The sequence below is a fragment of the Carya illinoinensis genome, chromosome 11, assembly GCF_018687715.1.
Source record: "Carya illinoinensis cultivar Pawnee chromosome 11, C.illinoinensisPawnee_v1, whole genome shotgun sequence".
NCBI classification, from domain to species: domain Eukaryota; kingdom Viridiplantae; phylum Streptophyta; class Magnoliopsida; order Fagales; family Juglandaceae; genus Carya; species Carya illinoinensis.
The window spans coordinates 38,396,743-38,466,543 of record NC_056762.1 but is presented as its reverse complement, the minus strand read 5'-3'; the positions used below and the strand labels follow the sequence as shown (position 1 = coordinate 38,466,543).

Below are 69,801 nucleotides of genomic sequence, written 5' to 3'. Positions count from 1 at the left end.
CATGTGACTGTCAATTCAGGTTGAAACACTCTCAAAGGATGACTTGGCCTCAAGGTTAACTTTGACAGTTGATACTGCCGCGGTTGGACCTCTGCTGCTTTCAGATTCTTTTATAACTATAATGGATGTAAGTTATCTGAACCTCTGTGGATGTGTGCTCTTGGTCTAGTATGAATCTAGTCCAAATTTGGGAATGTCCCTGTAGTTTCAGCTTCCTCACTTTCTAAAACTTCGTTGTGGTTTTGGTTCAATTTTTCTTTCTTTCTTTTTCTTCATCCTTTATTCCCCGCTGTGTGATGTGCTCGTTAATATTTGAAGTTCTATCTGTCACTTCTGAAATTCACCAGAAACACTTAAGAATCTAACATATAATGGTCATATGGAAAGCTTTTTGATGGTCTGTGGACATAACTTCTTGGGAAACTTGCCTAGTGTAGTTTTCTGCCAAAATAATGATAACTAATAGATATTGAGAAACATCATTTACAGTTCTTGTTCTCTTTATTGTTTCTCTGATGAGAGTGGATAAAAATAAACAAATAAAAGCCAGCCTTTGATTCAAGTTGGCCATACCTTTCAAAACTAGTCAAAATCCAATTAACTGGTAATTGAAGTGGTATTTCACGTGGGGAGAGGATACTTCAAATTAACTGGTAATTGAACTAAATGCTGCGGGTTTGGTCTAACGATTTTGTGAAGATTCTAAGCTGCATTTTTTTATTAATTTTTTTCATCATGGATTATTTAGGGGCAGGAAACTGACTACATGTGTAACATAGGTTCAAAGAGAATCTCATGGCTATAAGCCAAGCTTTGTTGTTAAATGTGTTGAACTTGGCAGACCAAAGGTCAGTAGATTACTATACCTGGATATGGATATCACGGTTCGGTTCATAAAACTTATTGCAACTCTATCAACACACAATCCCGTGTATCTCTGCTGGGTATATAATGCTTGTCCCAAGTTACTCATTTGCTTGATTTATTTCTGTCTTCCTGCATGGCTTTTCAAATGCTTGAAGTCATTGAATTCAGTATCATTAACTTGATATCTTTGTTTTGGCTATCTTTTCCTCGCTTAATACTGGAAGAAGGAAATTAACAAGTTTTCACTGATAACAATACCGGTTCTTTGTGACATGTTTAAATGCTCCCTCCTTGAAGACAAACGACTACTGTGCAATTCCGCAACAACTCAAAGATGAACTGGGCGAGAGGTATCCTGGTGCAAGGCGAGCATATTTGAAAACTGGGGGAGATTTTCCATTTCTTTCTCGTCCAGATGAAGTTAACTTACATCTTCAGGTAGTCCTTATTTATATATCTGCTTATAATTGTATTGGTTGACGGGCCTGTTCTTCAACATGTATCTTCGACATGGCAGCTGCACCTCAGACGGGTTGGTGTAGAAGCTCGGGCTGACTTGGTCCAAGGCATCTCAAAGGGAGGTAGTGGTGGAAGTCATAGTGAAGAGAATGATGGAAGAGAAGATCCTGATGATCCACCCAAGGATGATGGGGAACCCTCCGAAGGTCGTTCCACAGACGGTCAGCTGCATCCAGCTCCAGAAAGTTCAGAATCCCATAGCTTAGATGAACAACTCCTCAGCCATGCGAGAGTCAGCCACTTGGTCAATGAAGATCTGGCAGTGCTTTTCTTACCTCATGTGCGGGAGATTTTCTTTCTATATTTACTTCCTCTTTATTTGGGGTCATTGTACATTACTCTGAACTATTGCTGGAAATTCAAACAAGAAGTGTAAAATGAAATGTTCGGACATTTTTGCTGTATAAGCTTATGCCGGCAGTTCTTTTGTGTGCCTAGGATTTCTGTATTCCGTTCCATATTTGGCATTTGGGAGTGACTGTACTGTTCTAATTTAATATGGTTTTTTTACATGTCAGGATGATTTCTTGTACACGCGTTTCACTAAGTAGGATGTAATCTTCTTTCTTTAGGCCACAAAATATTTTCATACATTGTTTTTTAGCCGACCCCAGGGAATAAAGGAGGGAGAATTGATTTTGTTCGATCAACTTTTTTGAGTTTGCATGGTTTCTAAATGCTCGTTAAGCATAAAGCAGCGCTTCAAAGGAATTGGGAAATCCCCCATTGTGCAGATTTTGGTGGGTTAACCAGAGGACTGGAGTCTTTCAGGGTCCCAATCTGCCCAAGTGGATCTAAATAAGAGATAAAGCAATGATCCTAAATTGAAACAGCATACAAGGTTGTCTATGAGATTGCGAGATGCATATCCTGACACGTTATTTTTTATCGTTTGGTTATATAGAAGAAATATTTTTTTTAAAATTAAATAAAATATTATTATAATATAATTTTTTAATATTAATTTTATTTTAAAATTTGAAAAATTTGAATTATTTATTATATTTTATATATAAATTATAAAATTTATAAAGATAAAATGAGATAAGATATTTTAAGTATACAAACAAGACTATGCATCCCTTCATTCGAGAACAGAACACCATCACAATCAAATATCCACTAGGTCGTTGACTCGATCACACATACCTGCATTACGATAGAGGACGTCATGCCCAGCTAATAAACCGACTCTCACCCCTCCCTCTCTACGTCCCTCCAAAATCCCTAGCTAGATCAGTAGCTGTCCAACACGACAAATGAAATGCTTCTGAATTAGTTCAACGTCACCGCAGAAAAGCATCAAACTTTAGGGTACACATGCATATCGAGTCATCGACCAAAGCATCAAATTCCATTTTCTTCTCTTTGCAGAAGCCAATATCGCCAATAGGATGGCAAACTGTTCACTTTCCCAGCCTATATAAGATCTGCATATATTTGATGGCGTAAACCAACAGCACTGACAAGATCCTCATAGCATGCCCATCACGAACTCTAGAACATATATAGAGATAGAACACCAAAACTAATCAAGTCACACTTAGTGTATTTCTAAGGTCCAACGTGCCCGATTGTCAGCACTATTGTTTTCTCCTTGATTCTTCCATCAATTATATCCTATGTGCCATATATCTCCAAAGCAATAGGTCATTCCAGTGTTGAGAGTATGAAACAATATGGCCATTGCGAGTCTAGACATTTATTCTTACAAACAAAACAAAAAAAATATATATGTGCTCATCGTTCAGTTTCAAAAGGCCATGCCAAAGTAACTACCGATCCTATGTGTTAATCTTTTACAGCTATCCAGAATGTTAACATGGTTTCATGATGCCATATAAATTTACTTGAAGAGGGGGTTTTAGGGAAGGCTTCATACAACTTTCAACTTTTTTTTATAAGCAAGATGTGACTGTTCTCATAGTCTGTAAATTCTCCATACAAGGACTTGTATAACTTGACAGTGCAAATTACAACTCTATGGTTTCAGCTACAATGCAAGCCTACAGCTCCTACCGGTGAATAAAACTACCTCATAAAAATCATGAAGACACCCAATACACACAAACCTCTGCTTCGCATCTGAGTAAAAACGACATGATGATCACATTGATGCTAGAAAACGTTGCAGCTAACCCAAGATGATGCACTCAGTTTCAACTTTGCTGCCACTACATCATCCTTAATTAGCATCCTGAAACATTGTATTAGGTTCTAGAAAGGGAAACTAATAGAAAAGAACAGTCATGCAAAGAAAATCAAGAAACTTTAGTCTGATGGATAGATTTTTTTTTTTAAGATAAGAAATCCCGGAGACCATGCAAACACCTCTTTTTTCCAGTTAAATCCAATCCCGAACCTGCATAATGCATCCCCATCACACAGATCAGAAATAATCAGCTTTCCACCGATGGGATGTGACCCTTACAATTTGTTTGCACCAAAAGGTTCAAATCTTGGATCTAGAGGGAGCATACCACTAAGACCAAGGCTTCTACCACTTGAAACAACCCCTAGGGGTTAGTCTGATGGATAAATGATACTGCCATAAATGTGGTTTGATAAGAAAGAATGGCAACTCATTTCTTTACTTCATTGTTTTTTCCAACCCAAACCCATTAATCTATTATTCTAGCTGCACCATCTTCTATATACATGTTTCCAATATAGCCCTATTCCGTCCATAATTCATCTATACGTAATAAAAGGTTACTTTCAGCATCAAGAAGTAACTCATCAATCATCACTTGCTGCACAGAAGGCATGCCACACATAGCATTATGGCATTTCTAAATAATTAAACATTTTGCCTCTCACCCCCACAAGATGTTCTATACAAGCTAACAGCGATATGAAGAATGCATGACCGAAAGCAATAAATATGGTATATTTCTCACAATCCTATTATTTTAATCTCTCTAGCTTCACAACACTGACGAAAAGAGAAGGAACTGAACAAACAAATGGCTGTCTACGTAGTAGAAACTCGTCCATATAATGATACCCAACAAAGAAACAAGTGCCCAAATCAGGCAAGTCTCGTCATAAATACAATACTGATTTTTTCAAGGCACACAAACAAAGCCAAACAAAATCCAGAACTAGAAACTAGTCAATTTCACATTCCGCTGAAGACAAATAGTTCCCATACACATTATGAACAACAAGCAACGCACCCAAGATCTATTGAAACGAAACTAGTAGCATTACCAAAAATTAACAAAAAGAATCCAACACATCAAAACCCAAACGAACAACGAACATGAAAGAAATTAATTCCAGAAAACGTTTCCTTCTCACAAAACACCAAACCCGATTCTACAGCCACATCACTTGGCGACCATTCGAGCTATAAAATCCTCGTACCGGATCCTCCCGTCGGACCCGACCTCCACCTCCCGGATCCACTCGTCGAACTCGGAGGGCTCGAGCTTCTCGCCGATGCTGGTGAGGATGTGTCGGAGCTCGGAGACGGAAACGTAGCCGGTGGAGTCCTTGTCAAGGACCTTGAAAGCGTCGCGGAGCTGGCGATCGAAGGGTTCGGCCTTCATGTGCTTGGCCATGAGGTCGAGGAAGCGAGGAAAGTCGAAAGGCGCGGTGAGTTTCTCCTCGGCGACGATGGCTTTGAGTTGGGCCTGGGTCGGGTTTCCCCCAAGAGACCGCATTAGGATCCCAAGTTCGGAAGGGGCGATCCGGCCGTCACCGTCGGTGTCAAAGAGCGTGAAGGCCTCCTTCATGGACGACACTTGGTCATCGCTCAGATCCTTGCCCATTGTTTCCGGGTCGGGTTTCCTTCTCTTCAGTTCTTCAGGCTCCTCAAGTGATTTCTCTCTGTGTCTCTCTCCCTGTCGCTTTCCGAGATGGAAAATGGTGTCATGTTGTTACTAGTTTCTCTCTGTTAATGATAAATGTAGAGGACGACATCGTTTTTACTTTTTATGCCAATCCCCACTAACGTGGGGATCATATCCCATATAATACTCTCTTGACACGTGGATATCCAAACTGCTACTTATTCTTATGCGGACTGCGGAGGATATGCGAGAATTTTATGCATTTCGAGTAATAACATTATTATTAAATAAGTTTTTAAAAGATATTTAAGTCAATATACTTTATTATTAATTTTCACTATTAATTTCTTTAGGAGGTTGATTTTTTCACCATAAATAATAAAAATTATTAATAAAATTAGAATATTATCCTCACTGGCCGTTGAGAAACCGGTATGTTACATATAATTACAACCTTTATAAGTAACTAGCAATAAGAAGGAAGAACAGGAAAACTGACTCCAACCCAACAATATTGGGTTGATTTGCTTTCTATTTTAGTTCAAAGGATACAAGTAAAAGTGATGAGAAATGTTGTAAATTGATACAGAAATAGTAGCAAGCATATTGGCGTCACATGCATGAGAATTTATTCTGTCGCGAGAACCAACATATAGAGTTCTGTCAAAATGAGCTTTATTTAAGAACACAAAAACAAAAACAAAAACAAAAACAAAACAAAAAAAAAGTAGTTGAAAAGGGTAGGATGCAGAGACATTAATTTATCAATTTTGGCTGGCCCATGCCAACTGCATCTACCTTCTCTCATGATTGATTAATAGTGAGCCATTAGATTCTCTATCTTACCTGTCTTAAATGTGTAAAGATTAATAACTTCGTCTGTTTTTACAAATGAAATGGAATAAAAATTTTATCAATACACAATATTTTTAATTGACTTTTTTTATTGGCACGTAACAATGTTAACATTCTCGGTTGCTGTGAAAGTGCCAAAAATAAAATTCACATGCACCATTATTTTTATAGTTTTTTATATAATTTTATTTTTAATAATGAATATTTTTATAAAATAATCTATAAAAATGGTATTATTGTAATTTTAAAATATAATTATATAAAAATAAATTATACGTATATCAGTATTTAATTAACAAATATGAGAGAAATCTTTTATAATTTTGACTTTAATTAGTTAGATATCGGTCATCCTCATATCAAGACTTCAAGGAGAAGAAAAAGTGAACAACAAAAGCACAGGACATTTGAAATCTTTTTCATATGTATTTTAACTTTATCGCTTACGGTCGGGGAAATCAAACAGGTTTATTCCGGTTTCATTTGGTTTGGTAAATGATATATGATTAAATAAGATAAAAATTAAATAAAATATTATTATAATATAAGTTTTTAATGTTATTTTTATTTTAAAATTTAAAAAAAAATAAATTTTTTATTATATTTTTTATAAAAATTTAAAAAAATTATAATAATTATACGAAAATTTTGATCTCATCTCATATATCAATCTAAACCAGACCTTAATTATATTTTATTTTTTGAAGAAATAAAAACTCTAGAATTCAATATAACCAGATGCATAAAATGAGTTTTATAATTCTGTCCCTATAAGTCTTACGTTGGATTCCTTTAGTTTTTTTTTTTTTTATATCTTTATTTTTTTTTTTTCATCTCAATCATGTCGTAAATGGTGGCGAGATTTCATAAAGCTAATCATGGGTCGATTGAATGGAATCATTTCTTTGTGGTAAGGATTATGGACCATTATTTATTCTTTCTTTTTTTTTTTTTAACAACCAATAATCTTCCCTTCTTTAGATCTACCTTTTATTATTTTAGAGGTAATGCGAAATGTTTTGTTAAATCAATGCTTAGTTTTCACTTAAAATTTATTAAAAAAATTTATTTCTTATTAATTTTTTTTATTATTCTCTTATCATTTTGTGATATAGTATTAGATGATAGATTTATAAGTCAAATATAATAAAAAGTCTATGTAATAAAAATTGAGATAAATAGTAAAATTATTGAAAAAAAGAAACCTCGAGGAACAAAATTATATAAAAATCAGAGTTTGTAAAGTAGGGAGCGGATCAACTTCGACGATCATGGCATATAAAGTTGGCAGATGATGCTAGAGCCCAGCGGGAGCCACCGCTTTTTTTTTTTTTTTTTCTCTTAATGATTAAGAAAAGATTATTTAATATTATTTTAAATTTTTCATATTTTTTAAATATTAAAAATATTAAAAATTAATTTAAAAAAAAATATATCTTTTTAAACCTAACGGTGACCCAGCAGGAGCTACAAGCGGTGGCAAAAGCATTTTCCAAAGTTGGCACAGAGCTATTCTTTTGGACAATATTTCAAGGAGCAGTTCCTATTTCCTAATCCTATTGCCTTTAGGAAGGAAACTTTAATTTATCAATTTGACCAAGGAGATGATTAAACTTGTGGTTTGCTTTCATAATTTTGTCCTTTTCTTTAGGGTTTCTGTTTTTTGATATGCATGGTGAATGCATGACAATATCATTACGTCATGATTGTGGGTACCACAACAACATTAAATTTTTATGTGTGTTTTAATTTAGAAATGGTGGAATTACAATTATTTAACCTTTGAAAGACAAAAATCCCATAATGTTGTCCGCTATGTAAATAGACAGTGGAATTGGAGGGAATCCGAGGTGAGGGAGAGTGATGTTTTTGTCCTAGGCTACCACCTACTTCCAAAAGTATCTTATGGAATCTTTCGAAAAAATAAATGAAAAAATATAATTACAAGTATAATTAAGCACTAATTTATATATCAATATAATATGATTGGTTAAAAAGTAAATTTTATTAAAAACAGTGTTGATTTAAATTTTAAGTATGAATAAATCAGTATTAATATACAGATTAGTATGTAACTGTACTTGTATATAGCAAAACTCAAAATAAATTTACGAGTTAATATAATTTTATAAATTTATATATTTATTTTATATATCATATCAAATAAGTAAATCTTATTCACAGTTTTCATGTAGGGACAGTATATGCAGAATCTTTATTAAAAGAAAAAAATTATTATTTTATGAAAAATATTTTAATAATTTTAAAAAATTTTAAAAATAAAATTATTTACGACTATATTGCAGTCTCTAAATAATAATTATACTGCTTTATCAAATAATATTAATTTATAAATTTATATAGCATCCGGTCATGACTAAAGCATTAATCTTCCTTAAATTATGCGTAAAATAAAAGTTTTGACTGGAATTGATAATATTCCTATAACTATGATTTATCAATTAATTACGTCGTGTACAAGAACGACACGTGTATAAGTACAGATAAGAGTCAACCAAGACATAATGGTTCCAATCAAATTATACAGTGCTGCTGATTTCTGGATCAATTAGAAGCGAAGATAGTCAAACCCATGTGGCAGGCCATGTTCTGGGTGCCAAAGTTAGGTTTCCAACCCATTGAAGTAGACTCCTAAAATCAAACTAGGGAAAGAATGTCATGAACAAAAATGTGGGATTTGTAATAAAAAAATTGAAACGACAATCTATACTAATTGTTGGCGTAAAGAACTTCACATTTTGACTTTCCGAACTGTTCCCTCATACATAACAAGTTATTGAGACAACATTATTGAAAATCTAACGTTGGATTCCAAGTCATTTATCTTAATTTGGATCTTTACATGTTAAGATGGATAAGAATTCAATACAAGTTATTAAATATATTTATTTCTATGAGTTTAAATATTTGAAACAAATAATGATTTTACATAATATCAGAATATATATCTTCTTATCAGATTAAATTTTTAAGGTAAGTAATAATTTCACAATGATGAACTCGCACACAATGTTTGTAATGTTTTAGTTTAATGTCAAACCTGCCTTGATGCAATCTAAACTCTAAAATGGAGGAAGATTTATAATTCATAATTTGTTAAAATTATAACCTTGAAAATCTCGAAGATGGTAAAACAGTTGTGGATATTGTTAAAAGCTCCAAGTACTTTACAGTTTACATGATTTGAATCAGAGATGAGTAATTCCTGTTAGCACACAGAAAATTAATGCAATATAGGTTTGTCTTAGTTAAACGTGAAGGTGGGAGCCATGAAAATGCTTCCAATGTGAAATGGCTCGGCATTAAAGGTAAGGGAAAAGCTTTTATCTCGCCTATGCTTGACTGTCTAATTGAATGTTGGTAATTTTTTTTTATTTAATAATTAAAAAAGTTTTTTTGCTTGGCGGCATATTGGCCTGACCCTAGATGCAACGTCCACATCCCATCGTCGTCGGTTTTAATATTTCGCTCCAATGGAGCGTCACCTCTTGACAACTGTAAACTTGTTGACATTGGTGGCTTGGAGGCTGGAGCCCATTTCTTGAGCACTAGTTTCAAATCAACGTAGCTCTTCATTATTGTGTAGGACCCTTTAACCACCACGTCGCCGTTGATCTGAATCGCCGATTTAAAATGCGTCCAACAGCGACGGCTATAGTCTATTACAGCCAACTGTCATGCTTACGTTTTTCTTCCACTGTCTCTTCTCGAATCCATATGTGAACCTATCTCCAGCCCAACAACGTAAAGTACTGGAGTTGTAGTAAATTTCTAAATTCTACCCTTTGGACGACGTTACGTACTCTTTCTGCCCGTTCTTTCCCGGATGAGTACAAAAATTCTGGATAGAGAAATTAAAGGAGGGAAGAAGCACTGTCAGTGGCAGACGGAGAACAAGGACTTGGAAGAATACTCCCGGAGTTCCAGAATAAATATGGGTTGCTTGGGATAGGCCAAACAGAGCAAAAGATTTAGGGGAAACAGGGAGTTCTACAACTAATTGGAATGGATTTCCTTCACTTTCTAATTTCTCTGCCTCTTTTGCTCACATTTTGTACTCTACGACCTGTTCTTGGAAATGGAGAGTTGAGAGCTCTTCTCGAGTTGAAGTCTTCACTGGACCCAGAGAACAAGTTCTTGCAGTCGTGGACCAGTGAGGATGACCCCTGCAGTGGCTCATTTGAGGGGGTGGCGTGCAATGAGCATCGCAAAGTGGCCAACATTTCCTTGCAGGGAAAGGGTCTCTCAGGCAAGGTCTCGGGAGCCGTGGCTGAGCTAAAATGCTTGTCGGGGTTGTACTTGCACTACAACAATTTGTCCGGAGAGATACCCAAAGAGATTTCCAATCTAAATGAGCTGACTGATCTTTATCTCAATGTGAATAATCTATCGGGTGGTATACCGCATGAGATTGGGAACATGAATAGTCTTCAAGGTCAGTGGTTTGTTTCATAGGAAAAAGTTCCGGTTTTGCTCAATAATCTGTATCTTTAGTTTCTTCTTTTTGGGTGTTCTTTTGCAATTGATTTACATATGGCTGACGTGTTGCGGAGAAACTGAGGGAAGGAAGAGATGAATTTCAAAATCTCTATTGAAGTTCTTTGGTTTCAGAAAAAATGAAAGAATCCCCTTAGATGCGGGTAACCGTGGTGTTGCTGTGACATTCGGAGTTGTTTATTTTTTGCTCTGGTTCCAAATTGTGCATAATTTTCTCTTGGTGCATTGTTATATGTTATATGGTTTCGTTGCTCATTTTTGGATCGAAGGCCTCATGGAGAATAAGTTCGTTGATTATTTTGGCATTTTTGTTTTCTTCTTTTCTGTCGAATGGAGTGGAGGTTTCTTTTCAGTTATTCATCTGGTTGTCTTCGTTTTGATCAAGTGGGATGGTTAATATCTGCATCTTGGCCACCTTTAATTCACATTTCTTCACAGAGGCAAATACGCGAAAGAAAATAGAAGATTTCGATTTGCATGTTTTGTGTCATTATTTATCACCAAAAGGCAAGTTTTATAACTGATACCGACTTTTTCGTTTAGTACTTCCTTTCCTTTCCAAAATTTCCGCAACAACTGAATGGGCAATGAGATTTGGAATTGAGTGTTGCTGTACGAAGATGTCAATAAAAGATTGGAATTGAAGATGTACTGTTTTTAGGACTCTGGTCCTAAAACTCGGCTTAATTAAAAAAAAAAACTTCTCTGTTTTGTAGTTTTACAGCTAGGTTGTAACCAGCTGACGGGGAAGATTCCTACACAGATGGGTTCCTTGAAGAGGTTAAATGTTCTTGCCTTGCAAGACAACAGACTAATGGACGAAATTCCTGCAAGCTTAGGGAACTTGGGGATGCTAACAAGGCTTGATTTGAGCTTTAATGGCTTCACTGGTCGAATTCCAGCAAGTCTGGCGGATATTTTACAGTTGAAAGTTCTAGATGTCCGAAACAATTCTCTCTCTGGAGTTGTCCCTTCTGGTATGTCTATTTCTTCCATCCTCGCTTATGTTCACTCAAAATCTCATTTTGACACTCTTCCATTTTCTTTCTTAACTTTGTTGGGGACTGATCCATACTGATTATAAGTTTGATAAATGAAAATGAAGCTTTCAGGAGATTAAATGAAGGGTTACAGTGTGGGAACAATCCAGGTTTATGTGGAGTTGGGTTTTCTGCAGTGCGAGTCTGCACTGCATTTGATGACGATAAAGTCAATTTTGATCAACCTGGACCAAGCATAAATTATACTGCTCCAATAGCCAACCCTCAACCCGCAAATTTTGGAGCTCATTGCAGCCAGACGCATTGCTCAATGTCCACAAGATTCCCACAGGCTGCAGTAGTTGCAGGGGTTATTACAGTCACTGTCACATTGACAGGGGCTGTATTTCTGATCATTATCATGTACCGCCGGAAGAAACAAAAGATTGGGACCATATCTGATTTTTCTGATGATCGACTAAGCACTGACCAGACTAAGTTCTACATGAATAGTGCCTCTCCACTAGTAATTCTTGAGTACTCCAATGGATGGGACCCTTTGGCTGATGGCCGAGATGGCATTGGATCTCCTCACGATTATCTAAGTTACTTTAGGTTCAACATGGAAGAGGTTGAGTCTGCAACCCAGCACTTCTCTGAGGTAAATTTACTGGGAAAGAGCAAATTCTCAGCTGTGTACAAAGGAATTCTTAGAGATGGTTCTATGGTAGCTATTAGAGGTATTAATGTGACTAGCTGTAAGTCTGAGGAAGCGGAGTTTCTGAAGGGTTTGAAATTATTAGCCTCACTGAGACATGAAAACCTTGTTCAGCTGAGAGGTTTCTGTTGCTCAAGGAGCAGGGGTGAATGTTTTCTCATATATGATTTTGCTCCAAATGGCAACCTGTCTAGATATCTTGATTTGGATGATGGAAGCAACCTAGCTCTTGACTGGTCCAAGAGGGTTTCTATCATCAGTGGCATTGCAAAAGGTCAGTGATTTCTATTCATCACATTATTCTCAAATCTGTTGCAATGATGCTGCATTGTATCTTGATGCTGATGGATTGATAGGTAATCCTAGTCCAAGGAAATGACAGTTACAGTTGGATATGTTGTGCCGTTTCTTCAGTTTTTCCCATGCATGGTCATGAATCATGATGTACATTTCTCAATAATATTAGTAGGTTAGTAATAGGTCTGTTAACTTGAGAATTTATCAACACAGATGCTTTTGACTTCATTTGTTGATGAATACGTATCTTTGCCCCTTATCGTTTGCTGTATGTGTCACTTGGAGATTTAATTGCTATTTCAATTTTTCTATTGAATTTATTAGTACAAATTTGTCAACCTACAAAATTGTTTTTTTTTTTAGCTGTTTTGGGGGTGGTTGGGGGGGTGAGGGGAAGGAAAAAAAAAAACATCTTCCATAATAGCGAATTGCATTATCATGAGCTGCCAACTGTGGAGTTTTGAGGCTGATCCAGTCCATTTCTTCAAGTGCCTCTTTCTTTTTATGTCCTGATTTTAGATGATGTGTTTTGCTCTTTAGAGGCGCTGCCAGAATGGAAATTTTCTTTTTCATATTTTAAGAAGGTGTGTAAGTGCACATTCCATTCTTCCTCGTATTTTTTATTACTGATCTCACCCATTAATCTCGAAATACAAGTTTAGTTTAAGAAAACCAATGGAGTGAGACTGTATTATATGCGGGATCACAAGACCTCAAAATATATGGTGGCTTATTTTGATATTTTGTTGTGCTTTTCTGACCAGGTATTGGGTATTTACATAGCAGCAAAGAAAACAAGCCTGCCTTAATTCACCAAAACATATCGGTCGAGAAGATTCTCATTGATCAGCAGTTCAATCCGTTGATTTCAGATTCTGCCCTTCCTAAGCTTCTTGCTGATGATATTATCTTCTCGGCTCTCAAAATTAGTGCTGCCTTGGGATACCTAGCTCCTGAGTACATTACCACTGGTCGCTTCACTGAGAAGAGTGACATATATGCCTTTGGAGTAATCATCCTCCAAGTTCTTTCCGGTAAGCAGACTGTCACCAACTCAATAAAAGTGGCAGCTGAATCTTATAGATTTCAAGATTTTATCGACACAAATCTGAAGGTAAATTTCTCTGAATCTGAGGCAACTAAGTTGGCAGACATTGCACTGATGTGCACCCACGAGCACCCCGACCTCAGGCCAAGCATCGAGGCCGTAATTGAGGAGCTAAGCAGTTGTAGTGACAGTTCTTAATGGCCTAATGATGGACCTTCATTAATCTGTCTACTCTTGTTGAAGCTGGTCCCCTATTTATAGTTATATCCTTCCTGCAAATTGATTGTGGAAGAGAAGTCTATGTTGGGAAACAAGAGTCCCCGCGATTACTTGTAATAAGATACTTCTAACTTTGTGAAAAGCAATAGCTGTGATGAGGGCCAACCACTAACCCGCTAAGTGTCGGTGCCAAATGCTAATGCGTTCATTTATAATTGATGTCAGACCATAAATAACAGCAGTACCTGCAACCAGACGTGTAAGAAAGTTATAAAGGTTGTCCACATGGTTGTGGCGGGTTGACCATGTTTATTGACCCAGAGCTCCTGGTCTCTTACTACAACGTCAAAATTTCTTTAGTAGTTTCTTCTTCTTGTGGTGCTTGGTCTTTACACAAGAAGTGAAAAACCTAATCGTTTGTCCGTTGGCCCAAGAGATTCTTTACTTTGATGCAATCAAAAGGTATATATTAGAGGTTTGACACATTCAGATAACTTTGGATGAAGCCTGTACATAAAAGGTAGACATTGAGAAAGGATGGAAACCAACAAAATTCTTTCTATTTCCCCTCGCTGAAATTTTAAATGCTATTTGAGGAATAATTTAATAAATGTGTTGGGAATTTTCAATCCATATTCACCCTATAAGATCTACCTTTTGTAAGAATATAAAAAAAAAATAGAGAAATAATAACACAAGATTTTATATGAAAAACTTCTAGAAAAGAAAAAAACCACCAGACTAGATAAGAAAATCTAATATATAAAAAATTATTACAATCACATAATTTTTCTTCTCATCCCAAATACACCCTCAGCTTCCCTATAAGCAAAATTTTAACTTTACATCTCTTCTCATTTTATAAAAAAGACAATAGAGAAATTTAACTAAAGTAAAAAATTACTAACTAAACTTCTGATTGGTGCATTTTACCAAAAAGGCTAAATCTCCTTTTGTAAGTCTTGGCCTATCTTCTCTTTTATTCTCCACCAATGTGGGACTAAAGCCGAATGAGCAAAAACCCAATAATATGCAAATCAGGGTTTTGTACAAAAATTCTCTTCCTTTATTTCTTTCAATAAAGATTAAAGAACGGCCCCATTTTATTTCTAAGAAGAAGGCAAAAAAACTGAAGAGCTACGAGGTTTCCACCCTTCGAAGAAGATTCACGGCCAGCATACTCGCTAAGACAGGGGGATTACTCTTAAGCAACAGCACTGTGCTGTTGATGCTCTTGAAACCATTCGGCAGGCCACCAATCTGGTCTAATAGCCTCGACCTTCACATCCTCGCATCCTTGTATAGTCAATGCACCCAATCCTTTGAAGGCATCCGCCAACCGCAGAAGTCCCAGCCCACGACACCCTAGTGCAGTTGTCACCGTACCTACCTTCTTGTGGGAGGTATCGTCCTTTACTTCTGAGCCAGGAGCGACTTTCTGCTCCACCTCTGAGGAACAGGAATGAAACGTTTGGGTCATACCAGGACCAGGGAGGGAAAAAAAGGGGCAAGATTTCAGATGAAAGGAATATTTACCTTCTCCACTATCACTGAGAAACCTTAAAGGAACTGCACGCTTGCGAATGACACCCCGGTGATGTGTACGAGCAACAAGCTCCTGGCCCACGTAGCACCCTTTGTCAAAGCTTATTGCATTCAGACCCGCGAGATTGTATTCAAGTGGAATTGCCTCTCCTAGAAATGATAATAAGAACTCTATGATTTCTATCCAAAAAAACGTACATGATGTGTGTGTGTGTGATATTTGTACAAAAAATAGATATGGGAGAGACAATTTCATCAAAAATGAAAAGAGAAAAACTAGGCAAATAATCATGTCATGATTACAGTTACAAAATGCAGACAAGTTACTAGCCACAGCAATTGAAAGGGTGAGGGGATACAAAAATCAATTAGATTTGAGTTCCAGGATCTAAAATACTTTCAGGAAAATATTGCAAAAACTTGAGCATAACCTCGAGGAGGAAATAAAAAACTACCTTTTGGAATTTCAGTCGAGCCTTCTGCAACCCCCTTCTGCAACCTCCAGAGTAGATAATTCTGTTCATCTGTTTCTTTGTCAGCCTCAACCAAAGGTGCTGCAACAGGCACAAAAGGAAAATATTTACGCAGCTTATTCAGTAAGTGGGTCTGTCAAATGATCCATGATGTCATCATAAGCTCTTGGAAACTTTTTGATACTGTAAACATATGCAGATCTCAGGAGCAACAAAAACTTAGAAACTCACGTATTGTGTCCGCTGGGAAGATCCCCCTGAAACCAAGAGAATCCAATCTGGGATCCTTAAACCAATGCCATCCAAGATTAACTCCATGTGAAGCTGACACTCCAGTGCGATCAACACCACCACCCCAGCCAACACTGGCAGCCTCTGGTTCTTCTGCAGATAACAACCTTTCAGAAAGGTTCCCACCATAACGCTGCCAGCAAGAGAAGTCTTCTGCGACATTCTCAATCTCAACCTTAGACCTCAATCGGTATCTGCTTGCACAAGATTTTCAAATAGAAAATATGCAAATGCATAAATTTAAAAGCTTAAATTGACAAAAAGAAAGAAATGCACAATTGCTTCCGCAAAAAGGATATTGCTGGCTTTGTTATTCGAGAGTAAGCAAATAAAAGAGCATTAAGAGGGGGAAAAAATGATCGTTCACCCACATAGTAAAGCCTCTATAATCGTCCTGGTGCTGTCTAGGTGGTTGGTCGCATATCTTATAGCATAAGTGCAAAAAATGGAACTTATTCTTGTTTTCGGTCACAATTATGCATATTTAGAAGGAAGTGAAAGAAAGGTTGGTGGATCAAAAATCAAACAAACATCAATTTCTAGCAACAAAGGGGTCCTTTTGTCTTTTGAGTTGGGACTGGATCCGAAAACTGTGTTTTCCATGATTCTTTCCCTCCTTATGCCTGGTCAAACAGTGAACCATAGTTGGTCATACATAACACAGGCAGCACCAAGTCTCATAAAACAGGTTAGAGGCCAAATTTCTGTAACTAGGAAAATAGCTAGAGGAATCTATGGTGCAGTACCCTAGAAGAAAGTGTTGCTTGAAGGACACTGATATATCAGCTAATAAAAATTCACTCAAAAGGATACACAAATGATGACTTTTCTCTTTTTCATGTCTGCTCCTCTATACCAAGCCGGTTCTTATATCCAAAACCCAGCAATGTTCAGCAAGAACAAATCATAATGTATTATTCTCCAACTAGGCTGCTAAAACCAGAAAAACATTGGAGATAAAGAATAATTTTTTTTTTTTATCGAGAAGATTCAAAAATGATCCTTGATCTCCAACCACCTAAATTTACGATCTTTACTTGCAGGTTATTGTTTTCCACGGCCAAACAATAGCTCCCCCATATTTCATTGAGTGTTCAAGTGACCTAACACATGCTGGGACATGCTTCATGACTTATTGTGACCAATCAATTGTCAAGGTTAGCAGAAAATGCGCAGTAACAAAATGACAGTAACTAATCTACAACTTCTTAAGAACTAAGCGTGTTTATTTGAAAGAAAACCGAACTCCTTATAGTTCAAAGGCAATAGGTGCACTCGAAGTTCACAAATTCAGCTGTAATCTAACTACGATTCTACTCTTCCTAATTTACCATACAATTTAAGACAATAAACCAATCTTAACAACCGCCAATTCGAATACAACATTCTTTTATTTCATGAATAACTGCTATTCTCAAGCAAAAATTACGAAATTAACCATTCAAGGTCCCAAATAGATGCTATAACTTACAAAGCCCACTTGGTGAGATTCCTAGTAATATTATTTATAAAACCTACTTGAGAAAGAACGCGAATAATGTAAGACGAGTGAAAATTCGATAAACTCACTTCCTGAAGGTCTGCAAGAGCTCATCCAAAACAGTTGCATCCACATCCGCAAACAGCTGGAACGACTCGTCCGAGTTCGAACCGGGTCCGGAACCGTTCCTATCGAGCTTGGCCTCAGGCCTCGGCGGCATGTACAAGAACAGGTCGTACAGAAACCTTCCTTGAGGGGTCAAGAGCGCGGCGTACATGGGAGGGACAGACAAGGCGGGCAAATTGGGCGTGGGCAAGTTCGAGGTTCTCTCGCCCAGAGGTTCACCGAACCTCCGTACATCGTTCGTCAGCAGGCCGTGGAGGAACTTCAAAGTATCAGGACCTCGGAAGCGGACCACAGAGCGGGACCTGAGGAGCGAGGCCAGGGGCCCGGCGGTTTCGAGGTGAGAGAACCGTTTTGATACGAAACTGTATGCAGCGAATTTGGGATACCGAAGAGAGGATTTGTAGCGGTGCATTATCTTTTTGTTCTCTGCGTTCTGCGACGATGAAAAATCAGAAGGAAGGCTTCGAATTTCGAAATGAAAAAGGAAGGAGCTAAAGTTGGGTGGGTGAAACGTGTGCTAAAAGGCTTCTAAGCTTTTGCCACGTGTATTAGAATAAAGGTTATTGTAATGGAAGTCGGTCCTAGATTGCTGGGTGTTCGATGGAAGTTCTGAGCGAGACCCGTGGCTATCGAATCTCAGGCAGAAATGGCTGGGCCGCTGCTTAGTTGAATTCGAAAGAGCAAGCCCGGTAGAAGTATTAGCAAGAGTTTGAATGTGATGTAAGAAACCAGACTCTTGGCCCAACATTGTGCACAAACACTAGAAGTCTTGATCAAATGATGTTTCAAGATAAATCGAGTAATCAATTTCAATTTTCAACTAAAGACATAATGATAGAAAGCTAACAAATAAATAATACGCATACTCGATAAATCTCGTCCCTTTGACATCCATGAACATGACAATTACGCCTTGATCAGGAATTTATATAGGATTAATAGAAGTTAGAATATGTGAGCTAAATAAGTAATTTAACTTTAGTTTTCTTTTTAGTCACGTAATGTCAATGTTTAATTATCATCATTGCTGACGTGTAATGACAAAACTGTTTCTAATTTTATTCCCGGACACTTTTATAGATGCTTTCAGATTGATATGGCCGGCTGCAATAAAATATGACCAGAATTCCTCGTGTTTTTGTTTACGACCGTTGGCCGATCGAGACATGACTCATTTTCAATATCAATTAACATTAAATTTCATGAGGAATTCGATCGATCGAGAGTCTTGACCTAAAAAAGGCTGAAACTCTTGTTTTATTTTCCACCATTTTATTCTTCATATTATCTTTGATCAGGCCGCCCCAGTATAAAAATTATTGTGGGCAGGCAGGCTATATATGATCAGTTGGCCATTAACAAAAGAAAAAACATTTACATGATTTATCTAAGTTTCAGAATAAAGTTGACCTAATTATAATTAATCATGGTTTAGGTTGGAAGCCAACCTTTTCAAAAGATGCTAGAAAAAACATTACAAAAAATTATAAACTAATTTCAATTTTTTAAGGAAGATGGCGGTATTTTAATTTTATTAAAAAAAAGATAAAACTTGAGGATTACATCACTGTAAGCAAGGAATTACATGCAGGATAAGATAGATCAATTTCAGAGATGCATGTGGCAGTTACGGAGTAAAGGCTGCTGATCATCTCCATGTCCCATGCCAGCTGCTAAATAAAATTTAATGTAGAGATGGCGTGGTCGGTTTCCATGAGTAACCCAATATCAGCATCACCATCCATAGAGTTGGTCAATCCTGTGACGTGAACAATTTAATCCACATGTCAATGATCGAGCTTTTATCTTGATAAGGTTAATGGGGCTCAACTTAGGTGGATGGATGCTGACAGTGGTCATGATCATGTATTAATTGGAGCTATGGCGGTGTATCACACACAGCATTTCGTAATTCAGTGGATTTTGGTTTGGGGTTGGCTTTCTTTAATTAGCGTCCCTTATTTTGATCATTTGTTTGTTAATTAGTTCTTTTTAATTTATATCACTTCAATTATTTATTTTATATTTTATGAATTTTCCTCTAACTTAAAAAAATAAAAATAAAAAATTTAAGTCCTATAAATATCTCCTCCATATAATTACATGAGTTTGATAGTGTTTTAGCAATTCGAAATATGTATGATTTTTTTAAACATGATACTAATTAGAAGAGTTATTGTCACCAAAGTTTTGAAATATGTATGATTTTATAAAATATGGTTCTATTGTTTTTTTAAATTTTTATTTTTATTTTTATTTAGTGATTAAAGAAGTATTTTTTAAAAGATATTATGAATTCTTTTAAAAAAATATTTAAATATATTAAAAAAATTTGTCTTCTCTGGATGAGTCTCACGGTGGATGTGGTACGGCTCTACTACTTAATTATATTGTTGTGCTCTATAATTTTGCTTCTAGATGCTACATGGGTCATGTACTTTCAATATCTTTTAATTTTCTTCACTTAATTGTTTTAGCTTTATTTATCAAAATTTGATAAGTTTTGACTAAGTTAATTAATATGCAGATTCGATATAATATATTAAATTATAAAATAATTTTAATATAATATATTAAAACATGTCAACTTATCAATTTATTTTTATATCACCAAATTTTGCGCCCGAAAGGCATCCAAAGTCTGGCTTGTGCTTTCCCACGTACGGTTCTGTAAAAGAGAGAATAGTCTATTTTTCTTTCTCCTCCTGTACGTGGACAGAACACGACGAAGACTTTTTTGTAAGTCTATGCTTGTAGCCTTGTATATATTCCATGATCTTATGATGATATAGATGGTAAAGATGTGACGTGGGGGTGACAAAAATGCATCGGGGCAGATGGATCGATCGATCTCGGTGTATATGTTTGACAAAGCGGTACTTAATCCACCAATGTCCTTTTTCACGTTAAAGTACAAACGCGTTCTATCTCTATCTCGCCTTCACATGGTGAAGTGGCTTATTTTTTCAAAAAATAAAAATTATAAATTATAAAGATTAAGTAAACAAGACATGGATAAATGATATATATGTTGGACAAGGATGTCACGAACGATACATATCATTTCAGTACGTACTTGAAGAAGTCATGTCTTATAAGTACGTACGTACGTACTAGCCAATATCAAAGAACAAAAATATATATAGCTATATATATATAAGGATGCTTTTATTTTATATTTTTCAGTACTTTGCTATTTTAATTAACTTTTTTACTTAGAAATATGTTTATATATATTTTATATTTTTTTATCATCTAATAAGAATAAATATGTCATATCTTACTTAATAGAATAAAAATAAGAGTTATATAACATTTCTATACGAAAGCAGAACCTAAAAATTAACAAGCAAACAGTACTGAAGAGAAACCACCTGGGCAATATTCTTCAAGGTCCGGCCATGAGCTAGCGTGTTTAATTAGTTGTTTAATTCAATTTGGCAATTGAAAACAATATCCCTGGAAATTACCTGGTTAATCATCATGTTGTTGCACATTGGTATATATGAGAAACAACGTTTTTCTAATCCATTGTGATGCGATCACTATCTGCACGTTGGATGTGCGCGGATATTGATTCAATATCATTGTCAACGGTCCACGTACGATATTGTTTGCTGTGTGTGAGATGACCCTTTCGGTCTCAAATAAAACGCCAAAATTGACTCCACCCCTGCTGCATACCACCACAACCAAGTTTTTTACTTCACGACCAAGCAAAAAACTTGACTTGAAAAGAAGACGACGAGCGATCAGGACAAACACAACACAAAATGAAGCTAGTTTGGTCTCCTGAGACTGCGTTAAAGGCCTACATAGATACTGTTAAATCTGTAAGAAACTTTCCAATTACATTTAATTTGTAGTGTTGCAAATGCATCCTTCCCTTTTTTTTTTGTTTTGAATCTTTAATGAGTTGCTATCGTTTTGTTTTCCATGTATATCTGATGAATTTACGGTCGGGTTTTGTTTGCAGTGCGAGCTGTATCAAGAATCAGGCGTGGCAGAGCTTGTTTCCGCCATGGCTGCAGGCTGGAACGCCAAATTCATCGTGGAGACATGGTCTCAAGGTGGAGTTATGGCAACAAGTACTGGCCTAGCGGTGGCGAGCCGTCACACGGGTGGAAGACACGTTTGCATAGTCCCCGATGAACAATCGAGGTCGGAGTATACCCAAGGCATGGTCGAGGCCGGCATGTCACCAGAAGTTATCGTCGGAGAGCCGGAGGAAGCGATGGACGAGCTAGTAGGCATAGATTTCATGGTGGTTGATTGCAGGCGCAAGGATTTTGCAAGAATACTGAGGCTGGCAAAGCTGAGTAGCCGTGGTGCTGTTTTGGTTTGCAAGAATGCCGGTTCGAAGTCAATAGCAAGCTTCAAATGGCGAAGCGTTCTTGATGGCGGATCGCAACATCTCGTGCGCTCTGTGTTTCTGCCGGTGGGGATGGGATTGGATATTGCACATGTTGCAGCGGCGGCCAGTGGGGGGAATTCAAGTTCAGGTGCGAAAAAATGGATCAAGCATGTGGATCGACAATCAGGAGAGGAGCATGTTATCAGAAAGTAGTTTTCTTGTGAAATTGAAAGATATGATAGACTTCTCGTTATCTAATTTTTGTAATCCTTCTTTAATTCTTACGTTGCATGTATAAACATAAATTCAATTTAATTATCATCTGTACAGAAGTTCGTGAGAAGAACTAAAGAAAACCTCCTAGTTCCAGCCTCCACAAAACAGACTTTTCATCAGGATATATATATATATATATATATATATATATATATATGTCATTCTTTTCATGCCTTCGATCTTTGGCTAATGGCTATTTGTACGAAAAATCTTGGCATGGATATGTGCAAATAAATACCTACGAAACTGTCCATGCATCTAAATCAACTTGTCTTTCTAATCTGGCTCAGGAAAAAGGAAATCTTGCAATGTTAATACTAGCTGTATAATCATGCATTAATACACAAAAATACTTGAAATTATTTAATAAAAGGTCATCATGATTATGTAACTAAAAGTATAATTGTTTAAATTCTTGTGGATTTTATTTTATTTTTGTATATTTAGTTGTTCTGAATCTTTACTTTATGGATAGATATTGTTAATGGACGCGGTAAGAAAATTATATTTTTAGAAAGGAAAAATGATACTTAGCACCCCATTTGACAACCAAATTTGATAAACATAAATAAAAATAATTTTCTCTATTTTAGTGCTGGTTTGGATTTAAAGATGAGATTAGATAATTTTAAATGAAATATGAATAAAATATTATTATTATTTTAATATTTAAAAAAATTAAATTGTTTATTATATTTTATGTAAAAATTTAAAATTTTATAATAATGAGATGAAATATTTTTAAAATCTAAACGAAGCGTTATTGTAGTTATAAACTCCTAAATTTCTCTCCAAGAAAAGTTAAGAGAAAATAATGTTTATTTAAGATAATTGAAAAAAAAAAAAAAAGAAGACAAAAGAAAATAATTTTTTTTGTAATTATCAAATTTGATCCTCACAAAGGTTCCTTACATAACCCTTTGAGAAAGAACATGAGTTCATATGGCTTTATGTGGGGCGAAGTACATAAATTTTTGTAAATTATATAAATAAAAATATTATCTTTCTTTTTTTTTTTTACTAAGTGAATCAACAATCAATCCGAAACAATAATTGACCTCCACAATTGCAAAAATTTATCCCGAGAAACACTTTTTGCAGTTGGGAGATGCAGTCGGCGTGTAGTCGACTGTAAAAAAAAAATTAATACGGGACCTACATGAAAAAAAAAAAAATTATTTTTATAACTTTTTATAATTCATGTAGGTCCTCTTGAATATAAAAAAAATTTTTTATAATTTTTTTTATTCATTTTGTACAACCGACTGCACGCCGATTACATATGACGACTGTATATAGCAAAGCTGATTTATCCCGAGTTCAAAAATGAAGGTATTTGTCTCTGTACAGCAGCCCTTTCAAATTTCAAAAAATACAGAAACCTGCACACCTAGTTAAAGCTCCGTAGCACGTGATTCATGGGAGTTTGGGACTGGAATCACATGTACAGCGTAATGGATAAGGATGTACGGATCTGACACACTTCAGAATTGACATTCAAATCTACAGAGATCACACGTGTGACTCATTATTGGTGCATATCTTTTTTTTTCCTTTAAGCAAGTATATTATAGATATGGTAACGGTTAGATGTTACGATAATTAGTGGATTGAAAGGTTCTAATATTCACAACAGAAGAAGAAGAAAAAAAAAAAAAAAAGGAAAGAGAAGAATTTGAAACTAATGACTTGACCTCCACCTATATCTCGTAAGAGGTCGCTGCTTGAAGCGATTTTGAAACATGCTAAAAATGGTCTAATTAAGTGCGACCGAATGTCATAATGAAGGGGCTTATATTGCATATTGCTGATTTGGACGGGCTATAGAATTCTTTTTTCTAATAATCCTTGATTAAGAGTAATAAATTGGAAAAGTTTCGAATTGCCAGAAGAAGACTGCCTGCGACAATGGTGCCATATTGGAGACACTCACTACAGAAGGAAATTATCAGACCTAAGAGATTTGAGGTCATTGGCCGTGGAGAAGATGCGCATGATGGCAGGAGACACCGCACGTGTGGCTCATGTGAGCACTTTGAGTGACTTACCACTATTACCGCTTGGAAGATTAACGACAAGGGAGGCCTTTGGTGAAGCGTGTGGTAGTCTTTGAGTTCCGAAAAGCAAAAGATCAGAAAAAGAAATAGAAACTAAAACGAATAGCTACCGGATTAACCAGATAGGAGGAGGGAAGAATGAGCAGAGGCTCCAACCCCCTCTGGAGTTAAGCAACTAGATGCTTGGGTTTTGGTGGGAGAGAGAAGGCTCAGGAGAGGAAAAAAGACCCAACTCTTTTTTTTTTTTTTTTTAAATTGTTGCTTAATATACCTGTGCAAAAACTGTGCAGTTCCTTTTATTTACTATTATGCATTTTATTATTGTCCATTTAAAACTAAAAATCCAAGTTCTGATTCGGCTCCAGAGCTCGCTAACGCCTATGTATTTTTACTGAATGTCAGAAATCTTTCGGTACAAAGGGCTAATCCATGATCAACAGATCATGGTGAAAACCAGATTTCATTCATGGGATCAACAATCAGTAAGAATGTGCATGCTCGAACGTAAGACGTTTATCGTGTAAATGATAACAAATATCGTGAAGATGACATATACACAACCTCCAGCGGGTAGAATCTACGTGTGAATACAAGAAAGTCATCATCGACATTGGCCGTCCAAGTTTGCGGATTCAATCACTCCTTTAAAACATCCAGGTAATATATGTCCAAGGCTGAAGCTTATACCATTTTGATGATTCCATTGCTGCTGTCTCTAGGCATAAATTCCAGGCCATACTCGAATGATATTCCCTTCCTTCCGGTTGCAGAGACTGCGTGTGAAAAAAACTGCAACCAACTGTCCTGGTCAACTATTGCTAGAAACCCCGAAGCACATCCAAGTCAGGCCTTGTTGGATATTCAAGACCCTGAAGTGCTGGCATCAGTCTCAGATCCTCGTCTGAATATGCAGGGATTAACCAGTATTTCTTATCCCTCCCAAGCACCTGAAATGGAAAAAGGAAATTTTACAATGTTGCCAACAATGTAATTCCGATGCACAGCACAGACGCCGCAACTTTTATTTTGAAGCAAACACAAAACTCAAGCACATGTTACTTGTCAAAAAATAAAAACTTCAAGTACATGTTGGTTTCCACTTTACATTACACTGTAGTTTCCCATACAAAGTGAGAATCTGTCATATTATTCAGGAACTCAACAAAAATTTTCAGAATTTCTAAAATGAAGAAATTGGTTACAATTGCCAAGGCAGTTCAGTTTTAAGGAATGTAATTTTTTTGGTGTCAAGTCACGTGTAGAAACACCAATGGCAGAAGGTGAATTCCTGCCTCACATGGTGTTGGAAGACCAGTTGATTCTTGCATCATGACAAAGGATTCTATGTATGTTGTATACAACATGAACCGTTTCCAATTAACCATTGGAAGTCATGACAAGCAGAGAAGTGTGGTAATCTCTCCAGAGTAGCATGACCACTAAGAATTACCGGTTTGAGATGGTGCATTACTAAAGAGAAGTGCAGACAAGAAGAAGGGTGTATAAAACTGGGGGAACAAAGATGGCAAGGACATGTTCACAAACAATAGGAAATATAAAACCAAATTCCAGGTACTATGTCTTACAGGTCATACCATGGATAAAGCTCAACATGCTGTAAATTGAAATTAGTAGAGGATATATACGATGAAATATCAAGTATTGCAAACAAAGTTTTTAGCCCAAACATTTTGGCGTCATGCTTTCATGCAGATTTAACATGTAGATGTCTAAAATCAAGTGCAACTAAATCAGGCTCTTTTTCCTGCTCTACAGTGCATATGTAGCATACTAATCCTGGGTTTAAAAAGTTCAGTTAAGCAATGCAATTTATCTAGCAAAACAGATTAGCAGAAATGGCACGCATATCCATCATGTTTCTAGAACCCACCCACACCACAAAGGAGGTAACCTGCTGAAAGTTTTCCTTCCATCCAAGGTCATAACGCCATTCACGAGTTGTTTTCTTCTCATATGCCTAAAATCAAGAAAATTTAGTGATCAAGAACATTATGTGAGACATTTATAAGTTTAAATCCATTCCTAATTACATGGAAAACAACAAGGAATTACCTCAATTGTGGTGGTATTTGCAGCAATCAATGATATGTGCATAATCAGAAAGCCAAGAACACTCAGTGCAAAGGATAAGTTCAAAACTGAGTGGATAAAAAACAACAGCAATTGAGCACTTAAAGAGTACAGATGAAAATCTAAAATAAAAGATGGTATATTTGAAAGAACTTACTGAATGTGATCAACGTGGCTGCAAGGGTGCCAGGTGTTCCAGGTATCTCACCATCGGTGAAAAACTTGACAAAATACGGCAGTAATGATAAAGTAACAAGAATTGTCTCAAGAAATGTGTAAAACTGCAGCAAAATGGGACAATAACGTTACCCCCCACTAAGTCATACCCTCATTGGTTTTTTTACTTCTCTGAAATTACACTGTTAGCAGAAAAGCACAAGACACAATAAAATAATAGCATGACTAAAGCTGTCTCAATGTGCTTTTGTTTTGCTAGGGGAAGAAGAAAAGATATGCATAATGCCATAAAGAAAAATTCTATTTGCAAGCCGGTGTGGAGGACAGTGGACACGCCTTCCGCACCGTTGAAATGGCATAACTTGATTTGCAAGAGTAATTTATAAATTTGAATCTTGCAAATCAAGTCTTGCTACATCAACAGTGTGGATAGTATGTCCTCCACACTCGATTGCAAGTAAAAGGACTCAAAAGTCAAAAACTCTCATAAAGTACATAAATAACAAGAAAAATCGATTAGTGCCCTGTAGTGTCTGCTAGGCAAACCATAAACAAGCTCAGGCAATCAAGACATCATATGTGTCTATAGTCACACAACTATACATAATAGAGAGAGAGAGAGAGAGAGAGAGAGAGAGAGAGAGAGAGAGGAGAAGAAGAAGAAGAAGAAGAAGAAGAAATTGTAATACTTTCTAATATCATGAACTTATAGGGCATGTGATATCTTGCAGCAAAGCTATTCAATATTTCAAATGGAAACTTTAGTGTAATTTACAAAACTGAAAGGATGAGATTGTTTTATTTGTGCTGGTAAGTGTTGAAGCAAACCCTTCCCATGCAACATCTTGCGGCAAAACAGTGACAGTAAGCCTTCCTGCTAATCAACTATGCTCCGAAAGGGAAGGCATACAATCAACAAAATTAACCAATACAGTCAATAACAGAACAAAGCATTAGTGCATTCTATATAATTGCCCAGATTGAAGATCTAATCCCAAGCTAATGCCGTTAGCATCAAAACAAACAAGCAACAGAAAATTGTTTAAAGGCAATGCTTTAGCTTGATGCTGGATAATAGCAAGCATCCTTTTGAGAAACCCCATACACCGAAAATTCTTTTACCACATTTCTCATTGTCTCACACACTATACTTTAAAGACTCTATCCTGGGCAAGAAGCGAATACAACAGGAGGCTTTTGTAAGGGCAACCAGGCCAAATGCCAATATGTATTAAGATTAGCATATACTTTACTTGCTGGGCAGTGGCCGCTGAAGCATCGTATCAGTAAAGCACAACACATTATAAAGAGAACCTAATCTGCACTCAATTTCTACTTGTTCTAAAATCCTTTATTTTTCTGCACACCATTACAAGACCATGAACTTCAAGATAGGATACATATGATATTGACTGTAACTGCATCATAAAAATGATGACACAAAAAAATAAATAAATAAACAAAAATCAAAATATAAATCATCCGTCTTGATTCTATTGCCCTTATTTGGCAAAGGCAAAAATCCACAAGAGCTAGTGCATGAGTACGATATCAAGCAAAGTGAATGTGCTAATGCAAAGAGACTTGTAAGTTGATGAGGTGAAATCAGCATACCAAGAAAAGAAAGAAGTACTTGTAGTTCAACGCCCCAACACAATTCACGACCCAAACACAATGATGGTCCATTTTCAGTACGCACCTCGCACCTATAACAAATGCATGAATTAATCCTCTTTAATTTTCATAATTTCAAGCAGAAGTTTTCAAAGCAACTTATCAGGAAACAAAAAAGTTTTGAAAGCGGGATTTCATGCAAAGAACTCACAAACAGAACAGTGATGGCAACGAGGTGGTTTAACTTGATTGCACTTTCGACAAAACCTTATTCTTGGGTTGGCTGGGTTCATAGTTGACCGGTTTGAGCCTAAACCTGGGCCCTCATATTCTGATGACATCAGTGGATCCATGTCTCCTTTCTCCTCATCCATTACTGGCCTCCAATTCGGAGGAACACTGCCCGGATTCGTTAGAACAACAGAAAAGTAGCTCCATAATAGCATCCCCAACTACAGAACAAAATTGACTTAGAGAAACTTAGTAAAATATAGCATTTTGCACCGTCATCAGTTTTCAGTATTCAAATTCCTGTCTGAAATGGTTGGGAAAAAATACCTTTAAGCATAATAAAACTAAAGAATGTTACAAAAGTGAAAAAAATAGGTGCGTATTTGCAATTTCAAAACTAAGATTGTTGCTGAGGTGAGGAACCATATCGGTAATGAGATTCAATTTTCAACTTTTCCCACTTTTGTCTCCATTAACTGTACTCGGGCCAACGATTTTCGATTTTCTTTCTTTTCTTCAATTAATCATCAACCAAGCAATCTCATATTTAAATTAAGAACCAATTAAAGAAGTACTGAGACGGAAAATACCAGAAAATGAAACAAGAACAAGACGGCGAGAGCAGCGAGAGAATCAGGAAGGCCGGTCTGGAAGAGAGCTGGGCCATAAATGGCTATGACAATAGTGTAATAGGAGACCCCGACTATGGCGAGGACCAGGAGGATCATGATGGAGCCGAGACCACGCAGGGCCGTACAGAACTTGAACACGTTCCAAGCCATTGCTGCTCCCGACCTTTGCATAGTGTGGACAGCAGAGAGGGATTGATGGTATAATCGTGAATGGAGATCGTTTGTATGTCGTTCGGTCGGAGTTGAATATCGATCCGGGAGCTCGGACTTTTGATCTAGATCCAAACATCATTACCCAAACCCCATATGATGTCGGCAGAAGCCACATCGGACCAAGCCTGTCCTGGGTTCTAACTTCTAACGAATGAAATGGGCTTAATACTGAGAGCCCGATAAGACATCTAGGCTACGAGACACTGGTTGACCCAATAAGGATGCCATAATTTGGATCCTCATTGTAATTGCGAAAGAGACATTGCGCAAGATTAGGGCTGAAAGTCGAACGGTCCGGACCGGAAAAATCGACCGGACCGGTCATTTTTAGATCGGACCGGACCGGACCGAATGAGTCCGGTCCGGTCCCGGTCCAATTTTTAAGGGACCGAAAGTATTCGGTCCGGTCCCGATCCGGGGGTTTTTCACCCCGGACCGGACCGAATAGATTAAAAAAAAAATTATTATTTATATAATGGTTGAATTACTAATAATCTAATACTAATACAATTATATAGTTATACTAATTATAAATTCATAATAACTAAATCATTGTAAGTCTATAACTATATTATATATATATATTTAGTATCAATGTATTACTATATTCTTTAATATATAACTATTAACTATAATATATAGTACTAGTATAACCGATCAAAAAAAAATATAGTACTAGTATATATATTAATGTATTAACATATTATAAAAGTTATAGTATAAATTATAATATATCATATATTTGTAAATTTATAATAGTATTAGTATAGTTAACTTAATATGTAATATGTTAGCATTAAATCACTATAACTACATAGAATATTAGTAATAAGAGTATTACTATTATTTAATATAATATTACATATATTATCACTATCATTACATATATTTATTAGTTATAGTATTAGTACTAATAGACTAATAGTATTAGTTATTAATATTACATATAGTTACATATATTACTATTATTATTACATGATATAGTTACATATATAATTATCACTATTACTAATAGTAGTAGTGTATTACTAATATATATAATAGTATAGTATATGTATATATATTAAATATGTCACAATATAATTACATAAGTATTAAACAAAATGTCATTGAAAAAAAAAAAAAAACTCATAGGGTGGACCGAACGGACCGACCGGACCGGACCGTATGAAGTGAAAACCTTGGACCGAATAGGTCCGGTCTGGTCCGTAAAACCTCCTCGGACCGGACCGGACCGGACCGAATTCACCCCTACGCAAGATTCATGTTGTCCCTTGAGTTTCACACAGACAATATTATTAGGCTTTAGTTTCTTTTTTTACAAATGAAATGAGATGAGATAAGATAAAAGTTAAAAATTATTATTAGAATATAATTTTTATCTTAAAATTAAAAAAATAAATTTATTTATTATATTTTATATAAAAATTTAAAAAAATTATAATAATTAAATAAAATAAGATAAAATTATTTATCCAACCAAACAAACCTTAATATCAACCTATAATTGCGAGGGATGTCCAAAGATGCTGATCAGCTGATGGACTGAGACCCATGACAAAGATTTGGAAGACCAAAACAATACATACCCTCAAGGTTAAGAGGGGAGGGAGTTAAAAGGTCGAATTACTTTCTTTTTATTATTTTTTACTTAATAATTGAGAAAATAATTATTAGTAAAATTGTATATTTTTTTAATTTTTTAATAATTAAAAATATTTAAAAAAGTAAAAATATTAAATATACTAAAAATAATAATAAATAAATAAACGAGTGGTAAATCCATCATTGCCTTAAAGTTCAGGCCGAAGATAAGAAAGATCAAGAAAAGTGAAAAGTATCTTGGAAAGTTGGAAAGAGAAGAACGGGGGCGCAAATTGCAAAGGACAGACAATGGGTAGAGCCGTAGAGGTGGGGTCGTTACATGCCAGAAAACGTGGCTAGGTTGCAGACAAAATATGGACTTTGGTTGTTAGAATGTTTTAAGGTTAAATTTTATTTTTAAATTAAATTTAATATTTAAATTTATAACACTCATATGATTAAATTTATTTAAATTTAAAATCTCATTATATTTAAAATTTATAATTTTTTTTAATTTAATATCTTTTTACACGTGAAATCGATAATTTTTTTAATTTTTTATAAATAGTATTAAACTCATCTTAACATTTAAATATATCTAAATTTATTTTAGATAGATTTTATAAAACTCAATTCACTCTTTCAACTCATTACTATTTATAAAAAATTAAATTTAACTCAGTTCAGCTCAACTCAACATCAAATTATAACCTAAACATAGCAAATCATATATAAAAAGCTATAAATTTAAATTTTAAATTAAATTATAATATTATATATTGAATTAGAACTATATAAGATAGAGTAATACTACTCATTATATCATCTTTTTATTATTTTATAATGTGATGTTAAATAATTAAAAATTATTTATTATATTTTATTTATAAATTTATTATTTAACGCTAAATTATAAGATGACGTAAGAATAATAAAAATAATAAATTGATCCTTTCTCATGATATGACATAGATATCTTGTTGCAGTTGACTTCTTAAGATGGAATGTTTTGTTGGGATTTTAATTTTGGGTAAATTCGTACAGTTGTCTTTATAATTTAAACCCTTAAACCTTATCTGACATTTTTTTTTGTTTTTTTTAACTTTCTCACTACACACCCAGCACCCTCCTTTTTTTTGTCTTTTTCTTTTTCACATTTGTTCAAGAAGATCCTCTTGTACTTTTTCTGAACCTGTTTCTTAGATTTCGAATTTGAATTCCGGAATCATTTATGTTCAATTAATAATTCCAAATGCGAGTATAACTTTCCACTATTCACTTGATTTCCCTCGAGACTCCATCATCATTCACAACAATCAAGTTGGAATTCAAAGTTTAACTCCAGTCCAGTGAACCCATTACGAATTCTTGAACAAATTCTGCATTCACGTCCTGAATTTGAAATTCTGCATTCACCTCATTAAAATCTTGGGACTAAATAAATGAACAGATTTTCTATCAATACATCCCAAACTTCTTCGAGATTAGAACACCAAAAAATTTAAGATTAGAACACGAGGATTAGGGAGGGAGAAGAAAGTAGAAACCCAGACAAGAAGAGGGAGGTAGGGAGACTGGTGCACGTGATCCTGCTGGAAAGATAAAATGGACGTCTCAAGTTAGCGGGGGCTAAGCCTGTGCTGGCACGAATCAGCAAGGTGTGGGAGTCCCATTGGAGTGGACCACCTCAAGATGACTCGATCTTTGGCCCTCATTGTCATATTCATTAACTTCACATGCCCTGCCACTGGTTTTCTCTCTCTATCTCTATCTCTCGCCATGGAGTTGCATGGTGGCTTGTGATACACAGTACGTGGTGACACCAGTCTGTGGGAATTATAAATGTGAGTTGTTGGAGGCTTTGCGATTTGGTGGTGGGATTTAAAGATTGTAATAAATGTGACAACTTCCCTTCTTAATTGAACGACTCTGACAGTCTCCTATTTTTGTTGCTCCAATAAAACTTTGAGAACTACTACACTTTGCTTTGAACTTTGTGATGTGGGAAGAAGCTAGCAATATTGGAGAATGGACATTGTAGTTGGAAGTGACGCGAGAAGAGAAGAAAGATTGAAATTCACAAACTTTGAGAGGATTTAAGATCTCTGTGGAGGAGTTGCCTTGCTGTTCCACTTATTAATTTCTGTTCTTGTTGTTTGTTCTTGAACTTCACGTAAAATGAATGTCAAAGAACTGCAAGCCTAATGAACATCAAATTAATATTTCTTGCACAACTTACATAGACGTGCAAGAATTCATGAAAATCTTGTTCACTTGTTGGATTCCCAGTTACTTGTCCCTCCGGGCCGCCTTTTTAGCCTCTCGGCATTAACTTCATGGATTCCCATCATGTTAAATCTCGCTCATACAATTTTTCTTCAAAATACATTTATTGTCTATTTGCGTAGCTAATCAAAGGCCAGAGACTTTAATGTGCTCACCCCTCCCCCCCCCCCCCCCCCCCCCCCCCCCCCCCCCCAAAAAAAAAGCCAAGGGAGGTCAAAGCAATCTAAATCTTTTCGTGTCTGAACTCTAAACCAGTCACTGTCAGCAGCTAATTTCTCTGTTCAGATTTTAGCTAAATTATGCGTGATTTCACAAACTTTTTACTACATTTTTGGAAGTTCATTTATATCCATCCACTTGACAATGTTTTACGTATTTTTGAATCAAAGTAGATAGATATGAATGTGCATGAATGAACACAGTACTGGTACGTATGTATTTAATTTATGGCCCTAGCAATGCAAGTTGCCCACAATATGTGTGATATGTATGTCAATACATTTATATGTTACTCTATTTGTTTAATAAACTAACGTACTCTTTTATCTGTGTAATAAGTGGAGGTGCTGTGTTCGAGGAAAGATCAGGGCCGTTGATTTATTTAAGTGATGAGCTACCTGTCCACGTGAGGAGCCCGTGCTCCCATCTGGATCTTCATAAGCCAAGCCGCTGGATCATTACACTTGTCACCATCTGTTGTATCATATATATTGCATACTTACCGTGTAAACCCTAAGGGTGTTGGGTCCTTTTTTTGTATGCAGTGGCTGGGTCTTTCTCGAGAGGCAGAGAGATAGAGAGAAAAGAGAGAAGGGGGTTGTTTTAGGGTTTCTGTGTTTGATCTCTAGAGAGAAATCTGTGCGATTTCTTGTGAGGGCTTGTAATCCTATTGAACTGAGGCTTCTCTGTGCTGTAATCTTTATCAATAAAGATCTCTGAGGCCATTCCTGCCATGGATGTAGACCATTAGGGTCGAACCACGTATCTCGGTGTGTTCTTTCTATGTTTTTTGCTTATTTTCATATTTCATTATTCATTCTTATTTCCTTGCTAATTTCTGGTGTATATATGCTCTCGGTTATTTGTTGATTCGTGATTATATACTGGATCTGGAAGTGCTGTATATTCTTGGATATATCTGTGTTGGTATTCTGCTGGTTTTGTGAATCTTGTGAACATATTTGATAACAGAGTGGTTATTGTGAATCTTGTGCATTTTGGTTTTGAGTCAAGAAACAGTAATACTCTTGTTGGGTTTTTTCTGAAACGAAACTTATAAGATTTGTTATCTGTATTGAATTTCTTTATTACAAATCTTGGCAATATTTTGTATCTGTAAAACACTAGTTTTATAACAATTGGTATCTAGAGCCTAGGTTCATGGGGACCATGAGATTTGATATAGAGAAATTCACTGGTGAAAATGATTTTGGCCTATGGAGACACTGCTAGTCCAACATGGACTGCAGGATGCTCTCCTAAGTGAGAAACAGAAGGGCTCTTCCTCGAAAGAGGAAGATAAGGGGTCTGTCCAGAGGGACATTCTCCAGAAAGCCCATAGTGCCCTAATCCTCTCTCTTGGGGATAAAGTCCTGAGAGAGGTGGCTAGTGAGGACACGGCTGCAGGCATTTGGCTGAAATTAGAAAACCTATATATGACAAAGTCTTTAGCAAATAGATTACACAAGAAAACAAAACTGTATACCTTCAAGATGACCCCAGGGACTCCAATAGGACAGCACCTAGATGAATTCAACAAAATCATATTAGACTTAGCCAATATAGACATTAAGGTGGAGGATGAGGATCAGGCCATCCTCTTGATGAGTTCTTTGGACTCATCATACCTAAGTCTAAAAGAAACCATGATGTATGGTAGGGACTCTTTGACACTAGATGAAGTACAATCTGTACTTCATACTAGGGAACTTCAAAGTAGGGGAGATACCAAACAGAATCATGGGGAAGGCTTGTCTGTCAGGGGCAGAACAGAAAAAAGAGAAAGGAAGGGTAAAAATGAAAGTAAGAGATATAGGTCTAAGTCAAAGGGGAAACAATTCAAATGTTTCCACTGTCACAAAGAAGGGCACTTTAAGAAAGATTGCCCTGATAGGAAAAATAATCCTGGGAATAAAACCAAAGAGGCAGGGGATGCCTCAGTGGTTTTAGATGGGTATGAGAGTGCTGAGGTACTCACAGTGAGTGAGGTTGATTCAAAAACAGAGTGGATAATGGACTCTGGATGCTTTTTTCATATGTGTCCAATAAGGGAGTGGTTTGAGACATTCTCTGAGCAAGAAGGGGGACATGTAATTCTAGGTAACAATAAGTCCTGCAAGGTCATGGGAATAGGGTCAGTTAGACTTAAAATGCATGATGGAATTGAAAAGGTTTTGAGTGAAGTCAGATACATACCTGAATTAAAGAGAAATTTAATTTCTCTTGGTATGCTTGACTTGGCAGGTTATTCTTTCAATTCTAAGGCAGGGGTACTTAGAGTTACTAGGGGTTCCTTAGTTATCATGAAAGGAGAAATAAAAAATGGGTTATATACACTACTTGGGAAAACAGTAGTTGGGGAAGCATCCCCAACTCAAAACTTAGTAGAGAACAAAGCTGTACTATGGCATAGGAGACTTGGGCATGTAAGTCAAGGGGGGCTTTTAGAATTACAAAAACAAGGGCTGCTGAGTGATCCAAACCTAGGAAACTTGCCTTTCTGTGAAGATTGTATCTATGGAAAGGCAAAAAGGGTTAGTTTTAAGTCAGCAACCCACAACACTAAGCAAACCCTAGATTATGTTCATTCTGACCTATGGGGACCAGCAAGAGTAAATTCACATGGTGGGGGAAGTTATTTCCTCTCTCTAGTGGATGACTACTCTAGAAAGGTTTGGATTTACATTCTTAAAAACAAGAGTGACACCTTTGAAAAGTTCAAGGAGTGGAAGACCCTTGTGGAGAACCAAGTAGGTAGAAAACTCAAGATCTTAAGAACTGACAATGGTCTTGAGTTTCTCTCAAATGAGTTTAACATGTACTGTCAAAAGGAAGGAATTCTTAGGCATAAAACAGTGAGGGAAACCCCACAACAGAATGGCTTAGCTGAAAGAATGAAAGAACCATATTGGAAAGGGTAAGGTGCATGTTGTCAAACTCAGGGCTGCCCAAAACATTTTGGGCAGAAGCTGCCACTACTGCTGTACATCTTATTAATAAGTGTCCTTCATCAGCCATAGGTTTTAAAACTCCTCATGAGTTATGGTTTGGAAAACCTCCAAAGTATGACTACCTAAGAGTCTTTGGGTGTGTTGCTTATGCACATTCAAAAACTGACAAGTTGGAACCTAGGGCACTTAAGTGCATCTTTATAGGGTATCCTGAAGGTGTTAAGGGTTACAAGCTGTGGGTAGATGGACCAGGAAGATATAATAGCATAGTAAGCAGGGATGTGACCTTTAATGAGTCACAAATGGCTCGGGTACAGGGAGAAAGGGTAGACCAAGAAACTGTTAAGTCCCCAAGAGGATCTCAGATTGAGGTGGAGCAAGTAAAGGCCCAATCTGAACCTAAAATTGGGGAAAGCAATCACCCTGAGGAAGAAGACTCAGGGGACATTGCTCAAGGTGGAGCCAACTCCTACAATCTAGTAAGAGATAGGCAAAAGAGAGTTATTAAACCTCCTATAAGGTATGGTCAAGCTGATCTAACTATGTATGCCTTAACAATAGCTGATGAAATAGTTAATCAGGAACCTAAAACTTATAAAGAGGCAATGGCTAGCAAGGATTTCCCCAAATGGATCCTTGCTATGCATGAGGAAATGGAATCTCTAAATAAAAATAAAACCTGGGTTTTAGTGCCTAAACCTAGAGGGGCTAAGCTGGTTGGATCCAAGTGGATCTATAAGAAAAAGGAAGGCATGCCAGGGGTAGAGGGGACCAGGTATAAGGCTAGATTAGTAGCCAAAGGGTTCACACAGAGGGAAGGAATTGATTTCAATGAAATCTTCTCACCTGTGGTTAAACACAGCTCCATTAGGCTACTACTAGCTTATACAGCTTTTGAAAACTTGCATCTAGAACAGTTAGATGTTAAAACTGCTTTTCTGCATGGAGAACTTGAAGAAGAAATTTATATGCAGCCTCCTGAAGGTTTTACCAAAGAAATTAAAAATAATCAAGTGTGTCTTCTTAAAAAATCTTTGTATGGTCTCAAACAATCACCTAGACAGTGGTATAAGAGATTTGATACACACATGATTAATAATGATTTTAAAAGGAGCTGTTATGATAGTTGTGTCTATTACAAGAAAGAAAAGGGAATATTTGTTTATCTCCTTTTGTATGTTGATGACATGCTGGTGGCTTGTAAGGACATAGTTTTAATTGATCAAGTTAAAAGCATGCTAAAATCAGAATTTGAAATGAAGGATTTGGGTCCTGCTAAGAAAATTCTAGGAATGGAAATTGAAAGAGATAGGAATGCTGGTTTGCTTTACTTATCTCAGAAAAATTACATTTCTAAAATTCTCAACAAATTTGGTATGGAACATGTTAAGCATGTATCTACACCCCTAGGACAACATTTCAAATTGTCATTAGATCAATCCCCTAAAACAGACTCTGATATTAGTTTTATGCAACAAATCCCTTATGCTAGCATGGTGGGAAGCATAATGTATGCTATGGTTTGTTCTAGGCCTGATCTAACCTATGCAGTGAGTGTAGTTAGTAGATTTATGGGGAACCCAGGAAAACCCCACTGGCAGGCCATTAAATGGGTATTAAGATACCTGACTGGTACTATTAACTTGGGTCTTACTTTTGGGAACAATGTGAAAGAGGGTTGTGAGTTGGCTGGCTTTGTAGACTCTGATTTTGCTGGGAGCATAGATACTAGGAAGTCTTTAACTGGATATGTATTTACTGCTTTTGGGGGGGCTATTAGCTGGAAATCACACTTACAATCTGTGGTGACATTGTCCACCACAGAAGCAGAATATATAGCATTGACAGAAGCTATTAAAGAGGCCATATGGTTAAAAGGGATTGCAAGTGAATTAAATATTTTTAGTGGTAACATCATAGTGCATTGTGATAATCAAAGCACACTTCACTTAGCTAAAAACCAAGTTTTTCATGAGAGGTCTAAACACATTGATATACGGCTTCACTTTGTGAGAGATGTTATAGAATCCAAAGTGGTAGGTGTGGAAAAGGTCTCAACTGAGGATAACCCCTCAGATATGATGACCAAGTCTGTCCCATGGTCAAAGTTCAGACACTGTCTGAACTTAGTAGGTATGGAGTCAAGAGTCAGTCCCCATTAGGGGGGGGACAGTGCAGGAATAAGCCAATGATGAGGGTCTTTATAGTCATAAGGCAAATAAATGTTTTGCCAAGGTGGAGATTTGTGATATGTATGTCAATACATTTATATGTTACTCTATTTGTTTAATAAACTAACGTACTCTTTTATCTGTGTAATAAGTGGAGGTGCTGTGTTCGAGGAAAGATCAGGGCCGTTGATTTATTTAAGTGATGAGCTACCTGTCCACGTGAGGAGCCCGTGCTCCCATCTGGATCTTCATAAGCCAAGCCGCTGGATCATTACACTTGTCACCATCTGTTGTATCATATATATTGCATACTTACCGTGTAAACCCTAAGGGTGTTGGGTCCTTTTTTTGTATGCAGTGGCTGGGTCTTTCTCGAGAGGCAGAGAGATAGAGAGAAAAGAGAGAAGGGGGTTGTTTTAGGGTTTCTGTGTTTGATCTCTAGAGAGAAATCTGTGCGATTTCTTGTGAGGGCTTGTAATCCTATTGAACTGAGGCTTCTCTGTGCTGTAATCTTTATCAATAAAGATCTCTGAGGCCATTCCTGCCGTGGATGTAGACCATTAGGGTCGAACCACGTATCTCGGTGTGTTCTTTCTATGTTTTTTGCTTATTTTCATATTTCATTATTCATTCTTATTTCCTTGCTAATTTCTGGTGTATATATGCTCTCGGTTATTTGTTGATTCGTGATTATATACTGGATCTGGAAGTGCTGTATATTCTTGGATATATCTGTGTTGGTATTCTGCTGGTTTTGTGAATCTTGTGAACATATTTGATAACAGAGTGGTTATTGTGAATCTTGTGCATTTTGGTTTTGAGTCAAGAAACAGTAATACTCTTGTTGGGTTTTTTCTGAAACGAAACTTATAAGATTTGTTATCTGTATTGAATTTCTTTATTACAAATCTTGGCAATATTTTGTATCTGTAAAACACTAGTTTTATAACAATATGATGCGTAGATTCATGATGATACTGACGTGGTCAACCATGGTTCGATGGATCACCTGGACTGGACATTAACCTGAGGGTGTACCATTCCATTGTCTGGTTCCAAACCCGTGCTTCCAAACCCGTGCGAAACCTTACTTCTATACGTGATCCTCAAATTTTAATCATGATTAGAAGACGACGAAAATACAATCTCAGAAAATGTAAAGAAAACGAGAAGAGACAGAAACTGGAAGGCAGATACAAAGCAAGCTCAGGATAAAATTCAAAAACTGTTGTACTTTAGATGTGCCAAAACGAGGAGAAGGCACAGCAAAAAAATATGCAGTAGCACACATGGCTCCCTCTTCTACATCTTTGCCTTCTTCTTCCTCCAAATCTCCTCGTCTTCCTCCTCCCCAACAACCCACTCACTTCACCCCTGTAAGTAGATAGACGTAGCCAACGTACATATCTTTTGTTTCTCGAGAAAGAAATGAAAAGAATATGATTTAACTGTCTATGGTTATGCTCTGTGTCGTTGTTTACTTGATGGAGTTGTTAATTTGTTGTAGATTCAAGAATGTGAAAGAGAAGAACATGATGAAGATGGATATAGCGAGGAGCAAATAATCCAGAACAGAGGGAGACCGGCCGCTGGTTCTACGGAGAAGGGAGTTACTCCAAAACATCGCCCGACGCCTCTCCATGAAACTTACAAAAGTGCCAAACCCAACGCCAAGAAGAACTCGGAGTCTGATACAACGGAGACCGAAGAGGACGGTTCGGTCTCGTGTAACAAGTGCCGCCCACATGCGCGCGAGAAGATCTCGGTGGTTCCCCTGGACAACAATGGTCTCAACAAGCAGTCTTCGTCGATTGCGAGCCCCAATGGCATATTCAAGGCCATCTTTTCGTCGCTAACGAGGAGAAGCCCGAGGTCAACGGTGGCGTTAACGACGGCCAGAGAGGAGCAGTGGAAGATTGCGGTGGCAGAGCTCTCGCACAAGCTGATTCAGGCTACGAGAAAGAGAGACGAGGCTCTTCTTGAAGCTTCAAGGCTTAAGTACTCCATGGCTGAGCTAGAGAAGAAGCTCAACAAGCTCGAGGTTTATTGCCATAACTTGAAGTCTGGCCTCGAAGAGTGCAGCACCAACTCGCACTATCAAATAGGAAAGAGCCACAGTAATCGGCTGGTGAACCATCTCGGCTACCTGAGCGTTAATGACAAAGTGATTGAGCATTTTCTGGTTTCGGTTTCGGAGGCTCGGTCTTCGGTCCGGCTCTTGTGCCGCGCGCTCACTATGCAACTCAGGCAAATGGGAAACAAAGTATATGAGAGAATTTCGATTCTTCTACAACCTTATGATATAAAGGTTTCACTTTCGAAGAACCCAAGAAGCTTGATTTTCTACCTTGAGGCTTTGCTGAACCAAGCTTTCTATGAGGACTTCGAATCTGCTGGGTTTCAAAAGAACTCCTCGAATCAAATATTGAACCTGATTGATCGGTGCGAGGCTAATTTTGAGTCCTTCACCTTGCTTCAGGAGTTGACATGGGAGGAGGTCTTGAATAAGGGGACAAGGCATTTCAGTGAAGATTTCAGCAGGTTTTGTGACAGGAAAATGAGTGAAATTGTCGCAATGTTGGGGTGGAACAGGGCATGGCCGGAGCCACTGTTGCAGGCATTCTTTGTTGCTTCAAAAAGTGTGTGGTTGGTGCACCTTTTGGCCACCTCGGTGCACCCGAGCTTGCCTATATTCAGGGTGGATAAAGGGGCGGGGTTTGATGGAGTTTACATGGAGGACATGGGTGGAGATAAGATGAGGACATTGATGCCGTCTGTGGTCCGGATCATGGTTGCACCTGGGTTCTATGTCTACGGCAGCATAAGCAGCATGGTTAAATGCAAGGTGCTATGCAGGTACTGCAACAGCAACAACATCAATAATCAGTGATGGTCAAGGCAAGGGTTTACTCATCCAACGCACCGAGGGTTAATAATATGATTTGGAACTGAAATATTTTGATTCGTTTGTAATACTTTTATCCGCAGTTTTGTTGTTTATTGTTATATAATTGGGATGATTGTGATGGTACTGTTCAAGCTCCTTTTTTTTATGGATACCTATTTCTGTGTCGAGAGGTTGTGCTGTGGTTGTGGTATTTTTTATTTTCTGGGTCAGAATAGAGGATGGTTTTCTTTGTTGTTTCCGTTGTTTGGTCTATTAAGTTCTTCACCATTACACACTACGCTTCTCCTTTCTCTCTATCTTCTCTCTGAAAAAGTTTTCCAAATCCTAGTGTCGCCGATCTAGGGGGGAGGAGCCTCCCTTCCATTTCCTTTCCCTCTTCCCCTCTATTGCTCTTCATCCTTTTCTCTTTGTTTTTCTGGAGTTTTTTCTTCCGTTTTCTTTCCATTTTGATTCCGGCGTTTTTTGGTGGAGATGTTTCGATCTATTGGCCTCCGGTGTTCGACGGCTTCCACGCGCATCACAGCAGACCTTCAAAGGTGCCGATCTGTCGGAAGGAAGAGGAAGTTCGCCGAACGCAGCGGCGAGTGGATAGCACGCGCGGTCCGTAGCAGGGTGATTGAAGTTCAAACGCCACTGCCTAGGATACTTTTCTGCCGCCACGCGCGGCTTATCTAAGACCGGGGCTTCTATTTTCTTAGGAGCTGACTGTCGTCTCATGCTCCAATGGCGGCGCGTGGAGTGCACGCTCTTTTTACAGCCTCTGCCGGTGCTTTGGATCCGATTTTTTGTTTTAGTTTAGTTTAATCTCTGTTTGGTTAATGGTTCTTAGTATAATAAAATTACAAGTCTCTTAGACATTAGGTCTGAAGAGTTGATTTTCCTTGGACTGTTAGTCTAGGGTGATTATTCTACCTGTTTGTTGAACGGGTAGAGGCTGCTTACACACTGTCTTGGACAGTGTGTTGTTTGTCTCACAAACAATAGTATTGTTTGGTGAGGATGCAGCAAGGGCTAGGCCATGTCAGTTACATTTATGTACTGGGGATCTTTCAGAGGTTTAAGTTGGCTTGTAATGAGAATTATAAGTCCAGTTTGTAATGCCCAATTTAAATGAATGCAATATGCGTTTTGATAAAAAAAAAAAAGTTCTTCACCATTTACATTTGTTGGCACATGGGATTTCTTCCCTTTTCTAATCCTGGGGATAGGATTCTAATTTCTAATTCCATTCATATTGACGATATTACTTTTGATGGGTCCTAACTAAGAACATGGATGTGATGATACCAACGGAGAAAGCAGAAAACGAAGTGAAATGGATAGGGACCGTGTGAACAGAATGCTTCTCTGTGCAATTATTATCGTCTTCTTGGATCCTCTGAATTTTATCTATCGTTTTACACGAGCATTGTTCTCATTACGAAATAATGGAAGCCATTTATGTGTAACGGTACAGCAGGCCAACTTTTACATCCAGCTGAGAATTGCATCCCAAAAAACCCGAATTCCGGTTGTTTTTTAAAGGTCTCTAGGTGTATTTAATTGCTGAGATTCTGGCTAAAAAATCTAGAGACTGACCTGTATATAACTCTTTGTAGCCAGCAATACATTTGATTTGCAAACGAGTACAAAGTACAAACACAATGAAGGATTATGATAATCAGAAAGTATTCTTAAAGAATACCACAGAGATCAAGAATTTGAAGTCCATTTCTAAATGAACGGTCACTAGTCATGAACAGGTGGGAGTGTGGGACACCAATTTTTGGCACTTTCAATGCCTTAGTTATCAGCCCTTTTGTTTTACAGGATATATAGGCTGAGTTAGTATGAAAAAAATCTCATGAATCATGAATGAGCATGGTTAAGAATTTTTTCCGCCATGGCTAGGGCATGTAAGTTTCCTTTTAAGCAACAAGGAAACTAGAAAAAGATATAGAGATGGATGACAATAAGACAAATTGCATGTTGCACCTCAAATCTGTCCAAGAATCATACAAGACGATATTTAAGTGGTTTAGCAATTTACTTACGTCCCCTAGAGCAAAAATTCAATATGTTTGTATAAGATTATAAACACTCAAAGTTTTCTCACGTCCACTCTCTTTATTTTTGTCCACTGATTCACATATCAAAACTCTCATATTTATAAGAGAAGCTCCACTAACATCTTACTAAATATCAGCCGAAATTAATGGCCAATTGGTGAGCTGCAATAGCTATAGTTGATCTTGCAACATATGGAACGATACAGAGCATGAGATTTTAGATGGTGCATGTACATAGCAGCTTTTTAATTTCTGTATTCACACTTAGGTGACTTTTTCCAACACTGCATATATCCATCACGTAGCCAAAGCCTGACAAGTTCTGGTGTTGGACCACCCGATTATTTGCAAAGCAGCATATCAAGTCCCATGAAGCCCTTACCGAACCACCCCCTCGCCCTCTCCACCACTGAGCCCCCGTGAAGCCTCTCCTCCTCAGCTACAACTCTCCCCTTGACATTCATTGAATTGTATCTCTTCTCCTAACTCTCAACTTTATTTCTTTCATTGTTTGCTGTTTTTCGTTGCATGTTAGCATGGTTATTGTCGTGATTTGTAAATTTTCTTGGTGTATAGCGTGTATATATATATTATATGTGATTTGATGGAGATGGGCATGCTGATTTGGTTATGAGAATGCTGATTTATGGTTTTTTGTTTTTGGTTATTAGCAAGCTAATTTGATTATTTTTCTTGATTATTAGCATAATGGTCATTGGTTTACCCTATTTCTCTTGGATTCACAAATAATGGACGATCTCTTTTTCACCACATTCTTACAAAATAGTGGAGAATGTATCAACAACCCTTTATAGCTAATGTCTTGCATGAATTAGTTGAGATCGAAGTCGAAGTGACGCAACCCAAAGGGAAAGTAAGGGCACTAACTAAGAAATTCCAACGTGGTGTGTGCTTTACCATGGAGGAATACAACATCTCTATATCAAGGTGGCTCAACATTAGCATATATGCTATTAGAGGGACTAACCCAAAGTCCACACAATTGTGGATAAGAATCCATCATTACTTCAAAACCTTTAAAAAACCTAATTAACTTGAACGTTCTATAGTCTCATTGACTAATTGATGGTCAACCATCCAAAAAGTTAAAAACAAGTTATGTGGTTGCTTGCCCAAGTTAAATCAATGCATTCAAACGATACCAATAAACAAAACAATGTATGGTTTTGATTGGATAAATTGGGTGTGGCTTCTATCTGGTATAATTAGAGTTGTTTTGTGTAGTCTTTATTATGGGTATGAGTGCTTTATTTGCAAGGTGGGTTGTTTATTTGTTTAAAAGATTTCTTCCGCCATAAGTGAAGGTCAATAAAGATGAGGAGGTGTCACCCTCCTTTAAAAAATAAAAATATATATATATGCTTAAAGAAAAGTATGGTTCTAATGATTATAAATTTTTGTTGAAATGTGTATTTATATTTTTTGTATTATTGTTTAGATTGAGAAGGCAAAGATAATTTACCGATCGACACAAAATGTCACCTTTAATTTGGAATATTGTTGAAACTTATTGAGGCACAAATCAAAATGGTAAGTACAAATAGATAATTTTCCAACAAAGAGAAATGGAGGTTGCTCTACCATTCTAACTGTCAATGCCAGGGATAACAATATTTGTGAGAGCATGTCTATCAATGCAGACAGGCGCAAGAAAGAAAAAAAAATAAAAAGAAAGAAGAAATGCAAAGAACAATTATGTAGTGATTGGAAAGATTATAAACTTTTGTTTGATAGATAATGTAGTAGTTGGAAAGATTATGTAGTGGCTTGACAAATGTATAAACTTTTGATGACTGGACGGATTAAAAGTGTAAGTTTGTAATAATTCGTTGTTGAGAGATTATGAAAATGATTTGACGTTGAGAAATTATACAAGTCTTTTAATGTTTTGTCTTTGAATGTGAAGTTAATTTAGGTTGATAGGTGGTTTTTATGTATTTTGATATATAGATTAATGGAAATTATGAAAATGAAAATAAAAGTATTTTAAAAATAATTAAATAATGAATTAAAAAATATATACAAAAATTAAAAATATAATATTATTTTATTATTATAAAGAGTAAGATAGCTAATCTAATGTAAAGTTTAAGTTTTGAGGGATTATGCTTAAGACAAAAAGTGACATATTAGCCAAATTTTACCTAAGGCAATGAGGATGCTCTTATGGTGCACAGGATAGCCAACAAGAATGAGTCTATTTTAAGATACTTACTCCACATATCATTTATATAACATAATTTGATTTGAAAGATAAAATTTTAAAATTTGAATCTTACAAATCAAATTATACCATATGGATAGTATATAATGTAGAGATTTTAGAATAATATTTCTAAACCAACAATGAAGAGCTCTAGAGTCAAAGAGTTGTAAGCACAAACATTTGAGTGCCTAACATTTTTCGAATTAAAAAGAGCAAGCGTGAGTCAGGCCTGGTTTGGATATTAAGATAAAATGATTTATAAATAATAATGAAATTATTTGTGACTAATAGTAAGTTAATATTTTTATAGAATTTTGAAAATGAGAGAGAAAAAGTTGAATACATATATTATAAAGTTAAAATATTGTTAAAATATTTTTTTAAAAAAATTTAAAAATCTTAAATTGTTTTTTTGTTTTGTTAAAAAGTTTAGAAAAATTGTCATGATTATGTAATGATTAGATAAAAAAATTAAAAATTTAAAATTAAAAAGTATTTATGTTTGTGATATTTGATTATTGAGATGAGATAAGAGTATTTTGATATCCAAACCAGGCCTTAATCTACGAAACAATTTGAGGTGGATTTTTAATACTTCTTATACTAGTAAGTTTGCATAGAGTACGATTTAAAAAAAAAAATAGTATAGAGTATACTCTTTCTATAGTCTATATCATAAATAAATAAAAGAGTAATAATATATATAGTTATAGATTATATAAATATCGCATATGTTTTTTTAAATAGAGTAGAGTTTATTATTAAAAAATTAAATTTTTTATATAAATTTTATATTTTTTTATTTTTTTATAAATAAATATGATGCTTACGTATTTTATGACCGTAAATATTAGTAAATTTAGATATAGATTTTTGTACTCTCGCCGTCTCCCGTATCAGACATGACAGGGTGTATCCTCTGCTTACATATAAACAGGAGCTTATTTATGTATTTTATTGTCAAAATAAGAAACCTATTAGGTGCTAAAGAAAAGGAGATATTAGAAACCAAATTGGGCAAGGCCAGGCTAATTTGGGCTTAGCCATCGTAAGAAATATGGGACCATTTCTATATTAGTTATGAATAATGATAGGCTTATTACTCTCTTACTATTATTTATTATTTATTATTTTTTTAATTATTTATTTTTACTTAATAATAAAAAAATGATTATTAGTAAAATTATATATTTTTTAAATTTTTTCTTAATGATTAAGAATATTAAAAAATACTTAAAAGAAAATAATAAAAAAATAAAAATTTCTAATACATTATAATAGTAAATGAGTGGTAAAAGGATAGTAAGTTTATCATCATCCTAACACTATACCCTCACACAACCTTTCCAACTCTGGCTTTTTGCTTTTCTAAACAGGCATAGCTGGTAGGGTATACAGGAATCGACTAGACCGGCAGCAACTAACGAAAATCGACTGCCAAAGTCAGGAACTGGTAAAGAACCATTCAGCCAGTGGCAGATGTTTACCCAAACCAATGTGGACTGGTTTGGTCCCGATTTGAACCACTATCTAACCGCTGAACTAATTGATGGTATATAAAAGTTTTTATCTTATATATATGAAACGATGTCATTTCACTTAATTAAGTGAAATGTCATCATTTTAAACATGAGGGTTTAATAACCCTCTAGTCCCTCCCCCCGCGCATCCACTCTCTTCTTCTTCATCTTCCTCTCAACGCTTACTGTCCCTCATAATTCTCATTGCTCCCAGAGTCCCTACTCCCAAGTCCCATCATCCCAGCTCCCTCTTGGTTCTTAGACCCCCACCAAAATGAAGCTGCCGCCCCCAACTCTATAGAACCCCACATCGCCGCTACACTTCGTTCATTAAATTCATGCATCACCAAGCTTCTTTCAACTCTGTTTGTTTGTTCATTTGTTTTAATTTGTGATTTTTGAGTTTATTTGTTATGCATTTTTGAATTTTTTTGTGAAGCTAGTGTTAATTTGTTCTGAAATTATGATGTGAATTTGCTCATTTAGAAATGTGTTAATCACCGACGAACCGACCGTCGAACTGATCAACATTGGCAATAAGATTCCGACCTATTTTCTCCCTCTTATAGGTCGGTTTCGATCAGCATCTTAATGCAAAAATACTATTGGTGCGGATGCATTCGATTTACACTCCTAAATTATTAGCCGGGTAAGTCTATACCCATTGGCCAGCCTTTGTCCGAATCTTACAAGTTACAAGAACCAATGAGAAGTAGGTGAAAAAAAAATGAAAAGTTTAACCAATCTTGTGTAATGTACTCTAAAATGATTGATCATAAGATTATGATTGACACTTCTTAGAAATTATAATAAATATAAAAATCTCACAATATAAGATCTCATTCACTAAATTTATATACACGTCTAGATTTTGTAGTTTGTATAGATTATAGTATAAGAGTTTCAAATTTAGACTATAGTCTCGATCTTTTGAAAGACACACCCGTCACGGTTGTTGGTGGTTGGATCGAGATTTTCTAAGAGCATTTGTAAATTTAATGGTGAGAAATTCCTTAAACAAATAAATTATTTGTTCCAATTCCACAGCATTAGACTTGTCATCAAATTTAAAACATTGTAAAAATTAATCTTATCTCATTTGATCACGTTTTAAATATTCTGGTAATATAATTACTTAAGCTTCAATAAATGATAAATATTGTCTTTCATTCCGAATTTTATAATTCAAATTAATTATATTATTTTATTTTATGTTTTTAAAAAATAATTAATATAAGAAGTTGTTTAAAAATTAAAATGTCGCATCAACCGATGTCTAAGATAACAAGGAAAGCGTACTTTCGTGGGGAAGACGGATTCATACTCGAAAGGGACCGACCGACCAAGTTCACATTGGACGTCTTCAATAAGTCCGGTCCATTCGTCAATACTCTTCGTTCGCCGGTTCAAACTTCAACATCGGCTAGCCACCACGTCACCTTCACTTCGGCATTCTTTTCAAACCAAGTTACATCTTAACAATCTTAACGGCTGTGTCGCTATCCAAAAAGAAAATAGAGATATTTTATTGATAAGTAGAATGGATTAAATGGATTATTTACATTCCTTAATCAGAATTCATTTGTAATATTTAAATTTTAAAATTTATTTTTAAAATTAAATTATGCAAGATAAACAATTTATTAAATGTACTTTAATCATCGATTTGAGAATATAGATTTTTAAATATTTATTCTAGCTAATCAAACATTTAAATAAATTCTTTTTTCAATTATTTATATTTTCTCTCAAGCTCATATTTATTATTGTTAAAATTTTAAAATAATGTCGCCATCGGTATAATCCAATTTTTTTGACCATTTATGAAAATGTGATTTTGTTAAAATATTATTATTACAAAAGTATTGAGTTAAAAATATATTATCGTTTGGAGGAAAATGTAGTTTATTTATTTATTTTTATAAAAAATAAAAAGAATAATGCTACTTTGCTATTCTATTTTGCTCCTTCATTTTTATCGTTTATACATTTAATTTTTTTTTTACTTATTACAGAAATGACTATTAATGTATTATTTTTTTCTATTTTTTAAAAGTATTTAAAAAATACTAACAAAATTTGAATAAGATAATTTGGCTCAGGGGCACGCGTATTGGTCACTACTGGCAGCACCCTAATAGTACTCAAATTAAAAATATGGAGAGAAAAAATAATTAAATAAGTATGAAAATGTGAAAAAAAGAAAAAAGAAATAAGTTAAAAAATTTTCTTCCACTCTTTTCTCGTAAGACAAAAAAATGAGCAGTTAAAGATATACAAATAAATAAGTAGAAAAACTAATAAAGAAATAATAGAAAAAATTATTTTAATGAAATGGACAAATGATAAAGAGTGAGATGTAATAGGTTTTGAAAAGATGAGCAAAATTTAGAAATTTTTTTTTATAGAAAAATGATTTTTAGCTAAAATTTAAGAAAAAATTTGTTCATCGGGATGTGACTCCTCTTAGGGTCTGTTTGGGGCCACGGTATTAATCTAAAAAAAATGCTTAAATAGCCTTAAAATTTATTTATTAGAAAAATTAGATTGTTTTGATATTATATATTAAAACACTTTTAATCTCAAATAAACTAAAAAGTATATTTAAGAAAGAGCATCGATATTTGATGCTCTTTCTCAAACGTGTTAATTTTTCAAATAATACGAAATATAATTCAAATTTTAAAAGAACTGTCAATTGACAAAAATATATTTATAACTTTTAGATAATTATAACTTTTAAACTTTTAAAAATATAGTCATAATTTTTAAAATTCAAATAATTATCATTTTTACCTTAAAAAACACTTTTTAAATTTGTTTCCAAACAAATGTAACGTGTTCAAAAGTGCTTTAAATACATGATTACTAAATAGTAAATAATTTTTTAACAGTAGAACTTATTACTTAAGTTATAAGTTTTATTTTATACTGCAATTCTAAATATACACTTAGTGAAATGCTTATAAGACATAATTTGATTTAAAAACAAATTTTAAAATTATAATCTTACAAATCAAGTCATATTATTTAAATAAGAGTAATGTTACATATAATATTTTTAAAAAAATGTTAGATACAATAATGCGAGTAAATAAAATATGAAATTCACATGATAAAATTAATTTTTTAATAGTGAATCTTACCCTTTTTCAAATTGATTACGTGACGTTTACATACTTTACATTTATATGTAGAAGAGAAATGATATTTGCAGTCGTGGTTATGCAAACGACGTGCAGTCGCTTTGAAAAAAATGAACTAATATGAGACCCACATGAAAAAAAATTAACTTTTTAATCGTGGACCTCACTTTTTTTTAAAGTGATTGCGCGGCATTTGCAATTCCACGACTGTACGTAGCATTGCTCTTATGTATATAGTCTTTATAACAGTAAGGTCTATTTTGAATAATGAGATAAGATGAAATTTTATTTTATTTTAAAATTTAAAAAAATTGAATTATTTTTATATTTTCTTTGTAAGTTTATTAAAATTATAATGATTAGGTAATTGGATAAATAAAAATTTAAAATAATTAAAATTAAAATATATTTATATTTATAATATTTAAATATTAAAATAAAATAAAATTGAATGAAAAGAAATGAAACAAGAATATATTCCCCCATCCAAACCGGACGTTATTCTAACTTTTTAAACCTTTCGTTGCAGAAATCAAACCCGAGCCGGAGGCAGGCAAAGTGACTGCTTCCCTTTTAGCCCCGCTTGATTAACTACAATTAAAAATTTAATCTATTTTAATTTATTATTATAATTTTTTTAAATTTTTATATAAAATATAATTAAAAATTTAATTTTTTTAAAATTTAATATTAAAAAATTATATTATAATAATATTTTAATATTACTATTTAAAATATCACATTTTTCTTATCCATCTGATCTGTGCAGTTAAACGGCCTTAATAATGTGCTAATTGAATTAAAAAAAGCCACGCTCTCTCTCTCTCTCTCTCTCGTCCGAGTTTCCCTTCTCTCTCTAGCCCCTGACCTCAGCCAGTTCACGATCTCTGTCCCTCCCCGATTTCGATTTCCGAGTGATCAATTGGACGGAGAAGACAGAGAATCAGAGTCTTCTAGGACTATGTCGATGTCCGATTCTGACTCATCTTCGCATGCCGGCGAGTACAAGAATTTCAGACAAATCAGCCGTGACCGTGAGTATCTTCTCTCCCTCCACGAACTGTTTCTCTCTCTCTCTCTCTCTCTCTCTCTCTCTCTCTCTCTCTCTCATTCTGATTTAATAATTTTTTCGCAGTGGTTGGTTTCGGTAAGGAATTCATTAGTAAAACTCTTAGTTGATTTCTTACATGTTTTTGTTAAATCTGGATGTGGAAGTAATTTGTTCTGGTCGATTATTTGCATTACTCGTGGTTGGAAATGTAAGTTCTCAAGTGCTACATATTTATGTGTTCCAATGGTTAATGCATTTTGTAATAAAACGAAGGTGTCAGTATTTCCACGCTCACTTCGGTCTAAACCTTATGATGCTGCCTGCCTTAGCGGCCATACCTGTTTTTTAAGAACAATACTTAGGCTCGAGTAGTTACGTTTGAGCAAGCTAGAGAATTCAAGTGTTGGGTGGAAGGAAAGATGAGTATAGCCTGTATAGGTTAGGTTATTGGTGGTTCCATGAGTATGGTGGCGCTGGTTGGGCGGTGGGACTTTGGAACTTAAACCTTGAAGAGTGGCAACCCCGTAGAGAAGGTATGTATTCATTTGTGAACTTTCTTTCAGCTAGAATGAGTGTTTCGCCAATAAGCTCTTAAGTGTTAAATTTGAAGTGCGGACCGATGTAATGAAATTGAAACAAAGGTGTAGCGGACTAGCAGTAGCAGTGTGACTCCCCATAAAAGATGGATTCAACCGCAAACTTTCTCTCAGATAAAATGAAATTTCAGTTAACAAAACCAAGTGTTGAATTCAAAGCTTGGACTGATGCGGATGAACTAGAAACAAGAATTGAGTAGTGAGATGACAGAATGATGGAAGCATTAAATTCTAAGTCACCCAAAGATGAAAATCAAAGTGGTGTATATATGGGGACTGTAAACCATCTACTTCGCATGGTGCATTTTATCATACTTGAGTTTTAGGAACCATGACCATCTACCAATGATATGGCTAAAAGAAGATGTTTTCTGGTATGAAGAAGATAATAATTGCATCTTCCATTCACTGATTATACCATCCTTTTTTGGGGCCAGAAGGATCAATGGAGTTTGAGCGCTCTGTAGCTTCTCATGATGGTGCTTACAAGTCGTATAAACTGATGGTCCTCTTGCTGAAATTTCTCTGCTCCAGTTTCAATCAATTGATTGTTCTCATGCACGAATATCTAGTATTATTGCTTTTCCAATTTGATAACGTGTGTTTTTTCTCCTACATTGTAACTTGGGAATAAATTTCTATTTTCTATAATCTCCTTCAAACTATTTTTTCTATTTTCTTTTTCTATTCAAGTATTTGATGCATCTGCTTGCTGATGTAATTCATTTTTAACTCTTTTAAGTTAATGGCAGTGAAAGTTGTAAGGGACTTTGATCAATGATTTTGCTGACATCCTCTTTGTCCTATGGTGGTTACCGAGCAAAAAGAAAATTAACCAAGTTTTTAATTCTTGGATTCACACGATGTATAACCTAGTAATGAAAGTCCACTCAACTGTGCTTTATATAACAGTGTTTTTTTGCAGAAACTTTTTTTGACAAGTAAAATACAATCATTAATAAATCTTTTGCAGAGACTTAAATCTCTTATTAAGTTTTCTTGGCAACTAAATGTAGATCAGAGAAAAAGATGTTCATTTGGAGCATGCCTGTATGTTGTTGCAGTGATGATCCACGCAGTCTATGTTTCTTTTAGAACTTTTAAGTTATTTTGTTATCATGAATTGGGTGACTATCTGACAGTCTCCCAAATTCATTAGAGATTAGGTAGGGCCAAATAATTGACTGAACGCTTAGTAATTTACTTAATACTGTTTGTTTTTAATTCAAATCTCATTCATGTGTAGGATTATTGCATGAAATGCTTCAGTCGGCCAAAACAGGGGATTCAAAATCAACTTGGAAGGTATATGTAGCTTGTAGTAGTTTTCTGGACATTTACATATGCATATTATTTTAGAGTATTTAATGTGCCTTTTTTATATCCATGTGCACTTTATAAGGAGATATGAATTTGCTTTTTTACTCTTGTTAGAGGACATGCTTGTAATTAGTGTAACTTGTGAGGGTATAAGTGTCAATTGTATGTAGTGTATATATATGATGGTACATCAATGAATAAGGTAAGTGTCAATTGTATGTAGTGTATACATATGATGGTACATCAATGAATAAGGTAAGTATTTGTCCCATGTGTTTCTACATGGTATTAGAGATACCTGTTGTTGGATGGCGCTAAGTGGTGTACAGTGGTTCATGCCCAAATCGAGTTCACTGTTGTTTGAACTCGTCGGAGCGCTTTCTGGTGTAGTATCTGACTTTTGTGGCTAGATCTAAGCTCATCATTGTTTGTAGCTACCAGATCTGAGTTCGCCGTTGTCTTCCATGCATCCCGGTGGGTTCTCTCTTCGTCGTCGGTGGCCCATAGGTGTTTGAAGTTGTTTCCAGCGAGTTTCTGGTGTCGTCTTTGGTACTGGGCACCAGGGGTGAACTTGCCATCATTGTCTATGATTACCGGGAAGTTTTCCGTCATCATTGGTCATCGGAAAGGGTCTCCGTCACCAGAAAAAGTTGAAGCCTTGGAGTGGTTGGTTGCAGGTATAAGCTATCCAATCCTTGAGTGTGAATAACCAAAACTTGGAGTAAGAGTTTATTCCAATCTGGAATAACACATGTTTGGTAACGCAGATAAGGTAATACTCAGATCCCTTCTTCTTGGTTAGGATAACCTAATATGTGTTCTTAAGGACAACAACAGGCTGATACGATATAGACCCGATCCGGGTTAATACCTGCTGATTCCAGGTCGATACAGACCAGTTCCGAGTAGGTACGTGCCTATTTCAACTGACACAGATTGATTTAGTCTGATACAGAGCCGAAATTTGGTATTCGGGTTGATTTTTCGGGTACTTGAGTTGGGTTTCTAGTTTTCCAAATCGTAGTCCCTGGTTTTTCATAGATATTTCATATTCTGTGTGAATTTTCTATCTCCAAGTGGAATTGTGATATTTTTCTGTACCAATGGCAATTAAATTTGAGTCACAGTCGCTTACACCAAACTTTAATATACCTATGACTTTCGTGAAATTGGATGGAAAGAACTATATGCTATGGTCAATATCTGTTACAATATTTTTGAAAGGCAAGGGACCTTCTAGCCACCTGGTTGAACCAAAACCTGACTCAAATGAATCTACATTTGCTCAATGGGAGTAAGAGGATGCTCAAATCTTGTCCTTGATTTTGACCAGCATTGAGCCTAATATTTGCTCTAGTTTGAACAATTCCTTTATTACTTAAGTAAGTAGCAAAGGCACTAGATTGATTTTCTCTAGCATTATCAGAATGCAAAAGTCGTCATTTGTTAGATGTAACCCGAGTACTTTTGCTATACATGTATGTTCCTAAACGTTTTCGGAGTGATGGTGTTCTTACTGATTGTCACCTTATTAACTATATGTATGCCTTCATCAGTTCTTGATGGTTCATCTCCCTTCTCCATCTTGTTGCCTTCATCTTTGCAATTTTCTTTTCCACAAAAAATCTTTGGGCGTGTTTGCTATGTTCATAACGTTGGCCCATGCTTTGATAAACTTGATTCTCATTCTATTAAGTATCTCTTTGTTGGTTATTCCCAAACTCAAAAGGGATATCACTGTTATAGTCCTGATTTTAGACGCTACTTCACGAGTGCTGATGTTACATTCTTTGAGTCCATATCCTATTTTTCGAACACATCTTCAAGTGTCGAGTGTGATCCTTTATCATTACCCACTTATATTATCTCCTTCACACTCACTTAACCTTACCCAACCCTACTTAGTCCCTCCCCCAGTTCCTTTACAGGTTTACTTGCGTTGCTTGTGGCTGCCGGCTCCCATGCCCCCACCAGCCGTGTCTCCATCTTCAAATCCTGAGTTGCCTAGTACTTTAGACTTTCCACCTATTGCTCTTCGCAAAGGTAATCGTTCTTGTGTTATTCAACATCCAACTAGCCAATTTGTTTTGTATCATGCCTTATCTTCTTTATTCTCATGTTGTATATCTCAGCTTTCAAAATTTTCTGTTCCTAAGACAGTTTAGGATGCTTTATCTGATCTGGGATGGGGGACAGTTATGAAAAATGAAATGGATGCCTTCACCATAACGGGACATGGGATCTTATTTCACTACCATCTGGTAAACAACTCATTGGCTGTAAATGGGTATATACAATCAAATTCCATCCTGATGGTTTTGTGGAAGGTATGAAAGCTTGCTTGGTTGCAAAGGGCTACACTCAAAACCTGTGGCATTGATTACGAGGAGACCTTCTCTCTAGTTGCCAAAATCTCTTCTGTTCGAGTGTTGATCTCTCTTGTTGCTAATTTATACCAGCTCTTATTTCACCTGGATGTTAAAAATGCATTTTTACATGGCGACTTGCATGAGGAAGTTTATATGGAGCAACCACCTAGGTTTGTTGCTTAGGGGGAGTACCGAGGTACTGTATGCAAGTTAAAGCATGCATTATATGGTTTGAAACAATCTCCTCGAGCATGGTTTGGGAGGTTCTCTGATGCTGTATTGGCATTTGGTCTTCATGGATGCCAAATAGACCACTTTGTACTTACATAGTGATGTAGGTCACATTTTGTTGGTTGTATATGTGGATGACATTGTAATTACTGTGATCGACTCTGTTGGATTTGCTAGGTTAAAACAGTTTTTACATGATCAGTTTCAGACAAAAGACTTGGGAAAGTTTAGATATTTCCTTGGAATTGAGGTTAGCAGATCTAAAAAGGGTATCAACCTATCTTAGAGGAAATATGTACTTGACCTTCTGGAAGAAATTGGCATGTTAGATGCTCGACCTATTGACATTCGTATGGACCCAAATCGTACATTTTTTAAAGAGGAAGGGGAGTTGTTTGGGGATCCAGGTAGGTATCAAAAACTTGTTGGGAAATTAAATTATCTCACTATCACCAGATTTCCCTGAGTGTACCAAGTCAGTTTTACAAATGCCACAGGTCTCCCATTGATTTGCTATAATTCATATTCTTTGTTATCAAAAGCGAGCTCCTAGGCTTGGATTGTTATATCTACCAAATGGACATCTTAGAGTTGAAGCCTTTTCAGATGCTGATTGGGCAGAATCTCCTTCAGATAGAAGATCTACTACTGGCTATTGTACCTTTGTGAGAGGTAACTTGGTTAGATGGAAGAGTAAGAAACAAGCAGTGGTAGCTCGCTCTAGTGCAGAAGCCGAATACAGGGCAATAGCTCACACTACTTGTGAACTAACATGGCTGCAACACTTCCTCCAACAGATTGGGTTTCCAACTCCTATTCCTCTTCAGCTATTTTGTGATAATCAAGCTGCAATGCATATTGCCTCTAATCCTGTGTTCCATAAGAGGACTAAACACATAGAGATTGATTGTCACTTCATTTGTGATAAGATACTAAGTGGTGACATTTCTACACCTTTTGTGAAGTCTGTTGATCAACTTGCAGATATGTTCACAAGTTGCGTTTGGGTACTTAGGTGATTTCAGATATTCTATGAATAGTAGAGAAAAATAGTGAAAAAGTACTGATAAAATATTGAATAGAAGTATAAAATAGTAAAAAGTATGTGAAAAGTAGTGATAGAATAATGAATGGTAGTGGTGTATGCTGAGAATACTCCACCACCCAAACTGGTCCTAAGTCATTGTGTTGTAGTTGTTTAAAGCTTATTTATTTCAGGCTGGATTTATGTAATGAGGATATCTTTTCATCGGTCATGCTGTTATTAGGCTGTAAACAGCCCTCAATAATTTTCTGTGTTGTACAATGGATGTGCGGCACATAGTAAAAAAATCCATAAAGGAAATCAAATCCCTGACCTGATCGATCACTCTGCTCTCTCCCATCCTTGTTTGGGTTGGGAAAAATAAAATCACGTAGCCCATCCTTGTTTATTCTAGATAATGCCTCGCATTTTATTTGGGTTGTGAAAAATAAAATCACAGGAAGATTTGGCATAGAAAGAAAAAAACAGAGTCTAACGTTTTGACAGAAAAAATCACAGAAAAAAATCATAGCTGGTTTCAGCTGTTTTGACAAGGGAGACACCATTTCTACGATGAGTGGAGGACGACGGTAGGACGGTGGTGGCTGTGTTGGAGTGGGTGGTTGCGTCAGACTGGGTTGCTACCGGTGTTTGCGTGGTTGGCGTCGGATTGCTGGTGGCGGAAAGGGGTGGTGGAAGCAACAAACAAGAAGCACCATCGGGTGGGTAGTGACAGATGGGAAAACTAGCTGAAAGGTTTTTAATTCCAGTAGAAATCCTGTGTTTTGGTCCTCATTGTCAAACACAGTCTAATGCTGAGATGTTATATTTTAATTGGATGCTATTAAATGGCTGAAAACAGCCTTACCCATTCCAAAGCAGAACTCTTATATGATATATATTCCCTAGCTTGAGGGGGAGTGTTAGAGGGCATGGTTGTAATTAGTGTAACCTGTGAGGTTATAAGTGTCAATTGTATGTAGTGTATATATATGATGGTACATCGATGAATAAAGTAAGTATTTGTCCCATGTGTTTCTACAACCCTTAACTTAATATTCTTGTTCATTTTCTTTCTTGTCTATGTATGTTGAACTTTTATTTGCTGATCTTATTATTTATTTCTCTGTTTCTAGTAATTCATTTTTAAATGTCTGGCCTTGAACCTCTTTCCTCTAGGTACTTATCATGGACAAACTAACTGTCAAGGTAATGTCTTACTCGTGCAAGATGGCTGATATCACAGACGAAGGTGTTTCATGTAAGGATCATAGGGAAGTTTTCTGAAAGGGCCTCTTTTTTTTTTTTTTTCCCTCAGTGATGTTCATTTTTGTTTTCTGCCTAGTCCATGCTATGTTATTGTCTCATAATTATCTGGCAAGCTACATTGAGTTGACTGTAGGATGTGATGCTGCATGCTAGTTCATATCAATATGTATCACATTGTCAATTTGATGCCTCCGATGCAAAATCTTCCATTTTTTATGTGGAATTTCCAACTTAAATCAATTCAACCTAACCTAAATCCTAACTAGTTGGAGTCGCCTCCATGGATCCTTTACACTGGAGTATGCATTAGCTGACAATACATAATTCAAGCCATTTCACAATGTCTGTGAACCTACTGCAACCCTTCTTTATCTTGTTTAAGAATTGGCTATGAAAAAAATATGACACCAAAGAGTTAAAAAAGCTGAGTTTATTGTGGAATTTCCATTGGGATGAATATGAGTCCTTTGATTTGTGGTTGTCTCCTCAAAGGGAGGGGCTGATGGTAATTACCTGTGTTATTATGTCTTCAACATTCATAATTTTCTTGTACCTCTAGACAATCATGCATGGGTGTTGCTCTTGTATATGTCCCGTGTACTTGGGTTATGCATATTTCTTTCGTCAATAAAATGCTTTTTAACCGATAGAAAAAAATATGATTAATCTTATGATCTTGCTACCCTTCTTCTCATGAATATTCTATATATTTATACAAGTGTTATATAGAAAAATATGTTAAATAGATAGATTAGTGCATCTGTTGTTGTGTGTTATGGTTAGGATTTTAATCATTGTTCTATTTAAAAGATAACCCTGGAAATTTTGTTAATTTAAAAACTTGAATTTAGATTTTTTTTTACCTTGTTTTAATAATGAAGTAGTTTAATTTTGAATTTAGATAACCTTGTGTTACCTTGTTTTTTGTGCATTTTGAAGCTCTAAAGAACAGGAGTCAATAATATTTTTTGCCAAAATCTACTTCTATCTACTCCCTTGAACCTGCCCAACAGCCCGCAAACAAATAAGAATAAGAAGGAATTCTTGTCCCTTATTCATCTAAAAAGAAACAATTCGCGTCATTTAGTACTTGGAGCTGTTCTGGTGGCCTTGATGTTTTTTGACCATCCTTGCAGTCCTATGGCCTGACCTGGCTGTTTGTCATCTCCTGGAAAGCTGATACACTAGGAAGATCCATTGACTACTGTCTGCTTTTGACTTTTAGGAATAAGCTGGAAGGCTTTTACAGAATCTAGTTTTTTGTTGGAGATGTAAACCAGGCTGGAAGGTCTGGAAGATGGTGCCACTATGCCTAATGTGGACACTATGGTAGGGGAATTGTTGGACTTAAGAAGGGGTTAAGCTTCCTTTAGACTGATCAAAGAACCCTTTTTTTAATGCTTTTCATTGGATCTATCTAGGTAGTAGCAGTCCTTATTGAAGGTTTTTATGTTGCCTGTCATATATTCTAATAAAGGTCTATCAGCGTAGCTAGAATGTATTTAGGTGTTCTTCTGTACACTTCCGGTGTACATGGCTTATGCCTTTTTCTTTCATTTCAATAATACTCTCTATTACCTATCAAAAAAAAAAAAAAAAATTCTAATAAAGGTCTACACAAGCAATAAATAAAATCAGCAGTCGCTTTACATTTGGGATTTTTTTAAGTGATGAGACAATTGAAAAGTAATTGTTGAACATGTGTTGTTTTTATCTTATCAGTTGGTTTAGTTGCCTTGAAGTCATTAGGTTTTCAATTTTTCCTGCAGTGGTTGAAGACATATACAGGCGAAGACAGCCATTACCCTCCATGGATGCTATATACTTCATCCAACCATCCAAAGAGAAGTAATTGTTCTCCTTTGTTTAACTGTTTTGACTGTTTGTAGATACTCATAGTCCTAAAAGAGCAGAATTACATACATTTTGTTTTCTTGTTGGTTGAGGAACTCTGTGTTTCCGTTTGTGTATTTTTTACGGTTTCTTTCTTTTTTCATTTTATTTAAAAAAAGAATTGCATCATATTAGTCAGTTCTGTTGCAAAAATCAACTTAGAGATTGTCTTTATTTTCTATCAGTTTTGATGGTGAGGTTTTGCCCTTTTGATCTCAAGCCTGTGACTTCATTGCCTTATTTTATTTTGTATTTCTGTTGATCTATTTTTAAAAGTGTGGTGTTGGGAATTGAAAAGGGCTGTTTTGTTTCATAATACCAGGGCATAGATGGGGGCCTCTCTAATCTCTCTCTCTCTAATATGCAGTGTTATAATGTTCTTGTCGGATATGTCGGGAAGAAAGCCTTTGTACAGGAAGTATGTGAAAGATCTTTATGTTTCCTTGTTTTGTCTATATGAAGTTTTGATTTTGTTGCAGTTTTTTAATCTTCTTTGTATTGGTGAAGGGCATTTGTTTTCTTCAGTTCACCTATTTCAAGAGAACTTGTTAATCACATTAAGAAGGATACAACTGTTTTACCTCGTATAGTTGCATTGAAAGAGGTAAGAGTTATCTCAGTTTGGAAAATACTCCTGCAGCTATTTACTCCCTTGTTTTTCCTCCATTGGTGTTTGGAGTCTTAATAAGTAGATGGTGACATATTCCTCCTTTGGGTGATAAATGCAGATGAATTTGGAGTACTTTGCTATAGACAGTCAGGTATCTAGTGCTACTTACAGTCACTTGTTTAATACCATATTCATAATATAGATGGTGTGCATTTAGTGTAGACGATATGCTTTTATCTTCATATAGATGATTTTGAATTGAATATTGATGATTCTCCTATCTTTTCATCATAATGTTGGTGATTTTTACAAACCATTGCTGCTGACGAATTGTGTTCCATTCAAAATTATACTGTCGTGTGCCAATTCATGATAAAGTCTTATTATTGTCACTTCTTGTTTGTTATATTCTTGGTATAGGGTTTTATCACCAATAATGAAAGGGCTTTAGAGGAACTTTTTGGAGATGACGAGGATTGTCGAAAAGGTGTAGCCTGCTTGAATGTGATGGCTAACCGCATTGCTACAGTTTTTGCTTCGTTAAGGGTATTTACATTTTACTCCTGAATTTGATTTGTATTATATAAAAAGTTTCCTGAAGCACGCTAATCTTTAATTCTATTAGGAATTTCCTTACGTGCGTTATCGTGCTGCCAAGTCCCTAGATGCAACTACAATGACAACTTTCCGTGACCTAATTCCTACAAAGCTTGCTGCTGGTGTTTGGGATGGTATTATGAAATATAAATCACTTCCGAACTTCCCTAAGACAGAAACATGCGAGTTGCTTATCCTCGACAGATCTGTAGATCAGGTTTTTAGGTGCATGTGTTTGTTATGAATTTATAATTTTCTTACTGTAAACATTGTTTATATTGTTTACAATATTCATCGTTTAAATTTTTAGATTGCTCCTATCATACATGAATGGACATATGATGCCATGTGTCACGATTTACTGAATTTGGAGGGAAATAAATATGTGCATGAGGTAAGTTCTCCATTTTAAATTTTATATAAATCCTTTCAATTATTTGCAGTGCCTTTGGGATACTGTACGTCAATTGATTGTATTGTTCAGGTTCCTAGCAAAACCAGTGGTCCACCTGAGAAAAAAGAGGTTCTTTTGGAGGATCATGATCCTGTCTGGCTTGAGCTTCGGCACGCACATATAGCAGATGTATTTCACATGTCTATAGTTCTTTTTTTTTTTCATCTATAGATAAATATAAATTGAGTTATATTAATGAATTTGAATCAATGATCTTCTCAGGCCAGTGAACGGTTGCATGAGAAGATGACCAACTTCATTTCAAAGAATAAAGCTGCACAAATCCAACATGGTTCAAGGTTGATGTAAATTTTTCTTGTTAAATATTTCTTTTATAGGGCATCCAAAAATTATGACACTTTCAAGGTGTCAAAGCCTTTTAAGCCTTTACCCCTTTATGCTGTATTGATAGATGGCATCTCAGATTCTCAATAGAAGGAGTGCCCACATCGAAAATTATGAAGGGCATTCTAGGAAGATAAAGTCATGTCTTTGGAACCAAAACAGTATTTTTGGGATAGAGGGAGTAGTTTTGTTTTGCATTCCTTGTATCTTTATCCATGATAGTGTACTTAACAAATGTGAGTGAAGATTAGTTATTATGAGTGTTAATGAGGAAAAGGTGAGAGTATATATATATTTTTTATAATTAATAGGAAACTTTATTTCCAAGAATAGGCAAAGCCCAAGTACACAAGACGTATACAAAGGAAATACCTACATCTCTCTAAAAACAAAAGAAAAGCTAATACAAATTCAGAAAGTTAACATCATCCATTACAAGAGTTTTAGCTCACCAACACAAAGTACTAAAGAAAAAGTCCCCAACTTCTCCCATCGATTGTTCTTTGTCTTGAAAGTATATCCCATTCCTTTCAATTCATAGACATGACATCATCCTCCATATATCAGCAGCATTCTTTCTTCCCTTTAATCCATACCAACCTGCATATAGATCCACTACATCCTTAGGGATCACCCAAAGCAAACCTGTCCGATTAAAAACCTCATCCCACAAAGACAAGGCCACTTCACAGTGAAGAAAGAGATGATTAACAGATTCTTCATCCTTCTTGCACATGACACCAATCAGCTATGCACACACCTCTCCTCCTAAGATTATCAGTCGTCAAAACTTTGCCAAGAGATACCACCCAACTGAAAAAAGCCACCTTGGTAGGTACCTTCACTCTCCAAATATTTTTCCAAGGAAACTCACAGCTCCTGTTACAAGTTAAAATTCTTTAAAAAGAAGAAATGGAGAACTTGGAATTGCCTGCATGAACCAACAACATACCATACTCTTCTCGGCATCACCTTTGAACTATAAAGTCTCCCAAAAAAAGCAGTAACATCATTTAATTCCCAATCATTGGCATATCTAACAAAGTCAACATTCCACTGAATATTATTATCAATACATGAAAAACAATGTTCCACAGCTGCATCTTGATCCCAGCAATCTGAAAGAGAGAGGGAAAATCCAACTTAAGTGTAGAATCCCCACACCATGTCATGCCAAAATAGAATCCTCTTCCCATCTCCCACCTTCAATTTAATATGATTAGAGAATTCCCCCCAACCTTTTCGAATGAACTTCCACAAACTCATCCCATGCGCACCTCGTATTTGTTTTGACCCCACCCCCCCCCCCCCCCCCCCCCCCAAAAAAAAAAAAAAAAACTTCCATATTTAACATCAACAATGTTTTCCCACAAGGCATTTCTCTCCATATGATATCTTCAAAGCCATTTCCCTAGTAGCGCTTTATTAAACAACCTCAATTTTTTTTATCCCCAAACCACCACAAGAAATCGGTTGACAAACCTTGTTCGAACTAACCAAATGAAACTTTTTTTCTTCTCCTTTACCACCCCACTAGAAATTCTTATACAAACTCTCAATTCTTCTTTCTACCGTTGCTGGCAATGGGAAAAGAGAAAGAAAATAAGTTGGAAGATTTGAGAATATTTTTATTGGGCATTTATGTTGCTTAGGTTGAAATATGTGGGCTAGGATTTTTGTAAGGAATGATGATAATGTACTGAATCTGTATTAGTTTTTTTTCCTGCTTCTAGAGTGTAGTAGTTATTTCCTTTGTATACTTCCTGTGTACTTGAGCTGAGCCTATTCTTGGTAATAAAATATCTTATTAATTATCAAAAAAAGAATTAGTCATCATTCCTTGTCTATATATTCGTCTACCAACGACTAGACTCAGACATCCTGGGTTTGACAGTATTATTTGCTTGTAGTTTTTTCCTGCCTGTGTCTTTTGACAATTAGGTCCTCGGACATTGTAAGACGGTAACCTATTTCGTTGTTGAGCTTTTGTCTTGTTTCCATGTTAGTGCTCAAACAAGATGGCAGAATGATCTTTTTGTTTTGTAACTCCTATTCAATCTTTGAGTATATGCAGTCTGTTATAATGACGTCATGAATTTTCATCTTAAAGCTCATGTTGTTTATAGGGATGGAGGTGAACTGTCTACACGGGAATTGCAAAAGATGGTTCAAGCATTACCACAGTATAGTGAACAAATTGACAAGCTCTCGCTCCATGTAGAGGTTTGTGTCATGTTTACATTAACAGTTTTGTAATATTAGGTAGTTTCACCTTCTGTGAAAAGTTTGGTCACAACAATGCAACATGATGAAGTGTGGCATCTCTTTTTATGCTTTTTTGAATTTATTGGAAAAGGCCCTCTGAGTGTCTTATGCACTACTTTAACGGCCTCTTTATGCCATCCCTAGTTATGATAGGTTCCGTTTTCTTTTGTATACTTCTTCTGTACATGGGCATAGCCTATTTCATTCATTACGATAGGTTCAAATTAAACCATCAAATAGTTTTATGTTCAAACTACCTATGGGTTGGCTATCAATTCTTTTGCTTTTCTTGTCCTTGCCTTGAACCTTGTTCATTTTCTGGTCTTCCTGAGCAGTGCTTGAGCTTGTGTTAAAAATCATTCCTTTGCCCATTACCAAGTACAACCATTGCATGTGTCTTTCTGTCATTTTTCATTCCTATCATCTCACTTTAACTCACTAACATTGCATTCTCATGCTAACATTCATCAGATATTCTGTGATTAAACCCTGACCACCCCAAAACTTCTTTGCACCAGCCCACAACAAAGCTGATCCCTGAATTACGCATCTTGTGACTAGAAAGAAACTTTTAATTTTATTTTTTTGTTCGCACACCATTTATTACTTTATCATGTCCTTGATCTCATTAATATATGTAATAGTTACCCTTTTCTTTTGTAAGATCTCTCCTGTCAGGATTTTATTATGCACCTTTGTAACTTTAATAAATTCAAGGGCATTTCCTTGTGGTCAACAGTTCCCCTGTCATCCTACAGAAATTGTTCTATGTTCAGGGTTCCTAACATAGAATAAGAATTTTGTCTTGCATGAAGAATGGAGTAACTTATACATTTGTGCACATTTTAAGTAAACGTACCTCCAATGATTTAAATGTTTTGTAGGTGTTTACTTTTGCATACAGGAGCCATGGTTTCACGTAGATTTGGTTTTATTATCTAGATTGCAGGAAAAATTAACAGGACTATCAGGGAATCTGGGCTTCGGGAGCTTGGCCAGCTGGAGCAGGATCTGGTTTTTGGAGATGCCGGAATGAAGGATGTTATCAAATTCTTGACCACAAAAGAAGTATGCAATTGTACAATAAATGGTTATAGCTTACAATTGTAATGAAAAAAAAAATGGATGTACCTTACTCCTTGTGTATATGTATTTTAAAATGAAGTACAACTTTTTTTGCAGGATACAATCCGTGAAAATAAGTTGCGGTTGTTAATGATTCTTGTAGCCATTTACCCTGAGAAATTTGAGGGTGAAAAGGGTCTAAACATAATGAAGGTTGGTAACTGAACTGCAATGTATTATTACTCTTTGCAGTCAGTGATTTTATTATCGGTTTTGAAAATGCTTCTAATGCATGCCATTTGTAAATTTATATTTGTAACTCATTTCAGTTAGCAAAGTTACCACCTGAGGATATGAATGCCGTTTATAACTTGAGGTTACTGGGGGGGTCATCAGATACCAAAAAAAGCTCAACTGGAGCTTTCTCTTTGAAGTTTGATATTCACAAGGTAAATGCATTATTTTAGTTGTGCATGTGGCTTGATTGGTGTTTAATGTCTAAAAGAAACTATGCCTCTTTCAGAAGAAGCGTGCAGCTAGGAAAGAGCGTACTGGCGAAGAAGAAAAGTGGCAGCTATCACGCTTTTATCCAATGATTGAGGTACAGTAAAGACCGAGTCATTTCCTTTTTGATCATTTTGTGCACGTACATTATACAAATTATTGGAAATATGAACTTGAAGTACCTTTGTGATCTAGGTTTGGTTTTTGCAAGCTTTCCTATTTGCCTCCACATTTCACTTCTAATGCACTTGAGCCTATGACCTCCAACATGATCATTTACTGATAACTATATCTATTGCTTGTAATTAGGTTGTAATCTGTGTTCTTAGTGTTTGTGTTTCTAATGTTTCAAGCCTTATCCTGTTGGTTTTCCAATATGTATCTGTTCTGGGATGATTGAAGCCGAAGTTTTAACTGCTATTGAAGCTTTTCAACTTCAAATAAAAGCTAAAAAAACATTTGTATGGTTTATGAGTTCTTTTTGCCATGCCAATCTAGAACTTCTTTTATGTTTCTGTTTTTTTGGAGACAATGGAATGCAAATTTATCTAGTTGCTTGAGGCCTACTTTAATGACCATGCCTCCATAGTGTTGGAGCCTTTTTTTTAATTACTATAAAAATGGAACCTCACCAGAGTAGAAACCTTCGGACCCACCCTTAGGGAGTTAACCCTGGATACATAACCCCATCCACTGGAACTGTGTTTCAGTGTTGGAGTGAGTTAATAACAGTGAAGTTCTTATAGGCTTCCATTGATGAAGTGTGAAATCCTTAAGCTGACTCTCCTTGAGGGCATAAAGTTTACTCTCCTTTTTAGTGATTAATACCAGATTTAACAATCATATTAGTTGACATTCATGTGTCTTATCCATATTTTGCTACTTGGGGATTATCTCAGCGCCCCCCCAATTGCTTATAGATGCATGCCCAACGATGAAGGGCCCTTGGGAGGAACCAATGGTGGGCCTAAGTGACTAGCATCTTGTTGACATTTTCATTTTGTGATGGATTACTCATCCTGTAAATTTGTGGCTCTCATTAAAGCCACATGGAACTTGACGGAAATTTTGGAAATCTTTCAGGAACTTATTGAAAAACTTAGCAAAGGTGAACTCCCAAAAGATGATTATCCATGTTTGAATGACCCAAGTCAAACTTTTCATGCGACGTCTCACACTGCAGCAGTAAATCAACCTCCAGCTGCTCATTCACTTAGATCAAGGCGGGCACCTACGTGGGCTCGGCCTCGGAACTCTGATGATGGGTATTCAAGGTGCTAATGTTATTCTTTCCTCACGTGGATCAGAGTAGTCCATTCAACTCAAAAAATTTCTCCATTAACTGAGTACACTTTTTTGTTTTTTTAAGATCCAATTGGTTTTCTTCTGTTTGTTGCTTGTTTACCAAAAATTGATCCATTGAAAGTTTTTAGTTAAAGAGAAATGTTTCATGATCCACAGAAAATTGCCCTTCAGAAAAAAAATGGCTTACACCTGCTGAACATAGCCATTTTCTAGATCAAGCACGTGCCGCCTTCCCACCACCATACTTTCCTCACCCCACCTCACTCTCTGCTGTCACCATCCCTTCTCCTATCCGCTCTTCCATGCTATCACTACCACCACCCAACCACCCCTGTATAACTCGCTCACGCCACTAACCACCACCTTGCTCCCCCACCCACTCATTTCTTCCCCAACTATAACCTACTTTTTCCATCCTTATTCATACGGCCACCACGGCCTCACTCCCTCTCTCTCCTGCCCCCTACTTCTCAGTATCATTACCATCACCACCACTTTCCTCCCGCTCACCCCACATCTACCACCACTGCCACTGCAACCAATACTACCCACTCGCCTCTCTGTCCGTGTCACCATTATTTACACCCTGCACTTCTCAGTGGCATTTTTTTATGGGTAAAATGGTCTGGCTCAGCACAAGTACCACCATCACCCCCCCTCCCCCTCCCTCCTTCCTCCACATCTTCTACCTCTGCCTCGACAACCACTACTACCTACCAACTTTTTGTAGGTTCTTGTTAGTTTTACATAGAGATTTTTTAAGCGACTAGAAAAATTTAGAGTTTCAAGAAAAAAAAAAAAAAAACTAAGAATAAACTAATCATTTTTCCTAAATTATATTTTTGTTAAAATCCTTTAAACTAAGAATATGTTTTGCATTGAAACAAACCATAGAAGTTTTTTTCGCCTCCAATATTGTTTTTTACTTTTTCGTGATTGTAATGTTATTTTTCCTTCTGGTCTATAGTGATTCGATACTAAGACACGCATCTAGTGATTTTAAGAAGATGGGCCAGCGGATATTTGTATTTATTGTTGGTGGAGCTACTAGATCTGAGGTATGAAACCTGTTTCCATTCTACACAGTTATGATTGCTGCTTTTCTAGCTTATTGGTACTCATATAACATACTCATCGTCAGCTTAGGGTTTGCCACAAGCTTACAACTAAATTGAAGAGGGAAGTTGTTCTAGGCTCATCAAGTCTTGATGATCCTCCACAATTTATTACGGTGATTTATTTCAATTCCAACTTTGGTTTAGCAGTTCCATCACTCCCTCCTCTTATTAACCATGCCTTAAAAGTTGTATTTACTTGCAGAAATTGAAGATGTTGACAGCAAATGAACTCTCTGTCGATGATCTCCAGATATAATGCAGTGGCTTAGGAGGAATGGAACATGCTTCACTCCAGTCTCGAATCCAATTTGTTTCAGTGACAATGCGTCATTGATATTCATTTTTTAACATTCAATATAAAACTTTTGCCTTTCTCGTTGTCTCAGTGATGCTGTATCTAGGATTTTTTTCAGATGAGCATTCTGCCTAGACTAGGTTCTTGCCTTCCGGCTTTGTATTGTGATAGACGTGTTGGAGCCTTCCCACCTGTGTATAACGTTAGTTTTAAATCATGGTAAGAATTAATTGAGTTTTGTAAATGAAATTGATGAAGCCTGACAACATGAAATCTATAATGCTGTATAAATTTAAAACTGTTCTTTCGAGTTCGGTGTTCTTACAGCATCAGGTTGGTACTCTAGGCTGCTTGCTGAAAAAGTTTTTCTAGAATATTTCTCAAGAAGTGTAGAACGGTCTGAGGGAACGTATCTTACTGGAAAACACAATTCACTTTTGATGGAAGTTCTGGTGTTCATATGGGGGAGAGGTGCTTGTTACTTCTTAACATGCATCCCGAAGATGTTTCATGCTTTCGATCATTGCATGATTGCAATTTCACGACCAAGGAAGGGAAGGGACAGCTCGCGTGATTATTCTCTCTAAATTAGAATTCTCCCAAACCTTTGGGTTCCAATTACTTCTATGGTTACGAAAAGTTAAGAGAAAATCTTTAAACCGGTGTCTCCTATAATGTGTAGTTATCGGAAACCAATGGTGAGCTGACACGTAGGCGATGGAACTTGAAGGAATGAAGCAGCGCTGCAGGGGATCATTCTGTTTTGCTCCAATTGGTTTCAGCTCTTCTCTCACCTGTACCCTATCTCTCCTTCGCAACTCGGTCTCTCTCATTCGAGTATTCCAGCCCCCAATCGATTTCGAGTTTCAACGACCTCAATCTGTTTCAAGTTTCAGCGACCCCAATCTGTTTTGAGTTTCAGCGAACCCAATCGGTGCTTCGCAACTCGGTCTCTCTCTTTCAAGTATTTCAGCGACCCCCAATCGGTCGGGTTTTAGCTTGCTTTCGAGTTTCGACGACCCCAAATCGGTGTTGCTGCTGCTGTCCAGTAG

The 69,801-nt window shown here is 36.1% G+C and overlaps 8 protein-coding genes across 11 annotated transcripts in view; 5 read left to right on the top strand and 3 right to left on the bottom strand.

The window, feature by feature from the left end:
* LOC122281674 (maspardin) overlaps positions 1-1,903 on the top strand; it is an 8,940-nt gene extending 7,037 nt beyond the window's left edge. The window contains exons 6-8 of the mRNA XM_043093401.1: positions 20-127; positions 1,165-1,305; positions 1,385-1,903. Of these exons, the coding sequence (XP_042949335.1) occupies positions 20-127; positions 1,165-1,305; positions 1,385-1,762 (627 nt within the window). The 3' untranslated portion in view covers positions 1,763-1,903. The remainder of the gene's footprint in view (positions 1-19; positions 128-1,164; positions 1,306-1,384) is intronic.
* Positions 1,904-4,487: 2,584 nt separating this feature from the next.
* LOC122282952 (probable calcium-binding protein CML13) lies at positions 4,488-5,289 on the bottom strand. The gene has a single exon (XM_043095042.1). It carries the CDS (start codon positions 5,160-5,162, stop codon positions 4,719-4,721), a length of 444 nt encoding a protein of 147 aa, XP_042950976.1. The 5' UTR covers positions 5,163-5,289; the 3' UTR covers positions 4,488-4,718.
* Positions 5,290-9,610: 4,321 nt separating this feature from the next.
* LOC122281069 (somatic embryogenesis receptor kinase 4-like) lies at positions 9,611-13,998 on the top strand. 2 transcript variants are annotated; one of them, XM_043092315.1, is made up of 4 exons: positions 9,611-10,494; positions 11,273-11,533; positions 11,662-12,528; positions 13,316-13,998. In XM_043092315.1, exons 1-4 carry the CDS (start codon positions 10,065-10,067, stop codon positions 13,795-13,797), a joined length of 2,040 nt encoding a protein of 679 aa, XP_042948249.1. In that variant the 5' UTR covers positions 9,611-10,064; the 3' UTR covers positions 13,798-13,998. The 2 variants fall into 2 exon arrangements, with proteins under 2 accessions (XP_042948249.1, XP_042948250.1); XM_043092316.1 differs by lacking the exon at positions 9,611-10,494 and adding an exon at positions 10,513-11,063.
* A 562-nt stretch (positions 13,999-14,560) lies between these two features.
* On the bottom strand, positions 14,561-18,616 carry LOC122281070 (putative transferase At4g12130, mitochondrial). The gene is made up of 5 exons (XM_043092317.1): positions 17,697-18,616; positions 16,068-16,321; positions 15,819-15,917; positions 15,355-15,513; positions 14,561-15,267 (listed from the first exon to the last, which is right to left on the bottom strand). The coding sequence occupies exons 1-5, from the start codon at positions 18,143-18,145 to the stop codon at positions 15,023-15,025; spliced, it is 1,206 nt and encodes a 401-aa protein (XP_042948251.1). The 5' UTR covers positions 18,146-18,616; the 3' UTR covers positions 14,561-15,022.
* A 2,615-nt stretch (positions 18,617-21,231) lies between these two features.
* LOC122281857 lies at positions 21,232-22,342 on the top strand. The gene is made up of 2 exons (XM_043093672.1): positions 21,232-21,566; positions 21,710-22,342. Exons 1-2 carry the CDS (start codon positions 21,507-21,509, stop codon positions 22,298-22,300), a joined length of 651 nt encoding a protein of 216 aa, XP_042949606.1. The 5' UTR covers positions 21,232-21,506; the 3' UTR covers positions 22,301-22,342.
* A 2,501-nt stretch (positions 22,343-24,843) lies between these two features.
* Positions 24,844-29,462, bottom strand: LOC122281699 (probable protein S-acyltransferase 14). 2 transcript variants are annotated; one of them, XM_043093435.1, is made up of 7 exons: positions 29,124-29,462; positions 28,514-28,754; positions 28,303-28,394; positions 26,669-26,792; positions 26,494-26,579; positions 26,312-26,398; positions 24,844-25,367 (listed from the first exon to the last, which is right to left on the bottom strand). In XM_043093435.1, the coding sequence occupies exons 1-7, from the start codon at positions 29,334-29,336 to the stop codon at positions 25,239-25,241; spliced, it is 972 nt and encodes a 323-aa protein (XP_042949369.1). In that variant the 5' UTR covers positions 29,337-29,462; the 3' UTR covers positions 24,844-25,238. The 2 variants fall into 2 exon arrangements, with proteins under 2 accessions (XP_042949369.1, XP_042949370.1); XM_043093436.1 differs by having other exon boundaries at positions 26,333-26,398; positions 29,124-29,458.
* A 10,196-nt stretch (positions 29,463-39,658) lies between these two features.
* On the top strand, positions 39,659-41,664 carry LOC122282594 (IRK-interacting protein). Its single transcript, XM_043094533.1, has 2 exons — positions 39,659-39,965; positions 40,097-41,664. Exons 1-2 carry the CDS (start codon positions 39,879-39,881, stop codon positions 41,477-41,479), a joined length of 1,470 nt encoding a protein of 489 aa, XP_042950467.1. The 5' UTR covers positions 39,659-39,878; the 3' UTR covers positions 41,480-41,664.
* Positions 41,665-51,230: 9,566 nt separating this feature from the next.
* Positions 51,231-69,059, top strand: LOC122280767 (SNARE-interacting protein KEULE-like). 2 transcript variants are annotated; one of them, XM_043091784.1, is made up of 21 exons: positions 51,231-51,472; positions 53,332-53,390; positions 58,209-58,290; positions 60,068-60,146; positions 60,559-60,609; positions 60,699-60,795; positions 60,920-60,952; positions 61,222-61,347; positions 61,427-61,615; positions 61,709-61,792; positions 61,883-61,981; positions 62,075-62,151; positions 64,324-64,420; positions 65,405-65,530; positions 65,645-65,740; positions 65,857-65,976; positions 66,051-66,128; positions 67,115-67,305; positions 68,304-68,394; positions 68,478-68,567; positions 68,657-69,059. In XM_043091784.1, the coding sequence occupies exons 1-21, from the start codon at positions 51,400-51,402 to the stop codon at positions 68,708-68,710; spliced, it is 1,992 nt and encodes a 663-aa protein (XP_042947718.1). In that variant the 5' UTR covers positions 51,231-51,399; the 3' UTR covers positions 68,711-69,059. The 2 variants fall into 2 exon arrangements, with proteins under 2 accessions (XP_042947718.1, XP_042947719.1); XM_043091785.1 differs by lacking the exons at positions 51,231-51,472; positions 53,332-53,390 and adding an exon at positions 53,548-54,314.
* The last annotated feature ends 742 nt before the right edge of the window (positions 69,060-69,801 follow it).

Excerpts from the sequence above, each read along its gene's own strand:
- LOC122282952 (XM_043095042.1), bottom strand. The coding sequence starts at position 5,162 with ATGGGCAAGGATCTGAGCGATGACCAAGTGTCGTCCATGAAGGAGGCC.
- LOC122281069 (XM_043092315.1), top strand. The coding sequence starts at position 10,065 with ATGGATTTCCTTCACTTTCTAATTTCTCTGCCTCTTTTGCTCACATTT. Across the intron at positions 10,495-11,272 it reads GAACATGAATAGTCTTCAAG|TTTTACAGCTAGGTTGTAAC; the intron begins GTCAGTGGTTTG and ends TCTGTTTTGTAG. Across the intron at positions 11,534-11,661 it reads CTCTGGAGTTGTCCCTTCTG|CTTTCAGGAGATTAAATGAA; the intron begins GTATGTCTATTT and ends ATGAAAATGAAG.
- LOC122281070 (XM_043092317.1), bottom strand. The coding sequence starts at position 18,145 with ATGCACCGCTACAAATCCTCTCTTCGGTATCCCAAATTCGCTGCATAC. Across the intron at positions 15,918-16,067 it reads CTTCCCAGCGGACACAATAC|CACCTTTGGTTGAGGCTGAC; the intron begins GTGAGTTTCTAA and ends TGCCTGTTGCAG. Across the intron at positions 15,514-15,818 it reads CTCGACTGAAATTCCAAAAG|GAGAGGCAATTCCACTTGAA; the intron begins GTAGTTTTTTAT and ends TATCATTTCTAG.
- LOC122281857 (XM_043093672.1), top strand. The coding sequence starts at position 21,507 with ATGAAGCTAGTTTGGTCTCCTGAGACTGCGTTAAAGGCCTACATAGAT. Across the intron at positions 21,567-21,709 it reads ACATAGATACTGTTAAATCT|TGCGAGCTGTATCAAGAATC; the intron begins GTAAGAAACTTT and ends TTTTGTTTGCAG.
- LOC122281699 (XM_043093435.1), bottom strand. The coding sequence starts at position 29,336 with ATGCAAAGGTCGGGAGCAGCAATGGCTTGGAACGTGTTCAAGTTCTGT. Across the intron at positions 28,395-28,513 it reads TTGCCATCACTGTTCTGTTT|GTGCGAGGTGCGTACTGAAA; the intron begins GTGAGTTCTTTG and ends CATTTGTTATAG. Across the intron at positions 26,580-26,668 it reads AGCCACGTTGATCACATTCA|TTTTGAACTTATCCTTTGCA; the intron begins GTAAGTTCTTTC and ends TTATCCACTCAG.
- LOC122282594 (XM_043094533.1), top strand. The coding sequence starts at position 39,879 with ATGGCTCCCTCTTCTACATCTTTGCCTTCTTCTTCCTCCAAATCTCCT. Across the intron at positions 39,966-40,096 it reads AACCCACTCACTTCACCCCT|ATTCAAGAATGTGAAAGAGA; the intron begins GTAAGTAGATAG and ends AATTTGTTGTAG.
- LOC122280767 (XM_043091784.1), top strand. The coding sequence starts at position 51,400 with ATGTCGATGTCCGATTCTGACTCATCTTCGCATGCCGGCGAGTACAAG. Across the intron at positions 66,129-67,114 it reads GCTTTTATCCAATGATTGAG|GAACTTATTGAAAAACTTAG; the intron begins GTACAGTAAAGA and ends GAAATCTTTCAG. Across the intron at positions 67,306-68,303 it reads TCTGATGATGGGTATTCAAG|TGATTCGATACTAAGACACG; the intron begins GTGCTAATGTTA and ends TCTGGTCTATAG.